At 41.1% G+C, this 71,042-nt stretch overlaps 4 protein-coding genes across 8 annotated transcripts in view; 2 read left to right on the forward strand and 2 right to left on the reverse strand.

The window, feature by feature from the left end:
• The first annotated feature begins 5,028 nt into the window (after window positions 1-5,028).
• On the forward strand, window positions 5,029-38,974 carry plxnc1 (plexin C1). Its single transcript, XM_085436051.1, has 31 exons — window positions 5,029-6,124; window positions 8,392-8,514; window positions 9,293-9,427; window positions 9,502-9,602; window positions 9,677-9,782; window positions 9,861-10,026; window positions 10,290-10,392; window positions 10,568-10,643; window positions 11,098-11,139; window positions 11,260-11,393; window positions 13,060-13,239; window positions 14,400-14,523; window positions 14,668-14,838; window positions 14,931-15,095; window positions 15,970-16,078; window positions 16,195-16,293; window positions 19,416-19,519; window positions 19,632-19,673; window positions 19,758-19,882; window positions 20,346-20,544; window positions 24,824-24,970; window positions 27,668-27,836; window positions 28,269-28,369; window positions 32,838-32,913; window positions 33,103-33,137; window positions 33,265-33,360; window positions 36,633-36,796; window positions 36,880-37,027; window positions 37,180-37,320; window positions 37,402-37,476; window positions 38,720-38,974. Exons 1-31 carry the CDS (start codon window positions 5,120-5,122, stop codon window positions 38,822-38,824), a joined length of 4,566 nt encoding a protein of 1,521 aa, XP_085292177.1. The 5' UTR covers window positions 5,029-5,119; the 3' UTR covers window positions 38,825-38,974.
• Window positions 38,975-39,232: 258 nt separating this feature from the next.
• On the reverse strand, window positions 39,233-49,235 carry cep83 (centrosomal protein 83). 4 transcript variants are annotated; one of them, XM_085436055.1, is made up of 16 exons: window positions 49,103-49,235; window positions 47,952-48,158; window positions 47,618-47,768; window positions 47,350-47,442; window positions 46,304-46,435; window positions 45,948-46,199; window positions 45,725-45,835; window positions 44,925-45,039; window positions 44,538-44,682; window positions 43,425-43,574; window positions 43,062-43,137; window positions 42,783-42,940; window positions 42,210-42,339; window positions 40,793-40,896; window positions 40,136-40,325; window positions 39,233-39,479 (listed from the first exon to the last, which is right to left on the reverse strand). In XM_085436055.1, the coding sequence occupies exons 2-16, from the start codon at window positions 48,149-48,151 to the stop codon at window positions 39,345-39,347; spliced, it is 2,142 nt and encodes a 713-aa protein (XP_085292181.1). In that variant the 5' UTR covers window positions 48,152-48,158; window positions 49,103-49,235; the 3' UTR covers window positions 39,233-39,344. The 4 variants fall into 4 exon arrangements, with proteins under 4 accessions (XP_085292181.1, XP_085292178.1, XP_085292180.1 ...); XM_085436052.1 differs by having other exon boundaries at window positions 45,704-45,835; XM_085436054.1 differs by lacking the exon at window positions 49,103-49,235 and adding an exon at window positions 48,901-49,019 and having other exon boundaries at window positions 45,704-45,835.
• A 4,194-nt stretch (window positions 49,236-53,429) lies between these two features.
• hcfc2 (host cell factor C2) lies at window positions 53,430-64,620 on the reverse strand. Of its 2 annotated transcripts, none has more exons than XM_085436884.1 (17): window positions 64,253-64,620; window positions 63,619-63,767; window positions 63,370-63,530; window positions 63,082-63,284; window positions 60,255-60,339; window positions 58,364-58,467; window positions 57,962-58,195; window positions 57,670-57,873; window positions 57,404-57,438; window positions 56,723-56,843; window positions 56,005-56,061; window positions 55,864-55,919; window positions 55,639-55,782; window positions 55,370-55,552; window positions 54,983-55,280; window positions 54,823-54,895; window positions 53,430-54,736 (listed from the first exon to the last, which is right to left on the reverse strand). In XM_085436884.1, the coding sequence occupies exons 1-17, from the start codon at window positions 64,416-64,418 to the stop codon at window positions 54,727-54,729; spliced, it is 2,283 nt and encodes a 760-aa protein (XP_085293010.1). In that variant the 5' UTR covers window positions 64,419-64,620; the 3' UTR covers window positions 53,430-54,726. The 2 variants fall into 2 exon arrangements, with proteins under 2 accessions (XP_085293010.1, XP_085293009.1); XM_085436883.1 differs by having other exon boundaries at window positions 55,370-55,555; window positions 64,253-64,618.
• A 3,061-nt stretch (window positions 64,621-67,681) lies between these two features.
• The window catches only part of elk3 (ETS transcription factor ELK3), a 10,071-nt gene continuing 6,710 nt past the window's right edge, over window positions 67,682-71,042 (forward strand). Inside the window, exons 1-2 of the mRNA XM_085436834.1 lie at window positions 67,682-67,744; window positions 67,881-68,090. The gene's annotated coding sequence lies outside the window, so the exon portion shown is untranslated. The remainder of the gene's footprint in view (window positions 67,745-67,880; window positions 68,091-71,042) is intronic.

A 71,042-nucleotide genomic window follows, 5' to 3' on the forward strand; every position in this document is an offset into this window, starting at 1 on the left:
AAGAGGCTTATCCCTCAACTGTAAATACAAAAAAGTTGCACAAAATAGTTTCCCACCACAGGAAATTTATTTTTAGTGTCTTCATAGTTTTATTTTTGAAATACACTAATTTTTATATACTGCAGGAAAAACGAAAATAAATATTATAATGCAAATTTGCAAAAACGCAGCATATGCATCAAAATAAACTATTTCCAGCAGTGCTATTTTAGTTCTAAGCATCCCAGAAACGACACAGAAAGTCATAAAGTCAAACATAACTTTTAAAAACACCAGTATAGGCTCATGAGGCCCTGATGGTAAAAAAGAAAAGAAAAAGAAAAAAAAAAAAAAAAAACTAGATTTCCGTGAAAATGACATCACTTTCGGTTTCGGGCAAGTAATGGTGGACATGCAAAAGTTCACGCTGACGTCTATTCTAACGTAGGAAGTGTTATGAACAGCTGATCGGATCGGCAAAGCGTGTTTCTGGAATATTATGTTTTTGTTGCTGCAAGCGCTTTTTATGCAGTTTTTGTATAGCTTTATGTGGAAGGAAACCGTGACCTAGGAAAAGCCGATGGCATAAGATGTAAATGCAACTCCTCCGGTTTCATATGCAAAAAAAAATTATTGCGCTAGCTTACGTGGTTGCAGTTCTACAAGGATTTAGAAGTAGTTGCGCAAAACGGAGCGTGCCCACTCTGACCGGTTAATCTTAAATCTATAGTGTAACCTCTATAGCTCTGTCTATAGAAAGACTATCTATTCTTAAATCTATGATTAAAAAAAAAGAAAGAAATGTAAACTCCCCTAATCATGTAAACATGAGAAAACAAATTGCCTAGTAGCTCAGACCTGCTCTCCTTTTTCAGTCTTGATGCAAGTCCATCCAGGTAAAGGAAGTTTCCAGGATCTCCATTTTAAGGTTGCCAGTTTTGATCTAGCAACCTTGTGCTTCATTGAGAGTCACTGTCACGGCTGGGGCAGCAGTCGTGTGGTAGAATAAATGAGAACCCAAGATGCAGACGGTAATGGAGATGCAAGTGGAGGTTTATTTACAGTGAAAATAACAGAGGTGAGGGCAGAACTGAACATAACCCTAAACTGGGTAAACTAACAAACAAACCTGGAACATAAGGTCAGCGGGAGAAACTCAGAGATGGCAGATGAGAAAGGCTGGACAGAGAGACGCAGAGAAACATAGTGGAGGAGCACAGGCAGACACACACTATACACACCAGGTAATCAGGAAATGGCACACAGGAAGGGAACCCAGCTGGAACTAATGGGCATAACGAGACACAAACCTACAAAGTAAAACAGGAAACTCACAGACTGTTTTACAACACAAACTCGGGGATACAAACAGAGTACAGAGGACAGACACAGGTAGGGCTGATAAAAACACTCAAGCACTAAACACAAGAACCAAACCCTAAGAACTAATACCAAAATCAGAATTAACACAAAACACAAGGTGATACCAAAAGGAAACAAAAAAAGCTGGGTCAAAATGACCCAGGACCATGACAGTCACACAGTCCAGTTATAACAGCTGTGTAGCCCTGGATGGGCGGGTGCACAGTCTTGTCCTTGGATCGGCTATTGGTATATCAGTACATCACCACAAACATTTCTGGCAATAAAGAAAGAAAAAAATGTCACTGCTTTTACATGCTTACCTGCAAAACATATTCTATTGGTTCCATCTTTCAGTGGCCTCTGTCAGCTCTTGTTCTACTCTTTAAATTAGTGTAGTTGTCAGCCTGGACTCCTCTTACTACACATTATCATAATTCGCTTAAGAGTCATTGCGAAGATGACACCTGAATATGAATGGCTCACATTGCTAGGCAGAGATGACCATTAATGCTGTTGCATCAATTCAATTCAATTTTATTCAATTCTATTTATATAGCGCCAAATCACAACAAAAGTGACATCAAGGCACTTTATATTGTACAGTACATACAGAGAAAAACCCAACAATCATATGACCCCCTGTGAGCAAGGAAAAACTCCCTTTTGACAGGAAGAAACCTCTGGCAGAACCAGGCTCAGGGAGGGGCGGGGCCATCTGCTGCGACCGGTTGGGATGAGAGAAGGAAGACAGGATGAAAGACATGCTGTGGAAAAGAGACAGAGATTAATAACAGATATGATTCAATGCAGAGAGGTCTGTTAACACATAGTGAGTGAGAAAGGTGACTGGAAAGGAAAAACTCAATGCATCATGGGAATCCCCCAGCAGCCTACATCTTTTGCAGCATAACTAAGGGAGGATTCAGGGTCACCTGGTCCAGCCCTAACTATATGCTTTAGCAAAAAGGAAAGATTTAAGCCTAATCTTGAAAGTAGAGATAGTGTCTGTCTCCTGAATCCAAACTGGAAGCTGGTTCCACAGAAGAGGGGCCTGAAAACTGAAGGCTCTCCCTCCCATTCTACTTTTAAATACTCTAGGAACAACAAGTAGGCCTGCAGAGCGAGAACGAAGTGCTCTAATAGGGTGATATGACCATTATCATTAAGATAAGATGGGGCCTGATTATTTAAGACCTTGTATGTGAGGAGCAGGATTTTGAATTCAATTCTGGATTTAACAGGAAGCCAATGAAGGGAAGCCAAAACAGGCTCTCTCTTTCTAGTCCCTGTCAGCATTCTTGCTGCAGCATTTTGGATTAGCTGAAGGCTTTTCAGCGGGTTTTTTGGACATCCTGATAATAATGAATTACAGTCGTCCAGCCTGGAAGTAATAAATGCATGAACTAGTTTTTCAGCGTCACTCTGAGACAGGATATTTCTAACTTTAGAGATGTTGCACAAATGGAAGAAAGCAGTCTTACATATTTGTTTAATATGTGCGTTGAAGGACATGTCCTGGTCAAAAATGACTCCAAGGTTCCTCACAGCGTTACTGGAGGCCAAGGTAATGCCATCCAGAGTTAGAATCTGGTTAGATACCATATTTCTAAGATTTTTAGGGCCGAGTACAATAACCTCAGTTTTATCTGAATTAAGAAGCAGAAAGTTAGCGGCCATCCAGGTCTTTATGTCTTTAAGACAATCCTGCAGTTTAACTAATTGGTGTGTGTGATCTGGCTTCACAGATAGATAGAGCTGGGTGTCATCAGCATAGCAGTGAAAATGTATGCTATGTTTTATAATGATACTGCCTAAGGGAAGCATGTAAATGTAAACAGAATTGGTCCTAGCTAGTGATACGCAAATCATGAACGAATCGTTCAGTACTCGAGAATCACTTTACTGACTCATGAATCGTGATTCACAAGCCCAACCAACTCACTGACTCATCCCTGTTGCTGTTAGCAGCAATGTATCTAGCTTATAATTAAAATTGTGGCGAAAACAACATCCAGTATCTTAACAAAAAAATTTCTCAGGACTCACTCACTCACCCCCTCCCTCCTGGCTCACAGTTTCTTCACCACTCAGAAAGCCAACAATTTAAGGAGAACATGCGGCTAAACATGTCACTCCTGGTCTGATTGGGGACCAGAGAAAACTACAGAGTCTGACACTGTTTTGGCAAAGTTCCACACAGATTCAATATTGATTTTAGTGACCTCCGATTAGCGTAACTGGGTGTCATTACTGCCGACGTCATTACTGCCTGCATTTAATTTTCCCTTTTCATAATGCCAGATGTGTTGCTTTCATCACCGCTGTCTGGGAAATCCCTGATACTACAAGTAGTCAACAATTTAAATTATTGTCTTGAGCAGTGAGCTGAGCTAGATGATGCTCAGAGTGAGGGTTGGGGTTAGGAAAGACAGTTGAATATGTTTATTGTGGGTCAATATTTTAAACTGGATCACTACTGTTAATCTTTGTTTGCAGAGTCTTTCTTTGACTCTTTGAATAATTTACACTATGAACTATGAACAAATTAAAAGTCTTAATAGTTCTTACATTCTGTTTGTTCCGTACATTAAAGCTGCTCTCGTATCTCAGACTCAGAGTGATGTGGTCGTTTGGAGTTTCTGTTAACAGATTTGGAAACATGTGATTGTGGTCTAGTGATTAGAGCTCAAATTTGAGAAGATCTCTCCAACTTATCCAAAGTACTATAGAACAGACCTGTCTTACAGCAACACTGTCAACATTAAACTCATATTGTTTCCACAGTGGTAGCACAGAGTGGGACATTTTCACAGTTGTATTATGACCAACACTTTGTTCAGACTAGCATCAGAAATAAGAATGAATCAAATTTTTGTTATTATATAACAATCTGGTGGTTTTTGTTAGAGTAGAAGAAGTCATATTTTCATATTTTGGTGGGTGATAATTTAACGGATGCCAGAAACATGAGAAAGTAACTTCCCAGAGCTGACACTGGATGTCGCCGTTGTTGTTCTGTCATTAGGACTTGTAGGAAGTTGTGTGTGTTTTGCAGGGATCAGTGGACCTGTGCTCAGCTGATGCAAAGTTCAAATTAGATAGAAACACATCGAATTAAAATATTCTGTCTTTATTAAAGTCATACAGTGTGTATCCTTTGACATCATAGTACAGATGAAAAAGCTCATTTGCTCTCACCTGACGTGGCTCTAAGGTGATAGTAGGTGGCGATCTGCCACCTACTGAGTTTCTCCAGTAGGTGGCAGATCACACAAATAAAAGACTGGCAAAGTCATCTCTTACAAAAGTAACACAGGTCTGTCGTGGTAATGGAAGTCAACAGTAACGCAGAACTATTATTCAGGTATGTTTTAGATTAATAAACCTCAGTGTGCACCTGGATGAACATTGTCGTCCTTCAGTGTGTAACAACTTACTGAAGGTTCAACAAATGCTTTCTCATTCGCTGAGTGCTGTCACTGTTTAGATTTTGTTCAGGTTCTGCTGTCACACTAAACTGTACAGACTTGAGAAGATGGCAGAAAGTGAAGAAAACAGCTGAGGGAAAATATTAATGATGTTAAATCCTAAAATTAAAATCGGATTTTTCTATTAACTGGGCGTGCTTCCTTCCACTTTCAACACTTCTCTTTTCAGCAGAGGCGCACTGCGCTTTTACGCACGAGTTTAGAGGCACTGTGTCTCAGAGCAGAGTGCCATGCAGACCTTCAGTGCATGACGGTGTCTCAGGCACAAGTATCACTGCTGCTACAAGATGATCCTGCTGCTCGCTCTGCTTTCTGTTCTCTGGGGAAAACTGGGTCTGTGCCAGGAGGAGGATGGAGGCTTTACCTTTGATGGAAACATCCGCCAATTCGCCATGACCTCCAACACGGTTTACATCGCCACAGAGGAGAGGCTCTACCAGCTGAGCCACGACCTGACTCTGATCAACAGTCTGACCCAGAGGGGAATAATAAAGACCGGAAACCAGCAGGATGATGTGCAGTTTCACCGGGTTTCTGACACAGCTGAGGGGAACGCAACTTTCAGCATCAACGTGTTGTTGCCTTTTACAAGCAATGACTCTCTGATCAGCTGCGGTGTGACTGACGATGACTGCAGTTACTGCGAGGTTCTGGACCTGAAGAACATCTCCAACCTTCTGTACAGAGAACACATCCAGGTGGGACCTCTGAAAAGCAGCAGCAGGTCAGTCAGCTTTCTGGTGGATGTGAAGAAGAAAACTCAGACTGACACTTACATTCTGACCGCGATCCAACAAAACAGAGAAAAGCCCGAAAACAACAAGTGTGGTATCAATCAGAAGACTATCAACCTTCAAAATACAGATAACAAACAAGGTGGAGGTATATTTTCTATAACTGATAGAGCTTCAGGCACACCTCAGATCACAAGTAAAGGTGATGTGGAGTTTGTTGACGGGTTTCAGCTTAATTCAACCATCTATCTGTTCTCCAACGCGCTCTCAGCTCAAACAAACAGAGTCCGTCTCATTTGGCTCAAAGGCGAAAAAAGCAAAACTGATACACTCAAGTCTCTGCGGGGCGCAACTCTCAGTGTCTCTGACGGTGACAGCAGCAGACTCGTGGCCTCCTCGGTCATCCCGGGGGAGCAGCCGGTGCTTTGGAGCGGCGTGTTCAGTGTGGATGGAGGAGATACCGACACCAAGCTGATGGTGTTTGACATCAGCCCTGATTACAGCAGGAACACCGACAGAGATCCAGACTTCTACACCTCTGTGCCATCAGAAGTGACGGTGGGTCGCTGTATAACTTCTAAACATGTTCTGAATGGTTCCTGAATGTAGTTTCCATCTGTGCCTCCACATTTTCATGTGGACAATCATGAAAGCAAAATGTTCACAGAGAGGCAGATTACTTTATCACACAGTGTGGTCACAAAACTAGAAACATCAATCGATTCAGACTCAGTCTGCTACTTCACATAAACAGTTAATGTTAGGCTCAAACTTTCCCATAAAAAACACTTACATATATATATATATATATATATATACATACACAGTGGGGCAAAAAAGTATTTAGTCAGCCACCGATTGTGCAAGTTCCCCCACTTAAAATGATGACAGAGGTCAGTAATTTGCACCAGAGGTACACTTCAACTGTGAGAGACAGAATGTGAAAAAAAAATCCATGAATCCACATGGTAGGATTTGTAAAGAATTTATTCGTAAATCAGGGTGGAAAATAAGTATTTGGTCACCTCAAACAAGGAAAATCTCTGGCTCTCACAGACCTGTAACGTCTTCTGGAAGAAGCTTTTCTGTCCCCCACTCGTTACCTGTATGAATGGCACCTGTTTGAACTCATCATCTGTATAAAAGACACCTGTCCACAGCCTCAAACAGTCAGACTCCAAACGCCGCCATGGCCAAGACCAAAGAGCTTTCGAAGGACACCAGGAAAAGTATTGTAGACCTGCACCAGACTGGGAAGAGTGAATCTACAATAGGCAAGCAGCTTGGTGTGAAAAAAATCAACTGTGGGAGCAATCATCAGAAAATGGAAGACATACAAGACCACTGATAATCTCCCTCGATCTGGGGCTCCACGCAAGATCTCATCCCGTGGGGTCAAAATGATCATGAGAACGGTGAGCAAAGATCCCAGAACCACACGGGGGGACCTGGTGAATGACCTGCAGAGAGCTGGGACCAAAGTAACAAAGGTCACCATCAGTAACACACTACAACGGCAGGGAATCAAATCCCGCAGTGCCAGACGTGTTCCGCTGCTGAAGCCAGTGCATGTCCAGGCCCGTCTGAAGTTTGCCAGAGAGCACATGGATGATACAGCAGAGGATTGGGAGAATGTCATATGGTCAGATGAAACCAAAGTAGAACTTTTTGGTATAAACTCAACTCAACTCGGAAGAAGAATACTGAGTTGCATCCCAAGAACACCATACCTACTGTGAAGCATGGGGGTGGAAACATCATGCTATGGGGCTGTTTTTCTGCCAAGGGGACAGGACGACTGATCCGTGTTAAGGACAGAATGAATGGGGCCATGTATCGTGAGATTTTGAGCCAAAACCTCCTTCCATCAGTGAGAACTTTGAAGATGAAACGAGGCTGGGTCTTCCAACATGACAATGATCCAAAACACACCGCCCGGGCAACAAAGGAGTGGCTCCGTAAGAAGCATTTGAAAGTCCTGGAGTGGCCTAGCCAGTCTCCAGACCTCAACTCCCGCCCCATATAGTGGCGGGAGTTGAAAGTCCGTGTTGCTCGGCGACAGCCCCAAAACATCACTGCTCTCGAGAAGATCTGCATGGAGGAATGGGCCAAAATACCAGCTACTGTGTGTGCAAACCTGGTAAAGACCTATAGTAAACGTTTGACCTCTGTTATTGCCAACAAAGGTTATGTTACAAAGTATTGAGTTGTATTTTTGTTATTGACCAAATACTTATTTTCCACCCTGATTTACGAATAAATTCTTTACAAATCCTACCATGTGGATTCATGGATTTTTTTTTTTTGTTTTTTTTTCACATTCTGTCTCTCACAGTTGAAGTGTACCTCTGGTGCAAATTACTGACCTCTGTCATCATTTTAGGTGGGGGAACTTGCACAATCGGTGGCTGACTAAATACTTTTTTGCCCCACTGTGTGTGTGTGTGTGTGTGTGTGTGTGTGTGTGTGTGTATATATATATATATATATATATATATATATATATATATATATATATATATATATATATAACACAACACACAAAATCAAAGAAATTCTAAAGTTTTACTGAAGACACAAGAAAAAGGAGTCTGAATTATTTAAGCTGCTGGTATGTCTGCTGGTGCATGTGACAGACAAACTGAGTTTCACTGAATGATGTTTGACTTCATCACTATTTGAATATGTAGTTGAGAGCAGGGGTGTAGCACTGAACTCTGGGGCCTAAACATATGTGGGACCTTTTTCTGATCATCATCAGAAAAAGTTCTAATCTTAACATATCTACAATATCAGATTTGATGATCAGTGTGTTTGTTTCTCAGCCAAAGATCCTAAAACCTAAGGCAGTCCTCTTCAGGCACAGCTACATGACCTCTGTGCTGGCAGTGAGGCAGAGAGGCTGGATGGTTTTCTTCATTGGGACAGGAGACGGCCAGCTCATTAAGGTGTGTATGAAATGAAACATCTAAAGTACTTAGTTTACCAGCCTGATTTTAAGATGCCATTTCATCATCCTGAAATGCACTGGCTTCCTCACATGAAACAAACATGAAAGATAGTTCTGTCACCAAAATATATTTGTTGAATTAGCATCTATTCATAAAATCACGAACAACCATTGACCCAAGATAAATAAAAACCAAAACTTTTTAAGAGGCAAATTATTCATGATTTTTTAGCTTGCTTATTTGAACTAGTCTCATTTTATTTCATTGTTGAAGTCTGCTGCAAACTGCAGTCACTTGTGGTCCCTGTAGCTTCTTTGTGTGCTCTTAGTCTCACTGTGAGTTCATCTGTTCACACACTGCAAGGTTTTGTTTGTGGAGTGGAGAAATGAGAGCTGTGACCCTGAAAGCTCAAAAAGCTTCAACAAGTATTTTATCTAATATGACGAGAGCAAGAGATAGAGAAACAAGCTGAGAGGGATGTTGTCATGGTTTGATTTTTTTCGGTCATATCGACTCTTTGATCACAGTTTGTGATTAAGTCGGAAAGTTTGTTTTACAGATAAGAAATACCGACTGTTTCACAACATATACAGCAGATATCAGCATGACACTGAATCCAAGCAGCACAAACACATAAGAGCTTCTTATGAATGAGGGAAAACTTAAAATAAACAGCCTTTCATTTGGAAGATAGTGGTCAGAGAAAAATAAGCAATTGAAATGTTCATTAAACATAAAAACGTGAATTCTTATTTTCACAAATTCTTGTTGTCAGCTGTCTGTGGACAGGAACTATCACGCTGCCTGTCCCACGGTGCTCTACAGGACAAGTGATGATCGCAAAGTGTTTCCCAAATTACATCTGGATCCAGTGGGTCATAAACATGTGTATGTGCCATTTAGAAACCAGGTACTTAAATTATTTACTGATTATCTTAATGTCACATGTACCTGTGCTGCATTTTAAAGTGTTTGTTGTTCTAGATAAGGCGAGTTCCTGTGTCAAAGTGCAGCACGTACACAAGTGTGCAGGAGTGTTGGTCTGCACAGGATCCATACTGTGGTTGGTGTGGCTCTAAAAGCAGGTGAGAGAAACAACATGCAGCTGATGTCTCCAAACTATTCTGAACTTGGTGATCATTTCTCCTTCTTCTCCTAGCTGCACATTTGAAGATGACTGCACAGATTCAGACTGGCTGTCCATTCCTGATGAGTCCCAGCACAAAATGATTTCCCACAAAGTTGAAAAGGACACAAACGGACAGGTACAGCTTACAAACACACTCGGGACTGTGATCATTTGTGGCTTTCAGGTATTTCTCACACATGTTCTTCATTTTCAGATTTTACTAAAAATCCACACACACTTGACTGTGGGCCAGGAAGTGTCGTCCAACTTTACCTGTCAGTTCACTGCAAGGTCCAGCTCGATTTGTGCTTTGAATAACCCTCCTCCACAGTTCCCACAATGCACCTGCATCCTGTCTGATCGTACACTTCCTGCTGATGGTCAGTGAGTTTTCATAAATAATCCAACGAATGAAATACTTTGCAGTCAGACCTGCTTACTGATCTGCAACACTTCCCAAAAAGCAAAATAGAAACATTACAGAGCTGACTCTGACAGATGAAATATTCTTTACTAGTTGACAAATCTGAGCTGTTCGTTATTACAAACTGTTGCAACTCATTAAACATATATGTCTAAAAATTAGCAATTGAAGGCTATGACACTGATCGTGTTTTTTTTATTTATTTATTTTATTTAACAGGTCTGCATGTCACAGTGAAATTTAGACTTGGTTCAACACAACTGTCAGAACAGCTGAGGTTGACTAACTGCTCTGACATCAGTGGACCACCAAGTTCAGTCTTGTAAGTCCAATCAATTATAAAGATTATGAAGATGGATCACTAATAACACAACATTATGTGTCATCACCAAGTAAAATGTATTACTACTGAGGAGTCTCTTTGTTTTATGTTGTATTTTTGGACATTATCGTTTTCTTGATGATTTCAACACTAATATGTGATTGTTTCTCTTCAGGTGTCAGCAGTGCATCAAAGCTGGTTGTGGATGGAACACAAACAGATGTTCCTGGGCCGATCAAACAGAGATCAATGTAATAATTCATGCCTTTAGTTTACCTAGTTCAGGTTTTTCCTCATTAACATATTTGTTTTAATTTTATTTCGCTGATACCATTCTACATGTTTAGGCTATTTTGATGTATCTTTTTTAAATCTACTTTTGGGAATAAGAAAGTCTATCTTATCATATAATTAAGTCTTCCACTTTAAGTTTATATTACTTTTGAGATTTTTCAATCATTATTAAGGGTGGGTTGGTCTAATGTTCAAATATCTATTGCTTCTCAAAAGCAGCAATATTATATGCAATAATATGTTAAGTGATTATGACAACTCACAAATACCAATTCAGTTGCTTGACAAAAATCGTGATTAAATTCTTTCCTTGTAAATAAGACAGAACTTCCATTCTCATCAGTCCTACATAGTTTCTTTAGACAATGACAGTAAACCTGCCATATTGATTCCCTCTGCTTCCTCCTGCAGGACAGCGTTTGCCAAAATGTGCAGTCTGGGAAGAACTTCTCTGTGAGTCTGAACCTCAGTCCTCAAACTCATTGTTCCTCTGACACCTTATTCGTGTTCAAAGCTTCCAACATCAGCTGATGGCCGTGGATTAAAGCTGATCATTTTTTGTCTTACTGTCAGATCCCAGAGATCTCCTCCATCACTCCCAGTGTGGTGTCTTTCTACGGTAGAAACCACGCAGTGCTGTCAGGTCGTAACCTCGATAATGTGACTGCAGTGAGGATGCAGGCCGATACTGACTGTACTCCAAAAGAGTGAGTCACTTTACACTAGTGATGTGTCACTCGCGAACGAAATGGCTCTTAGAGCCGGCTCTTTGACGTGAACAACGCGAGCCGGCTCCTTATTGCAAGCCGTGTTTTTTTGTTTATCCCTTCTCTCACCCTCTCTCTCTCACACCATCTCTCTCTCTCGCACTTTTTTTCCGCTTCACTCCGCACGCGAGCCTTGTGCTTTCCGCTGGGATGAGGGGGGAGGGGTGGTAGTTACACTCGCAGTAGCGCAGGAACAGACCGGGAGGGAAAGAGAGAAAGAGAGCCAGGGACAACAACGTCACATTAGAAAGGTATAGTAATCATCCACAACTATTTTCAGTTGTGGATGTTAAAGGGTTCAGAAAGTTTATTCATGCAGGCCTATATAACAAAGAATGTGCATCTTCTTTTTGTTTTCATATTTTAATTTATATTTAATGGTGTTATGGTTTGCAGTGTTTTGTGTTGTTTCATTTTAAATTTGTTTAAAAGGAAAAAGCTGAAAATTTAAATAGTTAAAAGTTGTACTGTGACTAGTTGATTTTTGTATTACATTTTATTTATTACATTTTATGTGGAGTGAATAAATAAAAGTATATTTACGGTGGCCCCTAGAGACAAAGCACGTACAAACTCCAAAACACGTAAAAACTCCAAAACAAAAGACAACAGAAGTGCTCCAGGATGCTAGGCGCAGTGTTGAGCTTTTGTTACCTAGTGGCTACACAAGCCAGCAATTAGGAACGACTGGATTTGGTGTGTGGTAGTAACAGGTAAATGAACTTTTTTTTTAATTATTTGAATATATATGAGTGCTTGTGTATAAATACACAAACAATACACATATGCTTTCATGCTTTCAATTATGTAATTTAAGTGATCTAGGTAGCTCTGTTTTGGAAGTTCAGTTAACGCTAGAAATGTGTTTTGGAGTTTGTACGTGTTTTGTCTCTAGGGGCCACCACATATATTTATATATAAACATATATAAATAAAGCCACTTTTTTTTTACATTAGTAATTCCTTTTGTGCATAATTTTATATTATTGTTAATAATAAATCAATTAAAGCAACAAAACAACCTGAAGAGCCGGTTCGGAGCCGAAAGAGCCGGCTCTTTTTAGTGAGCGGAGCCAAAAGAGCCAGTTCTCTAAAAAGAGCCGGAAATCCCATCACTACTTTACACACAACTAATGCACAACTGATAGTTTGTGCTTTGGATACAAAGCACACAGTAAAATCTAGAGATTATTCCAGGGAAACACCACTCATACTGAAATATAGATTAAATGTTTGAAGTAAAAACAGCACAAATGTTTTCTCAGCATTGTTCTCAGACAGACCAACTGAGAGTAAACCCTGAAACTAAAGCTCACTGTCCTATTTTAGGATTTAAGGAATTTAACGTAAATTATTTTCACTGTTTTGTTTTGGGGTTTCTTCTGTTTTAATTAATGATCTTCTTCTTCGGGCTTTTGAGGGTTTTTTCTTTTATCACAATAAAAGTAACTTTGAAAAAACTACAAAACACATACTTTGGTAGTTTAGACTGGAATTTAGTTATGTTGTTGAAAATTTTGATACTCAGCTTTTGTCTGTTTTCAGTTTATGAGTATCATGATAATGTCAGTGATTTTTTTTCTGTGTCTGTGTGTGTTCTGGTCAGATCTTCTGTTTGGGGCAACACTGGTTTCAGTCTGACGTTCCACATTCCCAGTTCAAATATCAAAGGCGTGGTCAACGTATGTCTTCTCCTCCCAGATGGTCATTGCCATGGCAAAGCTAAAATCACCTACAGCTCATTACCATCATGCACCAATATTACTCCAAGCAGCAGCTGGATCAGGTGCATTTTTTCTACTGAAACCTCCAAATAACACATTAAAGTTATGACGGATCTCTTTTAGATATACACTTTAAAACAACTTATAATGTTCAATAAGCAGAGATGTGAAACTGAACATGATATATTGAGATATAATTGGAACTCTAATACCCATCATGGTAGAAGAGAATCCCAGTTACGAGTTAGGACAGGACTCTCTGGAGTCCAGGTGTTAGTGGTGGTGAAGATGAAATTGGTGGTTTAGATGGGGCTCTGATTGTACACAATGAGATGGAGATGAGGAGGTGGCAGGATCCACAAATAAGAACCTATAAGGCTGAAATGATAGAGAGGGGGAGGCTGAATGGCTCGGAGCAGGTAGGCAAGAAAATAACAGAATGTGAAAGTGAAGGCAATGTAAAGAAATCGACTCACAGCAGAGCTGCCAGGAAAGCAGGCACATGAGTAATTACAGATCTTCCTTATTGAACATAGGCTTTATTTTTAAATACTAAGACTTTGGCTGATGTCACACTGTCTCCAAATCCACCAATGAACCAAAGGTACCATTAAATAAACATGACACAGTGATGAAGAAAGCTTTCTATCTGTTTAGGATTTTAGCCTTCTCCTTTACAAGCGTTTGTCGATGCAGCTCAGAGGTACAGAGGTACTGAGTACTCCACTGATGCTACAACACAGTTAAAGTGACACATGTAATGTGTTGTCATCAATAAATTAGCTAAAGCAACAGTAGTGAATCGTGACAAAATTTCAGCAGAACTATTTTTGAGTCAAGACCTGCTGCTTTGACAGTAACTTAAATCGTATTTTTGAGATTTATTCTAGGAAGCAGCAGAGAAACCGTTCTGGGTCATCTGATGGGGAAAGAGAGCCACTTCCCAAAAAAAGTCTTTTGCTATAAGGCTACTTCCACTTTTAGTTGCAACTGAAAAAGGAAATTCTGTCATCTCAGTTTCTTTTTTCACCTTAAAAAGGAACCCCATTTTATTTAAGAGTTTGTTTAAAGCACCAATCTTTACCTAGGCATTGGTTTCTTAATGGTATGTATTCAGCTTTATGCCAACATAAGTCAACTAAAACTGAGAGATTTTAAGATTGATACAGTTAAAGACAAACACAGACATTTTAAATGTTCTCTGGTGCTCTGTGTCCTGCAGTGGGAAGAGGAAGATCACACTCACTGGGTCCCATCTTAACTTTGTTGAAGGGGTCATGCACAGCCCCACAATGCACAGCCCCACAATGCAGGAGGTCAGACTTCCCAGATACATCAGCTCTCAGGTACATTACACCTTCTATTACTGTTTAAGTTAACCAGCCATGTTATATCAAAAATTATAAATTACAGTGTGTCTGAATATGTGATGTTGCGTGCTGTTTTGGTCACGTCGTGTTGTCTTTTGTGTACATTTAATTTCATTGCAGAATCTCACCTATGATTCACCTGCAGCTCTGAGCATTTCTAGCAGTACTGTGTATTTGAAAGTAGCCAATGAAACCTTGACCTGCTCCAGAAAACTCTCGTACTATCCAGACCCTGAGTTTACCAGCTTCACAGCCACAAGGACAGGGAAAGATGTGCACATCACCATTCAGGTATTTTTAAATATACTTTTTTTTTTTTTATCATACATATGTATGTGTGGCATCAGTTCATTGAAATGTAGCCTTTGTTTTTCTTCATTTAGAAAAAAACAGACAAGCTGGAGATGACGATAGATGAGTTATCAGTGTGGGGCGTTGAAGACAAGCCAAAAAATTGCACCATGGAAGCCAAAGAAACCAGTGACAACATTGACTCTTTCACCTGTGAGATTAAAAGCTCAACCAACCCTGAATTTCAACAATTATTGGTAAATATTTCTTTCATGTTAACCAAACCAAATAGTTGTGTGGAGATGTAATGTCAGTTTCATTCTGGCAGTAGAAACATTTCAGTATTTTAGTACAGTAAAATAGGAATTAAAATTGTACTGAGAATGTTTTCACATAGAATTCATTAGGTATACTTGTTAACCTGCTCGTAAATGCAACCCTCCTACCAATAATATCATGGTAAAGCTGAACAGCTGAAATTCAAGCTCAGTGTAACTCTGAATGTGACATGGTTGTTCAGGCTAGACAGGCTGGTCTGAGTATTTCATAAACTGCTGATCTACTAGGATTTTCCAACATCACTTTTAGGGTTTAGAGAAAATGGACTGGCAAAGAGAAAATATGCAGTGAGCTGAAGGTTGCTTGGTGGAAAATGCCATGTTGATGTTAGAGATCAGAGGGGAATGGCCAGAGTGTTGTTAGGAAGACAACAGTAGCTCAATAAAACACTCATTACAATGAAGTATGATGACGAGCATCTCTGAACCTTGAAGCAGTTGGGGTACAGCAGCAGAGCACCCCACTCCTATCAGCTAAGAACAGGAAACTGGGGCAACAGTTTGCACAGACTATTATGGTGGAATTTGCAGCAACTGGGTGATAATATCAGCTCAGTATTGACTCTGTGGGGAATGTTTCCAGCACCTTGTTTATATTATTTTTTTTATTGCATATAGTTCTGACAACAAACTGGAACCCAATATGGAACTTGCAAACTATAACTAATGCAATGTGTGGCAAAAAACAAAGAAAAATCCAGTATGTAAACATGCAAGGCCTTTTTCCCAGTATAGTATGCTGTATGTGATTTGTTTTTGTTTTTTTGTTTGTTTGTTTTGGGGTTTTTCATAGATAAAATACGGAGACAAATCTGTCACACTGGAAAATAAAGATAAATCTGGAGTTTCTTATTTTCCGATGCTGATCCTTGTCCTGCTGCTGATACCAGCCATTATTACTGGTAAGAACACAATTTAGAAGTGAATTTTAGTCCCTAACCAGCCTATAAAAGGATGTGCAGGTCAACTCTTTAACAACCATACCATTCTTTTGCATTGCGCTATAATCTTGTTGCAGTGGCGTTATTCTACCAAAGACAACAGCAGAGGCTCGCTGATGAGATGAACAAGTTTGTGGAAGACCTTGAGCTCAACATCAGGAATGACATCAGACAAGGTCAGTCACAAAATCTCACAGCATCACTTTGATGTACAATTTATACTGCTCGAAAATTAAAGAAAAGCTTTTAAAATGCATGTCAGTGCAAGGAAAAAAAATCATGCTGGATATCTATAATGATATGGACTGGATGATGTACAGTATTATGAATGTATGCAAGTATTCGTATTCTCCATTGTTTGATCAACTGAAACATAATGTCCCAGAGGTGTTCTGTTGGATTTCGGGCAGGCGTGTATAGGGGTTAGTCAATGGTATCAATTCCTTCATCCTCTGTGAGCTGCCTGCTCATGAGGCCAGACATTGTCATGTACCATGAGGAACCTAGGACCCACTGCCCCAGCACAGGTTGACAATGAGTCCAATGATTTCTTCCTAGTACCAAATGTTAGTCAGGGTGCCATTACCTTGGGGCGACTGTGGCTCAGGGGGTTGGGAAGCGTATCTGTAACCGGAAGGTCGCCGGTTGGATCCCCAGGCTCTCTGTCCTGGTCGTTGTGTCCTTGGGCAAGACACTTCACCTACCGCCTACTGGTGTTGGCCGGAGGGGCCGATGGCGTGATATGGCAGCCTCGCTTCTGTCAGTCTGCCCCAGGGCAACTGTGGCTACAACTGTAGCTGCCTCCACCAGTGAGCGAATGTGAGAGAGAATGAATAGTGGCATTGTAAAGCACTTTGGGTGCCTTGAAAAGCGCTATATAAATGCAATCCATTATTATTGTTATTACCTAGCTAGTAGAGGTCTGTGTGCCCCTCTGTGGATGTGCCTCACAAGCACATAAGAAATATTTTGCACTGTCCGCTTCAGAAAGGTTTATCTGACAGAGGAAATAAATTTTCCACAGTTGTGCAACATTAAAAGGAAGTGAGGTCTATGTGAAGAGTCACCACAAAAACAAAGTTACCAGAAAAGTTACATTTGCAAAACCACATTCAAACTACTTGGGGCAGTTTTAGAAATAACCGCCGTGGACAGATGAAATATAATTAATTTAAATATGTCAGTTTGAGGTTCTGTATCAATAGATGAATGATTGTAAAAGGTCTGGACTGTAGTCGGGCCAATTCATCAACTAAAGTGAATTTTTATACCTTGAAGTCGTGCTGTTGTTATAGACCCAGTATGCAGTTTAGCATTGTCTTGTTGAAATGTTCAGGGAAGGCCTTACCTGACATAATCATGAATTACAGTAGTCCAGCCTAGAAGTAATAAATGTATGAACTGCAAGCATGAAACACGATGTTTCTAATGTTAGAGATGTTGTGCAAATTGAGAAGGTCTTACATTATATAATATTTGCACTGAAAGATATATCCTGGTTAAAACGGAGTCTAAGATTACTGTGTTACGGAAGGTAACCAGTATCTGGTTAGAGTACAACAACTTCAGTACTACTGTAGTTTTAAAAATGTCAATGGTCAGCATGATGGCATAGTCTAACAGCAAGAAGGTCCTTAGTATATCTAAATTTAAAAGCAGGAAATTAGAGGTCTTGCAGGTGTTTATGTCTTTAGCTCTTTATGTGGTTTAACTAATTGGTATCTGTCTGACATCACAGACAAATAAAGCTGATTATCATCTGCATAGCAATAAAAATGTATGCTATGCCTTCTAATAATACTGACTAGTAGAACTGGTCCTAACACAGAACTCTGTGGAACTCCTTAATTAACCTTAGTGTGTGAAGAAAATTCCTAAATTAGATATGATTCAAACCACTGCAGCGCAGCACATTTAATGCCTACAACATGGTCTAAACGCTGTTACAAAATATTGTGATCAAGAATATTAAACACTCCACTGAGGTCTAGCCGGACAAACATAGATATGACTCGACAACAAGATCATTTGTAATCTTCATTAATGTTGTTTCTGTCCTGTGAGTTCAGAATTCAGACTAAAAAAAATAAACCATTCCTCTTTTTGGATTGATTGATTATATCTAAGATCAAAATGTAAATTTATTGTTAGGACTTCTAGACATGGGATCTAATAGACACACTGACAGTTTGGAGGAAGTAATTATTGATGTCAACTCGGAAAAAAGGGAAAAATTAGCTAATATTTCTCTAACAACCTGCATCTTTTCTGTTGAATAAAATGTGGGCATCTGAAATATGCATATAATTGCATTCTGTTTTTATTTACATTTTAAACAGGTTTTTATTTTGGATATGTGTTTGTAGTTTGCAAGTTGTGAAATGACCCTACCCACACAGTGTACAGTTCTCATGGTTTCAGCTTTATTTTTAACCAAAAGCACTCTTTCTATTTCCGGCACAGTCTTGTAGCCCGGAACCAACTCTCTCCATGGTTTCCTCCACTACATGCTCCCTTCCCGCCAGTCTCCTCTGTCACTATAAAAGGAGACGGAGTCATTAGTCCCATCATAATCATGTGTCCCCTCTGACATCCAGCACCACCCCATGAGCTCACTATACCACATACACCACCAACGTTTTCTTGATTTTTACAATTCCTTTGCATGTAATCTTAAAATGTATACCTGGTTGCTTCGGTATTCATTTGCCCTGCAGTCCATAATGCAATAGGGATTTATGCTTTACCTGCCAGTATTGGCATTTAAAATACTTCTAAGAAATTAAGTAGCAGCTGTTAAAAAGTTTGCATTATTTATTTTTAGTTTTATACTCTGAAGTTTTCCTATTGTAATCTTTCAACATTATCTTCCAGGACACATTTGCATCTTGTTCTCTGCAAGTTCCAAATTATCGGAACTGCGTTTCATCGTATGTGATAAGTGCCTCAACTTTACCACATATTGGCCTGTATTTTACAGCTTCACTATCTTCAGGTTGCTTAGTGTCGCATACATAGAGTTCCTGTTTATGGTTTTTGTTATATAACACTAATAAGGCTGATGGTAAAACAGAATGACATTATAGGATGCAGTCATATGTGACCATTTTTGTATTAATCAGTGAATTGCAACACTGCACTGACTTAGACATTTTCACTACCTCTTTTCTGTGACCTGCAAGAACTTGCCTGCTTCACAAGTTCACTTTTCACCTGATAACATAGACATTCATGCTTTGTACTTTGTGCACGTAGCCTGTGGTTTATCAAGTCAGCTTCACTGGAGTGTCTTCCACAGGTTTTGTGGAGTTGCAGACAGAAAACGCTGATCTACTGGAAAATGTTGGAACAATTCCTTTCCTGGATTTCAAGCACTTTGCCTCCAGAATCTTTTTTCCTGAGGTGAACGAAGCTCAAAAGAAACCAAATGCTGATACGTGACAAGCTTATTCTGTGAACTGTGAAAAATTACCAATTGGTGTCAGTTTAGTAGAGCTGTGTTGTTGTTTTTCAGAATGAATCTTTGATGGAATCCTGTATCAAAGACATCAGTCAGGTAAGTTTTGACGTCATCTGTTGTTTGCAGTTGTTTTCATGGTTTCATTCCATCTGTCGTTATGTTATGTTATGTTATGATCAGGATGTGGTGAAGATTCAGCTTGATGAGTGTTGCCAGGGCTTGTCCAGGCTGATCCAGGACCAGCTCTTCCTCACCTCCATGGTGCATGCTCTCGAGGAAGAGAAGAGTTTCACCATCAAAGACAAGTCAGTTTGGCACTCTGTATTTTATGTAACTGCCTAATCTGCGATATATTTTGTTTTGTTTTGATGGGGGGGTGTCGCACTGATGATGTAGAACTCAAGACTACAGAAAACAACCAAAGTGGATGATAGCAGCGTTAATTCTTTCCAAGATTAAGACAACGTTATTCAAAACATGTAGCCATGTAAAGAGCTCCCTCAAAGAGAAAAGTTTACCGTTGTCAAAGTGTAAAATGAAGAGGTGCCTTTTTTTGATGGAAATACAAATGGTGCAAACCACTGGTTACACACAGATTAGACCAGAAAACACGTAAAGGAGCCTGCACAGTTTTAACCAAGATTACCTAAATGAATCTAGGATAATCTTGGTTAACCAAGATGGCTGGAAAAGAAACAGCTCAAACTCATGATGTGAAGCTCTGTCAATTATTCATCTCTAACTTGTTCCTTTAATTTTTTGTTTCAGATGTGCAGTAGCATCTCTGCTCACTGTAGCGCTCCACAGCAACTTGTCATACCTGACGGAGGTGATGGAGGTTCTGCTCAAGGATCTGATGCAGAAGAGCAGCAACGCTCAGCCCAAGCTGTTACTCCGACGCACTGAGTCTATAGTGGAGAAACTGCTCACCAACTGGATGTCCATCTGCCTCTACGGCTTCCTTCGGGTTTGTTGCTCTCAGTGTTTTATGTCTTTGCTGTTTTGCCTAAATTGAAAATTCAGCTTCTGACTTATCATGTTTTTTAATGCCCTTATTGTCTTACTTTTGTCAATTAGTGTATATTATGTGTGAGCCTGTTGCTGCATTAGCTGCTGCTGCCTAAACACTCCAAGAAATTATTGTAGTTGTTATTATGGATGTGCTACAGCCACAGACCCCAACCTGCATGCAAATGACAAACATTTAGTAATAAAGACGCAACAGGCTAGTTTTGGGAAGGCTGCATTAAGAATTGGTGACCCGTGATCATTTTGAGAGAGGCTGACAAACTGAGGAGATCAGCACAAGTGGTGCAAGTAGTTATTTATAGTGGTATGACCAAAGGCTGCAAGGGAAGTGTTTAGGGTGTGGTCTGGTTCCAGAAAAACAGTTAAATTATCTCCAGTAAGTTGTATCATTTAATGTTGTTTACTAAATTAAGACGTGCACTACAGGTCAACATAGCAAAGCAGCACTTTGTTCAGTTATCCAAACTGTACTGTGAAAACTGAAGAAGACACTCAAAGAAGAGAAAAAAGAAGAAGAAGAGCTCAACATAATGCCTGTAACATTAATGCTTGCGTCAGCATGTGGCTGTATGATTGTTCGCATGCTAACAATAGCGTTTATCTTAAAGAACAGCATCATTGTTTCAGTTCTTCTTACTTTTGATTCACATTTTTTCTCATTCAAATATTTTTTGAAACTTTTTTGGCTACAATACAAACTACAGAAAAACTCTATAGCTATTATGTAAAATATTAGAGCATTGAAACAATGAAAGTAAATCTTATGGGCTGTGAAGTGACATTCATGCTATGTATAGGTCTGAAGTAACACTTCAAACATCATGTTCAGTTTCCACATCCTCCGTTCACTTACTTTAGCCATCGCTAAAGGAAACATCGCCGTGGTTACCAGTGTTGGGAAGGTTACTTTTAAAATGTATTCCACTACAGATTACAGAATACATGCCCCAAAATGTATTCTGTAACGTATTCCGTTACGTTACTCAATGAGAGTAATGTATTCTGAATACTTTGGATTACTTAATACATTATCATGCTTTTTACAACTACGTGAATGTACTATTGCTACGTTATTTATTACTGTTACTGAAGGTCCGCGGCTCCGAACCGTAGTAAAGGGACCTCTGGCTAATACGGCGGGGTCCCTGTCGGCTCGTAGCCGAAAACTAGCTTTACTTTGTTGTGTGGGTCAAGTTTGCTTGCGTGAGACAGAGAGAGGCGTTGAAAGGCTGCTCCAACGGAACTTATTGTTTGGGAGGAAAACACAAACACAGTGTACAGTCGAGTCTTAATAGCTTACTTACAACTGGGCTCATCAGGCACTCTTCTTGGCTGCAGTGGTTATTATTATATTTACATGCTTCCAGCTCCCGTTTTTGCTCGATGACAGCTCGTACTTTTCGAGTCTCCTTTTTCTCGTTCCTCGCGCTCACAGACACATAACGTGTATGGTAGTCCATTCTCCCTGCAGCACGGACTACACTGACCATGAGGCTACATTCTTTAGGGCGATGCCGGTGTTGTGCCAAAAAGTGATTGTCTGCCAAAAACTGATTTCCGGTATTTGCCAAAAACTGATTGCTCGTATTTAAACTGCTATAAGTAACTTGTTGGGCTATAATATGTGAAACATATGTCAAATGCATCCCTCATGGATGACACATACATACATTATATATATATATATATATATATATATATATATATATATATATATATATATATATATATATATATAATAAAATATACAAAGGGGATAAATAGAATAAATAGGAATAAAAAATAAAAATACAAGTGAATTGCACATTTCAAGTATTGAGTCTATTGCACTGTTGACTATTTACAAAAAGTATTGCACAAGGTATTGTACAGTGAGGTGAAGAGGCACTACAGCTTAGTTGTTCCCCCCTCCTTTGTCCTCCTGTTTCCCCTCCCTCTCCCCTCCAGAGAGGAGTTAAACAGTTTGATGGCGTGTGGGACAAAGGAGTTTTTAAGTCTGTTAGTTCTTGTCTTGGGGAGAAGCAACCTGTCACTGAACAGACTCTTCTGATTGTTTATGGCCGTGTGCAGAGGATGCCCAGCATTGTTCATAATGTCCATCAGTTTCTTTAATGTCCTTTTCTCTGCCACTGTCACCAGAGTGTCCAGCTTCATGCCGACCACAGAGCTAGCCTTCCTGATCAGTTTCTCCAGCCTGGATGAGTCCCTCTTTGCTGTGCTGCTCCCCCAGCACACCACAGCATAGAAAAGTACTCCAGCAACCACCGACTGGTAAAACATCCTCAGGAGCTTCCTGCAGATGTTAAAAGACCTCAGCCTCCTGAGGAAGTACAGTCAGCTTTGGGCTTTTTTATACAGGTGCTCTGTGTTGCATGACCAGTCCAGTTTATTGTCCACCCACAGCCCGAGGTACTTGTACTTGTTGACCACCTCCACCTCCTCCCCCTCTATCTGAACCGGCAGTGGACCTTCTCTGGACCTCCCGAAGTCCACAACCAGTTCCTTAGTCTTTGAGGTGTTGAGTTGCAGGTGGTTTGTGTGACTCCATGCGACAAAGTTCCTCACCAGACTTCTGTACTCCTCTTCCTGATCATCCCATGATGGCCGTGTCATCTGCAAACTTCTGAATATGGCATAATTCAGAGTTGTAGCAGAAGTCAGAGGTGTACAGGGTGAAGAGAAGAGGGGACAGCACAGTTCCCTGTGGTGCTCCTGTGCTGCTGACCACAGTGTCAGACGTGATGTCCTTCAGCCTGACGTACTGTGGTCTGTCGGTGAGGTAGTCGGAGATCCAAGCCACCAGGCAGGGGTCCACCTCCATCCTGTTCAGTTTTTCCTGAAGCATACAGGGCCGGATGGTATTAAAGGCACTGGAAAAGTCAAGAAACAGTATCCTGACCGTGCCTTTTCCCCCATCCAGGTGTGAGTGGGCTCTGTGTAGGAGGTACAGGATGGCATCCTCCACTCCGACACCCGCCTTGTATGCAAACTGTAGTGGGTCCTGGGCATGTTGTACCTGTGGTCGGAGGAAGTTGAGGAAGAGCCGCTCTAGAGTCTTCATAAGATGTGACGTCAGTGCCACCGGTCGGAAGTCATTCAGCTCATTGGGCCGGTTCTTTTTGGGGACCGGGACGATGCAGGATGTCTTCCATAGGGCGGGCACTCTCCCCAGTCGCAGACTGAGGTTGAAGACTCGTTGTAGCGGCTCCCCAAGTTCAGCAGCACACGCCTTTAGCATCCTAGGACACACCTTGTCTGGGCCTGCTGCCTTTCTGGAGCGAAGCTTCCTCAGTTGCCTCCTGACCTGATCCACTGTGACACTGGGAGATGTTTGGGAGGAGGGGAGGGGGGGAGATGTCTTGCTGCTGAGAGAGGGATTGGAGGAGGGGGGTGTCATGGTGTGTCATAAAAGGATAAAGGACCAGATTGGTTATAATGTAAGTACAATAGCAGAGAGTTGTAAAGATACTTGAAAAACAGATATTGTTTTAATTCTCTATATAACCCCTTTGTAAACCCTGTTCACCGAAGTCTATTTACGAACATACGTAAAGATATTACACATAAAAAATACACAGAAACATTGGAAATCAGTTTTTGGCAGACAATCACTTTTTGGCACAACACCGGTATCATTCTGCCTATTAGCTTAGCACAACAAAAAGGCGCTCTCTCACCCAGGAAACACACAGGCAGAGTGAGAGAGCGTCACCCTGTAACCACGGCAACCGTAACGCTGCCGCCTGGAACAACAGAACGTAGCTGTCAAACAAAACCCAAACAGTCCTGACCCGCGACAAAATGAAACAGGAAAATACCGCAGTGTAATCCATTTATTTCAACAAAGTAACTGTATTCTCAATACCACCTTTTTAAACTAACTGTAACGGAATACAGTTACTCATATTTTGTACTTTAAATACGTAACAGCGGTACATGTATTCCGTTACTCCCCAAAACTGGTGGTTACAGACATTAGATCTGCATTATTCTGTCAGTTTTGTAAAAAAAAAAACAATTATAACTGCTGAGTATGTTTTATTTCTCTGTGACAATATGTGATACACGTTTAGTTACATCAACTAATCAGAGTGAGCTATAAGAAGCCACCAATGCTTCTAGCTAAACTTCTCTGCACTGACCAACAAAAGTTTCTTTATAACGTTGCCTCAGCTTCTCTCTTGACAGACTGAGTTCCTGTTTCTGATTTTCCACAGGAAACTGTTGGCCAGCACCTGTTCCTGATGGTTAGCGCCCTCACGCAGCAGATTGCAAAAGGCCCAGTGGATTGTGTCACAGAGAAAGCGCTGTACACGCTCAACGAGGACTGGCTGCTCTGGCAGGCTCAGGACTTCAGCTCGCTGGTACACAACACACTCTGCATAACAAAGTGCATGCACAACTGAGTCACACCGTGCATGAAAGCAATCGTCTGACAGCCCTTCACAAGTTTGGCAGTTGTGCATGTGGAAGCAATATTTAATACTTCCTTATATTAGTTCTGTTTTTGCTCCCTTAGTTTGGTAAGTTCAAACCTTGCTTTAACTTGTTGCTGACATACGGTAACCCAGAAGTCATTTAAATATTCTCTTGTGCATGTGTTGGGGAAAGTGATGGCAAATAAAAGCACAACAGCACACAGCGGTTCTAGATCAACACCCCAAGTGTCCTATTCTAATATGGCGTGGGACACTGTCATGTCTTTACTTTGTTTTCAGGGTATCTTTCTAAATTTCTTGGGTGTTGTGCAAGAGACCACTCTTAAAACAGGGCGAGTCAATCACACTAATAAATCTACTGCTTTTGTTTTTTTATTTTCTTTAAGGCTTGTGAACTTGTGAACCACATGAAACTGAAAAACAGCACCCTTTCAGCATGCACGCAAGTGTGATATGTTTGCTGTGGTGACAAGAAACTAGATATAATCCCTTGACGAGCGCCCCAGTGAATGTAGGCCCAACCTGCAACTCTAACAAATGAGACGTTGCACATTGCCAAACAACACACTCGAGGTGCCGTTTAAGGAAGCATGCACTTACACTTCTGATTAAAACATTGAATTCTAGGAAGTGGAAGATCTCTGCGAAACATAGATCAAACACACCAATAAACCCGCATTCTGGTACAACATGCTTTGTGGGACACACCCTACCTGATAAGGTAGAGAAGACACCAGTACTTGCTTGGTTGGACCTAATTTTTTTAATTTGGTTGTTATGGGCAGTAAAATGAACTCAGACCTGGTTTAACACCCAGATTAAAATACTAGGTATGTTTCAGTTTTTAAAATTAACATAGCATAAAATAATGACTATAAAAGGAAACCTGGACAGGTAAATAATACATGTGGTTCATTCAGTAGAGCACATCGCCTACTAATTGATTGGTTGGTGGTTAGAACCACAGCTCCCCTTGTGTGCATGTTATAATAACCTTGTGCAAGGTGCTGAAAACCTAATCGCCCCGATTCATGCATCTGAGATTAATTACTCAGCATCTTAGGAACTTTTTAAGTACTACCGTGTACCATTTTAAATGTAAGGGAGTCAGTGCCTGATTTGGCAATAACATAAAACGTAATAAGAATGTTTGCCCTTAACTGTACTTAAACAATGTAAACGTTTTCTAGATGAACAGTACTGCATTGTTGTTTCTGTTGTTTAGCTTGAAGTACTGAAGAAAGTTGCATCTGAGTCAAATCTGAAGTTGCACCCACAGTCTTGGAATGAGCCAGATTTCGTGAAGCTGTGGTTTCATACAGTCATTTAGTGAATAAAACCCAAGGATGGCATTTTCCTAACCTCAGCTTTGGTTGTTATTTGGTGACAAATCTTTTTTAAAGTTTCAGGGGCTTTAATGTTTTAACGGGAAGCATGAGCACAACCTGCCAGCTGTCTTGTTTTTAATCCCATGTTCGAAAGTAAATGCAGTAGCTTCACATGTTTTTACTTTGACGAGATTCTGATGGATGATAATTTTCTGTACATTTTGCAGTCTATTGACAGTGCATTATAATAGAGCTGGATCATTCTTCAGACTCTTAGATTTTAATCTAATCTGACAAACCACTGTCTCACTTTAGAGCTTATTTCTGTATATTAGATGACACATGCATTAGCCACCAGTTTAAAGGAAATCAGAATAAAGATAAGCCCTTCCTCATTATCTCTGCAAAGAATCAAAGATGCTGTTAAAGATATTGCAGCTTTTCTTTCTTTGAAACTTTTTTTTTTTTTAACTCTTAACCAGTTACCAAAAGTTTGCACAATAGGAATTTTTTTGTGATTTGTTGATGAGCATGAATTCAGTTGTGTGCATGCTGGTGGCATTACTTCCAAATGTTGCTTATTTGTGAGTTACTCTGAGCACAAAACTAGATAAAGTTTATCTGTTGTGTTAAGATTGTGGCCACTAAAGAATATTTCATTACTTCTTTTTTTTTTTGCCTTGAGAAACTCTTGGGTTGCGTTTGCTGAATTCTTCGGGTGATTATCCATTTGCACTGTGGAGCTGATCTAATCAGTTTTGTAGCATCCTGTTTCTTCTGTCAGCAGTCACATTATTGATAAACACTGGTCATATGGTTCCACTGGTAGCCATACATGCTCACAACATACCTCCACCATTTTTGACAGATGTGGTGTGCTTTGGCTTGAGGTTGTCCTTGAGTGTAACCAGTGATTTGCACCTTGCTGTAAACCCTCTGTATTTCCATTCATGAGAGCATCTCTTGATTGTTGACTTGCTTAGATGTGTCAAAGTTAGCCCACTTTGTATCAACATCTCTTTGGAAATCATATAGAGGTTTGACTGAATAGCTATCAGTTGCAACACTTAGAATCAACTCCATATGGGCATCAGTTTAGCTCATTGGTTTGAAATGGCAACTATACAAAGTTCAATGGGTTCTAGTCGAACCTAGGGCCCTTTACTGTGTGTTTGCCCTTTGCCTGTCTCACTTTCCTGTTAAATTCCCACCTTTCCATTTATTAAATGGTGAAATATTGCTGGTAATCTGGCAATACAGAAATGCTAACGATTACTATTTTTTCTGCTTACAGAAGCTCAAAGTGCTGTTTGCTGTGGGCACTGACGGGGAGGTGAGTGAGCCTCTGGAGGTCATCGTCCTCGACTGTGATACAGTGGAGCAGGTCAAAGAGAAAATTCTGTCCAGCTTCAAGGCCAAGTTTGGTTTCCCCTACAACATTCCCCTGAGGGATGTCTGCATAGGTAGGTATCAGATCCTGCAAGAAGTGATAATAGCATGTCTTTAGCATGTCTTAAGTGATAAGTGATTTGCATCCACCAACCAGGTTTGAAGTGGTATAAAGAGGCAAGGAACAGATACACATACAGAGATTCCTTTATTTACTGAATCTTTTTTACTTGCCCTGTATATTTGTTACGTACATTAAAAATCTGCATATTATGTCCAAATTTAGGGCTTAAGAGCTGCAGACAAAGCGGAGAAGCTGCTGACAAAAAGCTATAGAATAAATGTAGCTTACATCTTAAGCATGTTGCACTGTTGAAGATGGTTTGACCTTTTGTTTTTATGCTTTTGCATCAAAATGAACAGTTAGATTATAATATTTACTGCTTATGTTGTCACTGTTCCTTGTTTTACAAACTATCAACACCTTCTGTTACTATTCCCACCAGAGTATGAGAAGAATGGATTATTCCTTCCTCTTGAGGAAGTTGATGCAAGCTCAATGGTTATTGGGGAGGTGACAATGCTCAACACACTCAAACACTACAAGGTGAGGAAATATTATGTATCTCTATCTATCTACCTACCTACCTACCTACCTACCTACCTACCTACCTACCTATCTGTGAAGCATGACCCTGATGGTAAGTGCGTATGTCGGATGTGCCACGCAATGCTCAATTTGTGGGAACAAGTGCGTTAGTGCAGTTAGCTTGTTAACGTGTTGACGCTGTCCAGCCCCACGCACGGGGCGATCCGCAGTAAATTCTTAACGGAGATTTGCCGCGTTATGGCGTTAATGTCATTTTAACAAGATTAACGCTGACAGCACTAGTGGGAACACAACGCCCGAAAAAAGTTTGCCTTGTAATTGGAAGGTTGCCGGTTTGAGCCCCGGCTCCAACAGTCTCGGTCGTTGTGTCCTTGGGCAAGACACTTCACCCGCTGCCTACTGGTGGTGGTCAGAGGGCCCGGTGGCGCCAGTGTCCGGCAGCCTCGCCTCTGTCAGTGCGCCCCAGGGTGGCTGTGGCTACAATGTAGCTGCCATCACCAGTGTGTGAATGTGTGTGTGAATGGGTGGATGACTGGATATGTAAAGCGCTTTGGGGTCCTTAGGGACTAGTAAAGCGCTATATAAATACAGGCCATTTACAACGAATATGACTGCACATTTACTCCAACATCATCCTAGTGCAAAGACAAGTGGAAGCAGACAAAAACAACTAGCACGCATGCTACAAACTTTACCAGAGTCAGCCTTTAGCACATGATTCTCCTTACGGGGACCTGATATGTTTAATATGCTGCTGAGAATATAGCCCAGAAGAAGCGTATAGTATAGCTTTTATTTTGGAAAGAGCCATTTCTCTGTAAAAACCTCTATTTTCCAAAGATGAGTGATTTCTCGATCAGATAGATTAATTTTTTTATTTTGTTGTTTCAGCAACATTACATTTAAAAACTGTACTTTTGAGTTAAAATATATATTTATCATTTTAATAAATGATAAATTAAAAAGGCATGAACATTTTTTGTATCGAAAAAATATCGAACCGTGACACCAAAGTATCGAACCGAACCGTGAATTTTGTGTATCGTTGCACCCCATATATATTTATATATTGTCTATATGTCAGGTTGGGTCTTAGACTCAACCTCTCTGGGTACATCTCAGGCCCTCTAAAGTACGGAGGCCTATCTCCCCTCACCACACTCCCTGCCGGTGGCTGATGCCCTCAGACGTTGGTGTGTTGGTGGTCCTTGTCATCTGGGGCTGGGCGCTCATGTATGTACCGGCTCACTCCTGGTGGCCGATTGGCGGGGCCGGGCGCCTGTGGCCCGGCTGGGCTCCTTCCGGGGGGTGGGATGCCCTCAGGCCTCTGGGCCTGAAGCTCGGTCTTCTCTGGCACAACTGGCTGCCGGCAGAGCCCGCGGGCACGCCACTGCAACCCCCTCTGGCCTCTGCTCCGTAGCTGCTGGGTGACCTCTCGTTTGGGGCTCTACTCAGCTCTTCCCAGGAGGGTGGCACGGTTCCCCCCCTTTTGGTGGTCTCCTCGGGTCCTTGTACTCTGGGGCCTCTGGATATCTGGGGCCTGGATCTGCTTCATACCCTGGTGGACGGGGCTATGGCTCCCCACACTCCCTAGCAGATCGTTACATGGAGAAACCTTTGGAATGCAAGCATGCTGATCCACACAGGTATGCACACAGGTGTACACACGGGTGTTCACAGACGCGGACTACACCTTTCTTGGCTGCTGCCTCAAAGCACATTGTGCGCTGTCAATCTTGCGTGCTGCACAATATCGTTTAATATTTAGTATCTACTGTTATCTACTGCTAGCTAGTTTATTGTGATGGTGCTGTTTTTTATTATGTTTCTCTTTGTTGTTTGCTTTCTCTTCTGTTTTTTTTCTCCATACAGGTGATCCAGGTGTTTTGTTTGTTTTTCTTTCTTCCCCCTTTCTCACCGTCTCTTCTCCCCTTTGGTTTTCTTTCTCTCCCTCTCTTTCTTTCATTCTTTCTCCCTGTCCTATCCCCCAGTCATGTCTGTCCTGTTTGTAGCAACCGAAAATAAAATCAATTCATAATTATAATAAAGGTCAATCAAATGGACCAATATGGCAAGGCCATGATGATCCACTTGGTAAAATAAATCCGCTTGGCATCTTTCTTGGCCTTAAGACAACAATTCTGATGGCTAAAGATCCAAACGGGACACAAAAAAAAGAAAAAAAAAAGAAAAAGAAAATAAGTAATCAGTCTTGGTATCCGGGAGGGGCTCAGAGTAGAGCAGCTGCTCCTCCGCATCGAAAGGAGCCAGCTGAGGTGGTTCGGGCATCTGACAAGGATGCCTCCTGGGCGCCTCCTGAGTGAGGCGTTCCGGGCATGTCCCACCGGGATGAGGCCCCGGGGCAGACCCAGGACACGCTGGAGAGATTATGTGTCTCGGCTGGCCTGGGAACGCCTTGGTGTTCCCCCGGATAAGCTAGAGGAGGTGGCTGGGGAGAGGGAGGTCTGGGCTTCTCTGCTTAGGCTGCTGCCCCCGCGTCCCAGCCCCGGATAAAGCGGAAGAGGATGGATGGAATAAGTAATCAGTAAAGTAACGGGATTACTTTTGGGGAGAAGTAATCAGTAATTAGTTACTAATTACTTTTTTCAAGTAACTTAACCAACCCTGACTTTTGGGTTGCTTTGGCTGTACGTTTTGGGTCATTGTCCATCTGTATTATGAAACACCCTCAATATGACTGCTTTTAGCTGGATTTGAGCAGACAGTATGTCACTGAACACCTCAGAATTCATTCAGCTGCTTCTGTCCTGCGTCAGATCATCAATAAACACTGGTGTCCCAGTCCCACTGGCAGCCATGCACACTCAAACCATCCCACTGCCCCCGCCATGTTTTACAGATGATGTGGTATGCTTGAATCATGAGCTGTTCCACGCCTTCTCCATACATTTTCTTGCTATGATTCTGGTTGAGGTTGATCTTGGTTTCATCTGTCTAAAGAATGTTTTTCCAGACCTGTGCTGGCTTTTTTAGATGTTTGTTTTTTGTTGTTTTTTTAGCAAAGTCCAATTTATTCTTTCTCTTCTTGAGGCTTATGAGTGCCTTGCACCTTGCAGTGAACCATCTGTATTTACTTTCATTTTAAAGATGGCTTGTGTCACCTGCATCTAGAGCTCCTTTGACCACACGTTGTCTGTTCACAACAAAATCTTCCAAATGCAAACACCACTCCTCAAATCAACTCCAGTCCTTTTATCTGCTTAATTTATAATGACACGATGAAGGAATTGCCCACATCTGCCCACGAAATAGGCTTTGAATCATTTGTCCAATTACTTTTGATCCTTTTAAAAAGAGGGTGGCATGTGTTAATTAGCTGAAACTCCTAAACTCTTCATCCAATTTGAAAGTGGACCCTCAAATCAAATCAGAGAGTCTGCACATGATGTCGATGTCCATTATATAACTATAGTATAATAATTATTCCAATTATAATTGGAATAATTATTATAATATAATTATATAATAATAATAATATTAATAATATAATGTCATATTATATAATTATAACTATCATTGCAATATATTTCATATTTGGACATAATTTTCAACATGATCCAGGAAGTGGCTATAGAGCTGCACACACTGGTACTGAAAACTCATCACAGGTGCAGTTTGTTTGTTTGGTTTTTTTTGGGGGGGGGGGGTTAGATGACAGATTTCAGTGCCACTGCTTCTGTGCTGAAACCTGGCACTCTCTTGTTTTGAGTCTTTATCCCAAATTTACTAACCTTCCATTTACATTTGCTGTTAAGTTGGACTTTTATTTTGACAACACCAGAAAAGACAAGCTTAATTTGAGCCAAGAGAGGCAGAGAAACAAAGGAAATGGGAAATTCTATCTCACTTTCTCATTACAGCTAATAAGATCAGTAGAGGGGTTTTTTTAACATAAAGGGAAGAAGTCTAGCAGAGGAAGAGTGGTTTTTGATGGTTTCATAATGTTTTTAATGGATCATGGAGTCTGTTTGTGTGACGTCTCTATCAATTATCAGTACCATCACTGTGTGGAAAGAGAGATTGATGCAGAAGCTGGATTTGGAGTCTGGTGCTGGACAATTTACAAAGCAATAATACAACTTAAATAACTCTCTCACACATATAATGAAGAAAGAAAGAAAGAAAGAAACAATTTTCAAGTGTGGGGTAACAAGCAACTAGTACAGACCCAGATATCTGGTGGGTGGTTGTGGTTTTGCACGCAGGTAATGAAGAAAATAAAAACTGAAAACACATTAAACACAGATTCTATGACCTCTGCAGGGCAGTTTTAGAAATTCCATTTTGTTTATATAATGCAAAACAATCTTGTAAAGATCATTTATATTGTGGGGTAAAGACCCCAAAATATACAAAATGCAAGGCTTCTTATTCCATAGCAGTTGTTCCATTTAAATTTTAGAAAAAGTACTGTATAAAAATGAACCAGTTTGTCTTCCTGTAGGCTAATGATGGCGGGACAATCAAAGTGCTCTCTAAGAAAACTCATCCTCCTCTGAGCCCACAAGGAAGTGTGAAAGGTAAGAAATACTGAATGCATCAAACTAAAAATTCCACATATGTCTTCATATTTCAAACAAGAGCATTTAATTAAATCCATAAAATTTGTATGTATTAGTCATATGTATATATATACACACATATGACTAAATAAAATGACTAAATAATTGCTGTTGATCGCTCTCTGATATTTATATTTTCTCATCCAGATGACGAGAATTTCTCGGGAAAATACTTCCATTTGGTAAGAGACAACTTGTGTTATTTTTTGCAATACTGATTCATAAAAAATAATAATTTGGATCACTAATGCTTGGATTCAGATTATAGAACACATGTTGTCTAATCTGTCGGCTGGTGTCTTCATCCAGATCGATCCTGATGTAGATGAAGATCAAACAAAGAACCCAGAGAGGAAGAAGTTAAAGCTAAAGGAAGTACACCTCACCAAGCTGCTCTCTACCAAGGCAAGAGAAACTAGTTACAGCGCTACAGTATGCTTACACAAACAGCCACTAATACAGAACTGATACCAGAATCTCTCTCACAAGGTTACTCATAACCATGTGAGACATGGTTACATGGTTAACCTGGCTACTTTTAGTAACCTTCCCTTTTAACTGTCAGGAAAAATGGTTCTGATGAGAGAAGGTACACAAATGAAACACAAACTAAACAGGAGACTAGCAAAACTTGCTTGTGCCAAAACCAAACGTCCAAAGTCTCTAACTACCATGAGATGTGCAGATTTGAAGAACTCATTTAAAAAGCTTGAAAAAAACAAACAAACAACCTTTCTTCAAAGGAGGGTTGTTTTCTCACCTACTTATTTCTTCTGGGAGATCTGACAGTCATGTTTGTGGACTTTTCATTTGGATGTTCAAAAGCCCAAACACAGAATTTACTTGGAGCAACTCTAAATGGTACTCTGTAGTTTGCACAGCCCCCACATGCATGACTGACAACATGCTCCTGATTAGATGATCAGTGGTGTCCTGTGGGATCTCCTGAGGTCTGAGGTGCAACCTGGTGGTAAACTATTGGGTTTAGGTCAAATGAGCATGGGGAGGTAGTCAATGGTATCAATTCCTTCTTCCTCTAGGACAGGGGTGTTCAACTCCAGGACTCAAAGGCCTAAATCCCTGCAGGTTTTAGATGTGTCCTTGATTCAACACAGCTGATTTAAATGGCTAAATTACCTTCTGAACATGTGTTGAAGTTCTCCAGAGGCCTGGTAATGAACTAATCATTTGATTCAGGTGTGCTGACCTAGGGTGAGATCTAAAACCTGCATGACACTGGCCTTTGAGGCCTGGGGTTGGACACCCCTGCTCTAGGAACTACCGACATACTCTCCCCACAGGCCAGGCATTGTCTTGTACCAGGAGGAACCCAGGACCCACTTCACCAGCATTGGTTGACAGTGACTCCAAGGATTTCTTCTCAGTACCTAATGGCAGTCAGGGTCCTGCTGGATAACCTGTAGAGGTCTCCATGTCCCTTATGGAAATACCACCCCAGGCCATCAATGACCCACAACCAAACTGGTCATACTGAACAATGTTACAGGCAGCATAACGTTCTTCACGGTTTCTCCAGATTCTCTCGTGTCTGTCAAATGTGCTCAGAGTGAACCTGCTCTCATCTGTGAAAAGCACAGGGTGCCAGTGGTTGTACTCTTTAGCAAATGGCACTCGGGCACTAGGGTGAGGAGTAGTGAGCACAGGGCTAGAGGATATTAGGCCCTGAAGTCTGTTTGATTAGAACCTTCTATAGCCCTGTCCAGCTCTCCTAGAGTAACTGTCCGTCTCCAGGAATCTCCTCTAGCTAGACCTGGGGCTTAGAGTACGCTTGGGGAGTGTGATTGTGTGTATAGTGTCTCTTTGTGTCTGTCTCCACGTTGGGTGAGTGTTGAGTAATTGCATATGCTCTCGCATGAGGGTGGGAATGGATGCCTGTAAGTCTGTGTCTATATGTCAGGTTGGGTATCAGATGCCACCTCTCTAGGGACATCTCAGGCCCTCCAAGGTATGGAGGTCTATCTCCCCCACCACTTCCCCTGCCATTGGCAGACGCCCTCAGACATCGGTGCGTTGGTGGTTCTTTGTGTCTGGGGATGGGCACCCAGGTACACACCGGCTCACTCCTTGGTGGCTGCTTGTCGGGGCCTGGAGCCTGGGGCTCGCTCGGGCCACTTCGGGGGTGGGGTTCCCTCAGCCTCTCAGCCTGGGGCTCGGTCACTCTGGCACAGCTGGCTGCTGGCGGAGCTCACGGGCACGTCACTGCAACCCCCCCTGGCTTCTGCTCCGCGGCTGCTGAGTGACCCCTCATCTGGGACTCTCCTCAGCTCTTTCTGGGACAGTGGTGCGGCTGCCCCTCTGTTGGTCTTCCTTGGTCTCTTGTGTTCTGAGGGCCTCTGGATGTCTGGAGTTTTGATCTCCTGCTTCATGCCCTGGAGGACGGGGCTGTGGCCCCCCCACACCCTCTAGCAGATCATTACATGAAGGAACCTTTTAAAAAAACAAGCGTGTCCATGCTCACAGGTGTACACATGGGTGCTCACACACACAAACTACACCCTTTTTGGCTCCTACCTCAAAGCACACTGTGCGCTGTCAATATTACGTGCTGCACAATAATGTTTAATATTTAGTATTTACCGTTATATTCCCATATATCATCGTGATGTTGTTTATTATGTTGCTCTTTTTTTTCTTCTGCTTGTTTTCTCTTTTTTCTTTTTTAACAGGTGATCCAGATGATTGATATTTGTATTTTTTGTCTGCTTATTTTGTTGGTTTTTGTTTTTTGCCCTTTATGCCCGTCCCTCTTCCCTGCAGTTTTTCTTTCCCTCCTTCTTTCTCCCCTTTCTTTTCCCCAGTCAAATCTGTCCCATATTTAGCAAGTGAAAATAAAACAAAATAAACAATAAAAGGTATATCAAATAGACCATTACGGTAAGGCTGGGATGGTCTATTTGGTAAAGTAAATCCGTTGGGCATCTTTCTTCGCCTTTAGACAATAATTCTGAAAGCAAAAGAGCCAAACGGGACAGGCAAAAACAAAAAAAACAAAAGAAAAAGTAATCTCCTCTACTTTCTTGAAACTGTGCTGGGAGCTGGGAGACACTGCAAACTTTCAGGCAATGGCACGTATTGATGTTCCATCCTGGAGGAGCTGGACTACCTGTGCAACCTCTGTAGGGTCCAGGTATCGCTTCATGGTGCCAGTAGTAACAGTGACACTAGCCAAAACTAGTGAAAAAACTAGGAAAGATGAAATGGGGGACATGCCAGTGGTCAGAGAGTACACTGTTTTAAAAAGTGTACCTTTGATCTTTTTTGCAAGCAGTGTATTTGGGAACCATACCCCAAAAAACAAAAAATAAAAAACAACAAAAAAAAAACGAGATTAATACTGATAAAGGTTATTTACTCTCTCTGAAAATTCCCAGATAAGACCTGAATGATATGATTTTAAAATGTGTTCAGCGGGTTGATTACTGGCTGCAGCCAAATACCTGTCATAGTAAATATGCAGTCTTTCTAACAGAGAGCAGAATCGCCTCTTCTTGTCATTATACCCTCGGACACAGGTCTCCTGACTCTAGGAGGAACTTTATCAAATTGGTTTTCTATCTTAAAATGTAGTAAAACTAACTGAGATGAATGAACAGAAACCAGCTCATTGCATGCTGCTTGTGAAGAAGCTGAGAATGACACTACATTCTCTCTCTTAGGTGGCAGTGCATTCATTTGTGGAGAAACTCTTCAGGTCCATCTGGGGCCTGACACTCAGCAGATCTCCGTTCGCTGTCAAGTACTTCTTTGACTTCTTGGACACTCAGGCGGAAAACATGAAGATCACTGACCCAGATGTCCTGCACATCTGGAAGACCAACAGGTACACGAAATATAAACATCAAAGAGCACTGGCCATAAGCAAATGTCTTAAGATGTTTCATGTTCTCATGTCCTTATCACCAGTTTGCCGCTGCGCTTCTGGATCAACATTCTGAAAAACCCTCAGTTTGTTTTTGACATGGAGAAGACGCCACATATGGACGGCTGCCTGTCCGTCATTGCTCAGGCCTTCATGGACTCCTTTTCTCTGAGTGAGATGCAGCTGGGGAAGGTAAGTACAGCACCGATCTTATCCCTAATTACTATTGCTAAACAAAAGGGTGGGTTTCATTTCGTTATGGAGAAAGCAGTCACACATCTGCAGTTTATTATTTGAGTTTTGCATCTTGCCACATATAATGCTTGATTTTTGCTCCATTTCAGTACGCGCCTACCAACAAGCTCCTCTATGCCAAAGACATTCCCAAGTTTAAACAGGAAGTGAAGATGTACTACAAACAGATAAGAGACCAGTCACCAGTCACGCCCGCAGAATTCAAGGATTTCCTGCACGAAGAGTCAAAGGTGAATCCATTTAGCGCTGATGCAGGAAAATCAAGGGTTTTGGAAATCCCAGCAGTGAACTAAAAGCTGTTTTCTTTTCAGAAACACGAAAATGAATTCAATGAAGCAGCAGCGCTCAAAGAACTCTACAAATTCATAGAGCGATACTTCACAGAGGTCAGTTCTTTTCTTTTCCATCTCTAAAACAGCTTCAACTGCCAGTTTTATGAGGTGAACAGATTAAGAGTAACAAATTTCAGTTTGGCCTTGGTTGAGAAGTCTATGTCCTTCAAAAAGAAAACAACAGACATGAACCACACTTAATTTCGAGGAAACACAACCCAGATGAGTGCTCGGTGGATACAAATCACTAGACCGGAGTCAACAAATCAGTGGTACATACAGACAGATGAGAAAACCCAAACTCTTCTCACATTTATAAAGAATAGAAGGAGGAGAGGAGATTATGATATTCATTGGTCAGAAAAATGAAGGGAACACTCGGTTATCACTATATAACCCAGTTAAACTCCAGCGATATAAACAACTGTATATCTATTTTACCAGCTTTCGTGTAAATGAAAGTGAGGTGTACTTGTGATGCAACCCGACCGCTAAAAAGGAAGAGTTTTCTAGGTGGTGGCCTCTGACCGTTTCTCTCTTCTTATCCCTCCTGACTGATTTTTCTCTAGTTCTGCTTTTTGCTTGTGTCACTATTGGTAGCTTCACAGCGTAGGTTTGCCATTTGCCCCATCAGTCAGAGGGGAACCAGTGGCCGTTCTGGTGTTCTCTGGCAAATGTCAATCAAACTGCACAGAGCTAGATGGGAGCACAGTTCCCACTAAGGCTAGGGTCACACTACAGAAAACAGTGGTTACAACAAAAATTGGTCACGGCTTAAATTAAAAAATAAAAAAAATAAAAAAGGGGGGGATAAATGGCAATATGTTATCAAAATACTCTGATCACTGCAAAATGTTAGAAATAACTGAACCGGTCCTCCATAACTCACATCTTATTTGCTTTCCCTTGGACTAAGATGTTGACATTGGTGACTTCACTTGTGAAACCTTGTGACACACAAGGCTGCACCTGCAGAGGAAATGTGTTCAGGCCTGACTTTATCGGGTTATTTCCTGTTCTTGGGTGCAGAGCAGCACTTTTTAAAAACAGATTTCGTTTACTGTTAAAGCTTCAGGCCATTTTAAGAGACCTCAAAGCCTTCTTGAAAAAACATTCCAGAGGCACGGGACTAACAAGCTAAATTGTTCCTAATTTTGTGCCCTGAAATATTTTACAGTTAAAGGCTTATTAAGACAAGTTTTTTGTACACCAGCTTTTTATACTGAGGTTTAAATGACACTTTAAACACTGCATTTTCTAAGGTGTCTTTGTCCCCTTTCGTCTGGCTTTTTTACAGATCAAGCAGAAACTGGACGAGAACGGAGTCCCTGCTGAGCTGAAGGAGCAGCTACAACATGTAAAGCAATCATTTGATGGACTGAAAAGCTGCTCCTGGAGTTGAACCATCTGTCTTTTCTCTAATAGGAATAAGCTGTGAATATCAAGCAAGGGAGTGAACCTCACAGAGGATGTTTCGTTTACCGAAAGCTTTTTGTATCTGATGGACTTTCACTTTCTTCACCAGCGGAGTAATTGTTGTTAAAACTCATGAACCCAAATGCACAATGATTCCAGCCAAAGACATGTCAGGCACAAGGTTAATGTACAAATATTTTAATACAGTTCAAGTCTGTATCATCATTGTGCAACGTAGTCCGTAGTGTCATCTGTATGACTCCTCTGTATTTTTTCCCCCAACACAATGGCTTTATAACAAATGTAAACAAGTTTCTTATTACAAAATCCAGCCCTGAGGATATCATGTGAAAAAGTGCCAAGGTATCACATTTTAGACATATAAAATGTGGAATTCTTCCAATAAATGTTTTATTTTTATACAAACACAGTCCGCTTGATTTGAAAGCAGGATGTCATCTCAAACTGTGCTCGTACTTGAAGCCCCATGGGAAGTAGAAACAGTGTCAGAGTTCAGGCTGGGGTGTGGTGCTCCGATCTCTTTGTACCAGAGAGCCCAGTTCCTCCAACTGCTGCTGCTGGGCACTTTCCAGATTCTCCAGCCTCTGACGCAACAGAGAGAATTGAGAACCATGATCTTCCTGAGAGGAGAAAAGGATGCGGGGAGGCAAAGAAAGAGATGCAAGGAGAAGTTATAACATTATAGAGACTGCTAAATGAACTCTGCAACATAGAGTCAACTGAACACAGCTGAAGCGCCAACAATTCCGATCCTGTGTGATCGCAGAGTGCAAGCAGCAGTGTGTTTCAGGAGAACAAGCACTAGACTCTTCATTAGGTGCTCTGTCTGCAGTTTTAAAGTGAATCCTAAAATCCACCATGAGCCAGAAAAGCATAAAGTCGAGTTAATATGAGCGTTCTCATCACAATGTGTTAGTAGCCTGCCAGTGCACTCTCTATGGCCTGTCAGTGTAAATTGACATAGTGCTTTACTACTCTGACCACTCATTGCACTTTTCATCCAATCACATATATGTTCATCAACCCTTATATACCTATAGTGGACACGGACAACCTAACGAGCCACAGCTGCCTCAGAAAGAGCGGATAAACAGGCCATTATAATAATCCGTAGTACTGGGCAACAGTCTGAAGCCACAGCAACAGTTCCACAGGCTTTCTGAAGCTCTTTCAAACTTTCAAAGAAATGTTGGTTAAGCCGTTTAATACTGAGCTTTGAATCATTCAAGCAAAAAAAGGAATCTAACCAAAGAGATGAAGTGTACAAGACACTCACTGGGTTGTTACCAAACTGTCCCTCAGACCCGAGGAAGACGAAGGGGGCCTGTGAAGAGGTCAGGAACGCAGGGCCTGCACTGAAGGGGCCCTGACCGCCAAGCAGGAGGCGCCGAAACTCATTGTGACGCCTCTGCAGCTCCTTCAGCCGTTTGTTCACTTGAGCTTGCTCCTGTGAGAACAATAAACGCCTGCACACGAGAGAAAAGAGCATACTGACATCGAGCCCCCGTAAAGTCAGTGTGGCTTCATCATTCAAGGCCAAAAAGTAAAAAAATCCATATTGTGAGCCATTTCCTAATGAAACAGTAGAGTGCGGTGTCTCAAAAGTTGATTTGAACACATCATCTTGTACTAATAAGAAATCTGAAATGATTCTGTGTTCTCCAAATTGGCAAACACTGAGCCATCCGACTTCAAACTCGGCAGATGCATTGCTGGCGAACTGAGCAAATGCGGTTTTGGCTAAAAGCTAAGTTGTCAAGTGACTCCTCTGGTGTTATACACTGGCTTTTTGTGTTTGTAGTTTTATTGAAAACTGCTCCTCCAATCTAATAGGGCCACTGTTACAGAAATCATCTTGTCAAAAATAAAAACAAAGCAACCCGAGTTACACTCTCCAGGCTGCACAGTTTTTAAAAAAGGCGATCACAATTACTTTTTAACTGCAGCAGCTTCCAGTTCCAGCTCCTCAATCTTGGCCTCCAGCAACTGGATTTTATCCTGCAGTCTCTTCTCTTTGTTCTCTGTCAGCGTTTTTCTCTAAACACACAAAGACACACAGACACAGACAGACACAGATAGATTAGCTGCTTTCTCTGTTAAAACTCCTAACAATGTTAAAGTGCAAACAAACATTAAAAGGTCCTCAAGTCTTCTTGTGAACATGTGTGTTAAAAATGTTTATTTATGACTGAAAAACAGCACAAAGAAATGTCTGAAAAAAAACAAAAAAAACGTTAAAAGCATATGGACCTATGCACATGCAACCCCTGGAAATCACCAGGGGTTGCATGTGCATTAATGACAGATTTTTGTGTTTTTCCTTTTGTTTTAAAGAACACAGATACAAAAAAATGGAATAATGATTTTTTTTCTTTCCTAACTTCAGGCATATTTTTTCTATTGGATTAAGTTGGTCTGCCTGCATCAACAGAAGCTTTACAACTGTTCATGCATCAATACAACTTGTGCAGCAAACCTACTTCCTATCTGTTAAATGACAAAAACCCTCAGCAGTACATTTACTGCTGAGGTAATGACGCCCACATGGTTACTTATATAGCACATGAGTGGGGAAATGTGGTTTACAAGTTTCATCTGAATAACACTGGGGAGAAAAAAAGTTTCATCGGCCTCACCTCCTTGGCTAACACAGATTCACTGCTTTCGTCCAGTCATCCATGAATTACATCACGTAATTCAGCTTTTTTTCTTTTTTAATCAGTTCTGTCACAAACATCAATTCCCTTTTTTTTCACATTTGTTTTTCACTTCTTTTGTTGCATATTTTCTGTTTCCAAAAGGCACACTTCTTTCACTTTTCTGTTCTGATGCTTTGACATCTACCAGTTAACTAAAAGTTTTCCTTCCTTATAGTTTTGCTGACACATGCTCGAAATTTCAGACACAGCAGACTGAACAGCCAACCGATTACTTTCTTGCAGGAACTATATGAGCATTTTTCATGTTACGACAGACAGTTTTCTAGCTCGGCCCGTGCTTCCTTTAACACAGCCAGGTGCAGAAGCCTGTTAAAAACTGCAAACTCTGTTAGCTGTAGACTGTGTTGCTTATTCAGTTTTAGTACTGAAAATTAGAGGACAATTACATCAATTTGTGCTTCACTTGATAGGGGGGAAAAAATGGAGCATAAATTAATTTTTTTTTTTTACTTTTTGAATAATTTATAAAGCCAGAATTTTCAGCTGATAAACAAAAGAAATGTGTCATATCTGTGATGTGTTGTCAGTCTCAAGATTAGGAAAAAGCTTGAATGATTATAATCCACATGTGGTGATTTTACTGTTTTTGCCAGGGTGTGCCGTAAAAGGCAGGGAATGAAGAAGCGGTACCTTCTTTTGAGCCACCGCTGCCCTCTGCAGTTTGTCTTTGACCTGAGAATATTTCTGCTGCAGCTCAGCCTCTCGCTCCTGCAGCTTGTGCTTCTCCTCCAACCACTCGATACGACGCTCCTCCACCAACCTGCGGAAGGAACAGACAGAAAGAGGATGTGAAAGGAGCAAAAAGCCACTAAATTCATGTTAAAATGTTTTGAGTGGTCACTCAGACTTGAAAAGTGCCATATGAGAGTGAGTACATGTTAAACAAGGGTTGTCAAACATAAGGTCTGGGAGCCACACTAAGCCCGCCAAAGACTCCCATTAGTCGTCTTAGTTCTTTCTTACAATTTGAGAGCAGATAGTCGCACTGTAAGACTTTTCTTTATCGTGTAGAAAAACTGAAATGTATTGTTGCATACATTATAACAAACTACCTCAGGGATCAAATGTGTAGTAAAGAATTCTTTACACTGACAGAACGGGGTGTTTCACTGGTCGGTCCTCTTCAAAGTGGGCTATATGTGGCCTACCATGTAAAATGAGCTTGACATCCCTGTGTTAGACTGGGCAACTGTGCGGGTGTACCTCTCTGCCTCGTGCTGGCTCCTCTCTGCCTGTGCCCGGGCTGTCCTCAGCTCCTCCCTCACTCTGTCCAGTGTTTCTCTCAGTCGTCGGTTCGTCTCCATCATGTCACTTTCAGAGTGAGACAGCGCCTCCATCTGCACACCAAGTTCCTGGTTTTGCTGTTGTGTCAAACAAACAGTAATTATTACTGCAGGCATAAAAACTACCACTGTTTGTTTTGGGTTTTTTTGTTTGTTTAGTGTCCAAATAAGACTTTATGGTTGGTTGGTTGTGTCTTACTTGATGCAAATCAGCAATTTCTGCTTTCTGCCTCTCCAGCTCCTCAAGCTGTGAGCTCTGCTGCTGTACCTTAGTCCTATGAGATAAAATAAAAAAGGTATCAGACAAAAACAACATTTAAAAAAAGCAAGAAAAAAGTCTCCAGGTTCTACGCCTGACACATATTTTAGTAGCTGACCACAAAATAGGAATAGAAAGTGAAAGATGATAAAAAGAAAATCAAGATCAATCATAGAAAGTTCAACATGTCACAACCCCAGTTCTACTTTTATGCAAGTTTCAGATATCATACAGCTACTCCTCATGCCCCAGTTTTGCCCTCTTACTAATGTAACTGTGGTTGTCTTGCAACACAAACCTGACCTCAGGTTTTGCAGCTCTCTGCGTGCTGTCTCTTCACCCTGCTGGGTGCTGCGGAGTCGCTCCTCCCACTCCTCCTTCTGGGCTTGATCTGAGGCATCATGCAGCGCCCTCTGCTGTTCTAGTGCTGCAAGACGGTTCTCCAACTCTAACCTAGCAACATCAAATTGAAGAAAAGGGGTGAGATAGACTCTGTGCACCTTAGCATATGCTACTTTCGTTGGGGAAACTCCTGTATAGCGCCTTGTTTCCAGTGTGATATTCGCTCCTTGTTTGGTTTTCCAAAACAAGTCAACCAAATGGATGAATCAAGCGGCGATTTACATTTCACAACATGTCTTGGGCATTTACTGAATATATCTGTAGATGATGTACATCGACTTGTCGATATTTTCCCCCCGCACCTCAGAGGAAAAGAGAGAAAAGATTAAAAGGTTATATTTCTCAGTATTTGTTTACTTGCAATTTTGAAGGTAAGTCACAACATAACCTTTGTTAACCAGCAATCATTCATTTATTTTTTTCTGTGGCTTTTTTTCACAGTTTGTTGACATGGTGTGTAGGTCTGTACTTGACTAGCTGATATATACACATAACGGGGGAAACCTTTGACTATTGTTCACCTGTAGTTTGAATGCTGAGCATTTGCTTGTTTAAATCATAAGAACTGTCACTACACAGAGATGTGCTTCTGTATGTGAACAATGTGTCTTCTGATTTTGTAATGCAGGCTCTGCTTGTGTTGAGTGATGTAAACAACCAATCAATCTACTCTCTTCAAACATCAAAATTGATCATTTGATTTTTTTTTATGACACAGCAATGGTGAGTGTTCCCACCTTCTGCTCTTTGTAACTTAACGTAATCTTTCCGTTTTCGTGTTTTGGACATGATTTTGGAGTCCATCTTCCCAGTAGCAATTGACCGCAAAATAAAGCTACCGGAAATGTACAACCCTACATCCGGCCTTAAAACAGGAAGTTAGCATTTTCTCGTGCACAGAGATCAACAAACAAGGAAGCTTCAATAACTGATGGTGTAACATTGTTAACAGGTGGTTTCAAACTGCAAGAATACATCCAAATCACACATCGGACATATGAAGGCGACTCTCACTTTTCCTCATGCAGGGCTGCCATCTTACGGAACTCTTCCTCTCGAGCAGACTGCACCCTTCTGACCATCTCCCTCTCCTTTTCCACCAAGACTTCCTTGTGTCGTTCAACCGCTGCATTTAGCACCTCCACGTCTGCCTGCAGACCTGAGACAGAGTTACTGGGTTTGAGGGTGATAAAGGCTTTCCAGTCTTAGAGAATGAGTAGATTTATTTTCCATCAGAGCTCTTCTTTATCTCAGGAAAAAGAAACTATCCATATGGTTTTCAGACATTTACAATACAAAGTCAGGTTAAAGTGGGGTATGAAGACAGTTTTCTTGCATATTTCTGGCATGCTCTTTTACGTGAGAGAGCTGGATGAATGTGAAAAGAGAAGAGACCCATACCATCAATCTGTCCCTGCAGGGTGTCTCTCTCTCTCTCCACCTCCCCTTTAGAACGTGAACACTCCAGTTTGACGCTGGCTATTTCCAGCTTATGCGAATGCCTCAGGCTTTCAATCTGATGCACAAAAAACATGTCAGATAGCCCTTTATTTCCCCCCCAAAAAAACTTCTTAACACAAATGTAAATAGCGAGATATTACAACTGGGCTCATCAGGCACTCTTTTTGGCTGCAGTGGTTATTATTATATTTACATGCTTCCAGCTACCGTTTTTGCTCGATGACAGCTCGTACTTTTCGAGTCTCCTTTTTCTCCCTGCAGCACGGACTACACTGCCCATGAGGCTACATTCTTTAGGGCTACGCCTGTAACACTCTGCCTATTGCCTTCAAATTAAATAATTTTTCAAATAATTTTTTAAAATATTTCTTCAGGTCATTATGTAAGTAGGGGTGACATGGGCCACGAGATTGAGACACAGACATTAGAGCCTCCTAATGCGTGTTTTGTTTGGGTTTCCACCGGCGTGAAATTACCAAAAATAGAGAGGGCATAGCCTTATATATAAAACAGGAAAAGACCACCATGTAATCCATTTTTTTTAAATAAAGTAACTGTATTCTGAATACCACCCCTTTAAACAGTAATAAAGTAATTGTAACGGGATACAGTTACTCATATTTTGTATTTTAAATACGTAACGGCGCTACATGTATTCTGTTGCTCCCCAACACTGTCCATTGTCAGAGTTCAGGGTCAGAGACCAAAGAACAGTGTACCTGAGAGGTGAGAGAGCTGACCTCTCTCTCAGCTTTGTGCAGTCTCCCGGTGAGCTGGCTGTTCTGCTCATGGCACTGGTGAAGCTCGCTCTCCATACGCTCCAGCTGCAGACGCAACGACTGGCGCTCCGCCTGTCACATCAACCAATCAGATCCATCAGTTATGATGAACACAAATACTCCCAAAAAAGGAAATCTGATCACTCTGCAGCTATGTTTATTATAATGACATGAAATGAGCCACCTCCAGTGACTTCAGTGCAGCCTGAGACTCTGTCAGCTGTCTGATCTGGATGCGCTGGACATTCTCAGCCTGCTGACCCGAATTTTCCTTCTGGGCTCTAAGCTCGGCCACCTCTGCCTCCAACCCCTTCAGCCGTAGGTGGAGCTGAGCTTTCTCTCTCAGAAGGGCCTCTACTCGTTTCCCATCACGCAGCGCATCTGAACCTTGATACTGAGCCACCAGCTCCTCTCTGTCCTTCTCCAGACGGGAGACCTGATAGTACAATAATACAAGTTTAAGAACTTATTTATTTAGACGTGGGTGAGTCACAACAAATTAAAATCATGCCACCGCTCACTGCACACAAACCAGCCCACCTCCGCCTCATAGCGGATCTTCCTTTCCTCCAGCACACGAGCGTGTTCCTCTCTCTGATGGTCAAACTGGGACTTGAGAAATGTGTACTCATACCGCAGCTTGTTGTACTCAGACCTGTACTTCTCCGTCTCCTAGAAGAAAGAACATGGAAATTAGCTGCTCTTTCCTTTACTAGGGCTTTAAAGGACCTTTAAAACTCTTGTTGCTATGGACTTTATATGCACAGATTCAGTAGAAGTGTTAAATAGCCCAGCAATTTCATTTTTCACTATAACCCATTTATGGCCATTTAGTCACGTGCATTATCATCAACAAACTAAGAAAAATGATGTAAAAACAGTTCACATGAAATAGCATCTTGTTCCAGTACTTCCAATTATACTGATTCCCCCCCGAATGCAAAATCTCCCAAGTGAAGAAATACATTAGCATTCAGGGTTGTGGGTGGACATTGTGAAATAAAACAAAAATGTGATAATGTCATCATCAGGACTTAGGAAAAGAAAATCCCAATGCATTTACACCGGGCCGCTTAAAGCAACACTGGATGCTGTTGTTAAACTACAACATCCTGAATATGGACTACAAGCAGAGACATACTGCCTTGTGCAGTTTTAATGTCTTGCTTCATGCATGCTGTATATAAAGCCAACCCCAGTGTATGATTATGACTTCAGTTCAGTTCAGTTCATTTTTATTTCAAACATTTCAAACATGTGCCTTCACAATCATTACAAAATATCATTCCATTATTTGTTTGAAAAGGACTTGACTTTGACTTTATTGCAGATGCTGGACTGGAAATGAAATGGCTGTTACTTTCAGTTTAGCTTGGATCATTTATTCATTTTTTACTAACGTGACGCTTTTGAGTGCCTTAACAGATATATTAATTATAATAATGGCAGCTGAGACCTTTGAATGACATTTTTCAAGCTATAAAATAAATATATTTTTATGCCTTTCTTGTTTTCTCTTCTGAACATCTGGGGATTTTGCAAAGTTGTTTCTCTTTCATTTGCAAAAACTAATCAGAGTGCCTGACCTCCTCCAGCTTGTTGAATCGGTCTCTGACTGGAGCCTCCATCTCCTGCTGCACCTGAGCTCTGAGCAACTCCAGCCGCTGAGGGGTCATCACCTTTTAAACACATAAGCACACACACATTTTCATCCAGAAAGATTACGATGAGAAATAAATGTCACTTTATTTGGGTGTCTTTAATATTTAGGAATGTGCAAATCTTACAGGGAACAAAAGCAAGAACGTTAATCTTCACTATCTAAGACTTCCCCTGATCTTGGGGGTGGTGTACCTGCAGACGAAGCTCTTCCAGCTCCCTGGCTTTGTCCAGCAGCTCTCCACGCAGCTCGGCCAACAGCAGTTGCAGTTTCTCCTGCTCAGACTGTTTGTCACTCAGCAGGCGCTTCAGCTCAGCCTGTGCCCGTGTGTACTCATCCTGCAGGCTGCACAACGGACAAAGAAGAGAATAACCAAAATTTGCCCCTGACACATTTATTACAATCTTCTGTCCTCTCTAAAGTTTCCCCATTTTTAGCAGTGTTGGTAAGAAGATAGCATTTTTGTTTCCAAGTGATCCCTACACAGACATATAGTGTCATTAAGTATCAAATAAAATTTGTTTTCACCTGGTATGTTCCGCCTTTAATGTCTGGTAATTTTTCCTGTGGTTCTCACTCTTCATTCTCTCGTCGATCAGCATCTTCTGCAGCTCCATCTCTGCTCCCCCCAATCCAGTTGACAACCCCAGCATGGCTGCGGGCTTCCCCATCCCCGGTTCCAAGTTTGGCAGATGAGGAGCCGACTGACCAAGGGTGGAGGAGGTCATCTCACCTCTACAGGAAAGATCCCAAAACAAGAAGAGACAAAAATTAAATAAATAAATACATTTTTAAAAAGGTTGGGTAAACCAAGCAAAGGAACAGAGGTTTTCAAAAAATCTCTTCCTTTGTAATGGTAATAAAACTGCCTGCAGTGTAGTAAAGCCAGAGATGACTTGGTGGCTTTGTTGTCAGTTAGTAACCATGGTGGCTTTAAGAAGAACCTCCCCAGCTACTTATTAAAATCACAGCCTCTTAGCATTGAAAGCTCTGCATCTGTCTCAAGTGATTAGCTGGCTGCTGGCTCTGCTGCGGATACCAGGGGCCGTGATTGCCACTGCTACATCACTTCAGCCTCAAGCACCCCGACTAATCCTAAAATAATTTCAGACTATTGCCAGTTGGTCAGAAATTAAAGAAATGAAAATAGCAGAACCATGAACTCTGGTAGTTGGTGAAAGGTCTTCGAAATTAGCTCTGTACAAAACAGCTACAGCTAATATTACAAATTCTATTATTGAATTATATTTCAAAACATGTTCCCCTGACATTGTCCACCGTTTATTTTAAATATCGCGCCGCAAAACATGCTAACTAGCCGCCTAGCCGCTCCAGTGGGTCCGTTATCGGACACTTACTACTTCCGCCGTTTTCTTTTTATCTTCTGTGGAAAATACTGTGCTTCACTGCCCATGATTAACACTGGCATTCTAGCTACATTTCTAACGAAAACAGGCGTCACTGAAATCAATCTTACGCGGTTCTTTAAGCTGTTGTCTACAAGCTATCGTTGGTTGGCCATGTACCAATGGACAATGCTAGCTCTAACTTATTAACATGGGTAATAATAAGTAGACGTTCTTGCACATTTGTAGTTCTAGCGACGGAATAGAAACCCATAAAGTACCGTTACAGTATTTTCCCCAGATGTGAGAAGGTGGTTGCCGAACAGCACTTACCTCCCGAGTTTGAGACTTTTTTCTTACTTCCTTATTAGCTATTTGTTTTGCTAGCTGGCTAATCTGTAAACTACAAACTGTGGGGTCATGGGTAGTGTTTTCCAACGTATTTCTCGCGAGATTGAGTCCAACTTGCGCGACACTTCTTTCTAAAGGAATTATCATTAATCATGTTCCCTACCGTCTATTTACCGACATAAGCAAACATATTAAACATAGCATCGGAAATCTCTGCCTTTTAATGTATCCGTCTTTTATATACATTCTGAGGCACCAATATATATCTGTATTTTAATTTTATATTTAGAAACAAAGCTGGTGATAAAGGAGAAGCAGACGGGATACAACTCGTCAGCAGAAACCAGCAGCTTCAGGTTCATTATGAGTTCATTATGTTACTTCACAGTGATGGCTTGTTGCGTCCTTGTTTAAGCATTTGTCACAGTTTAGTGCAAAAGCTTTGAAACAAGCGTTCTTTTCCTGTCCAGCACGTCCAGCAGACAAAGGAACAGGACGAGAAACTAGCAAGAGATCAGAAGGAACACTCGCTTTTTGTTGTAAACAGTTATAAATAGTTGCAAATATATTAATAAACTTTCATTATTTAATTATTGAAAAACATCTACCTTTTGTGTGCTTTTTTTTCCTATATTGCCAAATGTATATAATGACAACTATTTATTTAGCTCTGTTTGCGGCATAGTTTTTTAAGTCTAGTTCCCAAATCGTTTAATAGTAAATTATTTTAATTTTCATTTGTATGTTTTATTGAGTGGTTTTATGTCTGTATTGGCAGTGAACATTTATTGTACTTTCTAAGTGGCTTCAAAATCCCTCGGTCAATCTGGGCGCGGTCAATCACTGCGACGCGCTGTTGTACTTATATTTTAAAAGATCAACTAAATAAACTTGTCTGATTTCACACGCACGTCTGCCGTTGCGAAAACTGTATATCTGACTCCAAAATCAGGGACAAAATGGCTGGAAAATGGATTTCAACCTTCCCCGGTTAAACTGGTACAGTGGGTGATACTTCAGTTCTTCCAACAAACAGCATTGCTCGGATCCTTCAGCGTCTTTGTCTAAATCTTTATCCCTGACCCTTTCAGAGAAAAACTCGAATTTCAAGGCGTCACGTCCTCATCGTTGTTCCTTATTTCCGCCCTTCTCCACGCCTCTCTCTGCGGACCTTTAAGTAAAGGACTGCTCCGCGGTTGTTGTGGGGTGGCAGTGGCATAGCACTTAGGTCGAAGGGCTATCAACCGGTATTCCGGGGTTCGAGACCACCTTTCTCCACTACCTTCCCCTTTATGCGACCGTAACCAAGTTGAGTCGTTTTTTTGTTTTTGTTTTTTCAAATTTAACACACGTTTGTTTTGTTTTGTTGTTGTTGTTGTTTTTTTATTAGTAATATTAACATACAAACAAAATGCACACATTCAGAGAATAACCATTCCTTACATATTAGCAACTTTCATGCATAGGAAAAAGATAATATAAAGATGGGGTCACATAATTTAACAGATTATTAACTCTCTAAATCAAAATCTTCCACAAAGGAAACAAAAAAAAGCAGCCTTTTCCTTTCTAACTAAGGTCAAAGATTCAACCAACAGGTTTAAGTCGTTTTTCCAGTAAGCCTATGTTGGTTTGGTCTTAAAAAAACGACATTTATGTATAAATTGCTTGTACAAGATTAATAACACATTAACAACATAATTAGCTTTCTTTTCTTTCAAAAACACTCCAAAACATTATCATATTTAAGGTAAATTGGGTCATTTGAATCCCACTGGAATAAAGCCAGGTATGAAAATCCAACCAAAATATTTGTATAAAATTGCACAAAAAGAATAGATGGTCCAAATCCTCCTCTTCTGTTTCACAAAATACACAATTACCAGTTTCTATTTTGAATCTATCACCAAGGAGTCTATTTGTCAGGTAAATTTTATTCAAAATTTTAAATTGGTCTTCTTTCCCTTTAGGAGGGATAGGGAAGGTGATATAATCAGTTCTTATTTTTTCAATTTCTTCCCTTTGGAAATCTTTTAATATGTAAATTTGGAGAATAAAGACTCCTTAATGAAGATCTTAGAAACTTATTCAGTTGAGTCGTTTTATTCTATATCAGTGTTGAGTGTGCAGGTGCTAAGTTTTAAATTACAATCGCCGATTGTAATGTCCATTACGTCCTCCTGAGCTTATGCACTTTGGTTCACGGGATAGTGCCTTTCCCTATTCACACGTAAACAGCCCCAAACCCATATTTAAAGCATTCGCCTATGTTTGGTTTGTCGCTTCTTCCAGCTGAGGTTATTATACAGCAGGATCCGTGATAGTCTCCGAAGCGAACCGTGCGCATTTACCCACGCAGGGGACATTCACTCACTGCCAGCTTCCCTGGGGCATTTTCCTGTCTTCTGGCCACTTTGACCACCTCCAGAATGGTCAACACCAATATTCAAGTGTCAGCGTTTCCTAGAAAGAACATTGGTCTGAAGACTACTGCTTTTTCCTTAAGCCCCTTGGCTATTTTGTTTCTAATTTAGCTTTTTTTGCAAGTGTCATTACTTGCAGCATGACCTGAAGCTCATTCAGATTAATCAGGTAGTTCAATTTCTAGAAGATCTATGTGTGCTATTGCAAGAGAGTTCGCTGTGTCTACCAGTAGTTTCAAGAGTGTGGAGGAGCTACCAGGAGATGGGCCATTACATGAGGAGACCTGGGCTGGGCGGTCAATCTATCAGTAGGACTGGCATCTGCTCCACTGATTTAGGAAGAACGGGAGGAGCACTGCAAGAGCCCCACAAGATAACCTCTATCAGGGTGCTCATGTGCATTTTTCTAAACATATGGTCAAGAAGTCTCCATGAGCATGACATGAGGGCCTGAAAGGACCTGTGTTCATTGAACACCAATCAGTCTACATGGTGCTGTTCTATGGGGAACACCAGAAATGGTAGGTCCACCATTGGCACCTCATTCTTTTTCAGATAAGAGCAGGTTTACACTGAGTACGTGACAGATGTGGAAAAAATGTGGAAAGAACAAGAGAGATGTTGTGCTACCTGGATAACATCTTCCAGTATTGCTGGTTTGGCAGTAAGTTAGTGATAGTTTGGCAATGGTTATCCAAGGAGCACCACACAGACCAACAGTACTGACTCCTGTTATTGAACCCTTCAGACCTTACTATGAGGCTTACTTCTGGTTCCTTGTGAAGGTCATTCATGTGGTCAGAGTGTGAAGGCAACTCATAAATGAGGAAGGCACGGACGCTGATGACTGGCCTTCACATTCCCTAGACATGAAATAAATTAAGAACCTCTCCCGAGCCACATGAAACGAGCCGGATCAGCCTGTGATCTCAGTGTTTAATATTGACTTTTTTGGTGTGATTTTGTTTTTGAGGGACAGTCAATCTGAATGAAGTTTACTTTTCAGGGAAAAGGAAGCTGCACCAGCTCATCTAGCACCAACAACCATGACATGCCCGGAGTCAAATAAATCATCCATTTTCTCCCATTCTGATGCTCAGTTTAAACTGCGGCAGGTCATCTCGTTCACGTCTACATGCCTGCTGTCTTATTATTGATTAGATCATTTTTAATGAGCAAATAAACAGGTTGTAGGGCGGAAAATTACTGAGATTTTTACTAAAAAGTGTTCATCCTGTAAGCATGTGCTATATCTGTTACAGTAATAATTATATTTGCTACTGTATCAAACCTTCATATATAGTCTGGTATTTCCACATTATAGTTCATACTAACCCATACATTACCACAGCTGTTTCACACACATTTACCACATTCAACAAAATATGTTGCAGCGACTCTTCATATTTTAACTGAAATGCTAAATATATATTTGAGAACAACATATTTCTTTCTACGCCCGTACCCTCACCTATGGTCACGAGCTGTGGGTAGTGACAGAAAGAACGAGATTGCGAATACAAGCGGCGGAAAAGGGTGGCTGGCCTCGCCCTTAGAGATAGGGTGAGAAGTTCAGCTATTCGGGAGGGGCTCAGAGTAGAACCGCTGCTCCTCCTCATCGAAAGGAGTTAGTTGAGGTGGTTCGGGCATCTGACAAGGATGGGCGCCTCCTGGGCAAGGTTTTCTGGGCATGTCCCACAGGGAGGAGACCCCAGGGCAGACCCAGGACACCCTGGAGAGATTATATCTCTCGGCTGGCCTGGGAACGCCTTGGTGTTCCCCCAGACAAGCTGGAGGTGGTGGCTGGGGAGAGGGAAGTCTGGGCTTCTTTGCTTGGGCTGCTACCCGAGTGACCCGGCCCCAGATAAGTGGAAGAAAACTGATGAATGGATGGATGTTTTTTTTATTATTATTATTGCAGGTCACATTGATTAGTTATACACACATTAGACTTCATCACCTCTGAGACCTGAGCAGCTTGCACACATCTGCAATTAGATACCAGAAGAAGCTGCTGCTGATCCAGAGCAACAAACCGACCAAAGATGCTGAAGCACATCTCCACCGGCCCACACACAGGTGTTACACCAGCATCCAGCAGGTAGTCGTATCTTGAGCACCTTTCTTTTAAATCCTATACAGTGCCACTAATGATTGTCATTAGAAACTTTGTGCACTCTCTGGTCACTGCTTTAAAAGTGAAAAATGTAAATTCACCCCTTTTTTTGTTTTCCATTATATTGCAACAGTATTTCACCCAGCCTCTGTAATAACTGCCTGTGGTCTGTACATTATTGAGGTCCATGCAAAGCTGCGAGTGTCCTCAATAGGACAATTACAGGCTGATGTTTGCTGATACTATCATGACATTTATATTTATAAATCTTCAAGAAAACAGGTGCAGATTGATATAATCCGAATTATAAAAACAACAATTTACTCAGTGTAAATTCCAGTGGCTAACTGATGAAACTATATATGGATGAGTGAGAGTCTTTTATAAGAGGAAAATGAAACGGGTAAAAAGTGTGGCATCTTTACTGCACCTGGTAAAGACGGTAACACGATGGAGAAGATGGCAAAGCTGTAATACCTTTCACCCAGTACATGACTGTTTTCTGTAGCTATGAGTATATTGAAATGAAATTATGTCAGAAATAGGTTAAGAGTACATGGCTTTTGAACATGCTAATAAAAGCACTGTGATGTATTACACATACATTACAGTGAGATAAATGTAAAGACAAAGAAAAATCAAACTGAAATTATATATATACGTATAACGGAAACAAGTTTGCAGTAACATGTGGCTGAGTAAGACACAAAAACATGAGTAACATTGCTGATATTTCATAACCCCGTGGGACCGGTGGGGCCTGTAAAAGGACCACTCGTGTTTCCTTCTCATAGCCCGTCAGTGGCTTGTTCAGTAAACACTGAGGCGTCTTCACGTCTTCCAGAATGCATTTCAAACAATACTTGCAGTGTTTTCTACATCTTATAATACTATAATAATTACTTAACAAAACACTTTAACTAAAACAGAACAGTGGCCAAACAGCCCGTGAAAATGTAAATCTATTTACAAAGTAAAAATTAAATAGATTAAAAATAAATTAACAAAACTATTGGGAAATAGATTTGCCAGCATCTTGAGTGAAAAGTCCTTTCCCTAAAACATTTTCAGCTGGAGCTGCAAGAAGAAAGAAAATAAAGAACCAATTACAAGTGTCCACTTTGAAAAATAAACAAAGCAGAAAAGTTAAAAACTCTGATCACCTGTCAGCAGCGTCGTTGTCAGCCTCAGCACTGCTGTCAGCTTTGGATAGTGATGTTCGCAGTGTACTGGGATCTATAAAACACAGAAAGAGGAGGTTGATACATCCATCATTTTAATGTGAGAGGAAGTTTAAATAAATAATATCGGAAGCTGCTCCACCTTGAATCCAGCGGATCTGCGTGGCTGGGCCGTAGCCTTGCTCATTCTTTGCAGCGATCCGGAAGACGACTGCTGGTCGGTTGGAGGCAGAGCTGTCGATGTGCGCGTTGTCCAGGTGGCTGGAACTGACCGAGCAGGAGGTCTTGGTGCCACGGTATATCCGGATGAACGCCATCTGACCCGGCCGATCCGAAGTGGATGAGCGGCTCTTCCTCACTGCCATGTACATGGAATACTCCAGGATCCGGCCCGATGGAGATGAAGGAGCCTCCCAAGTGATGTGGACTGAATCAGTGGCCTACATGCAAACGATACCGAAAAGCACATCAAATACATTTTCCAGTTTTCCTGATCTTTGCATCAATATTTCTTGATACTGTGTGTCACCTTGGTAATCTTAACAGCAGAGGGTGCTCCAGGGAAGCCAGGCTGGCAGGTTTTGAACTCGCTCACTGGGCTGAAATCTCCCTGGCCAAAGTAGTTGATGCCTGCAACTCTGAACCTGTATGTCTGACCGGTAGCCAGCTCCTGCTTCTCTCTGCCCTGGTAGTCCTGAGGCCCTGGCAGCTTCTTCTGAAGGAGAGAGCGAGCATGTGAGGGTAAGATGTAATCCATAGGTGGTTTCTTCATAAACACCATTCACTTCTGGTTTTTACCTCTTTAGTGTTCGTTGCCCGACTGTTGATGGCAGATGTCACCTGGTCACCATCAGCAGGTAGGTAGTAGTGGCTGACCTCAGAGAATAGTGCTTTGAACACGCCGACATCAAACCACACAGCGTTGTCTGGATTCTGCCGAACCTGTAGGTGATGGTTTGTGGTGTTAGTATGAACCAAGCTGAGAGGCAGAGTTAAAAATTCACTATCAGAAGAAAATCCGACCTGATCTGTGTGGGTATAAAAATCTGCTGTCTTGTCTGCAGAAACCGGCTTTTTGCCTGTAAAAAGGTAAAACAATCAACACGTTTTAAAATCCTCACCAGTCAAATATCACTGATGTTAGAGCGTAAGAGCCACCATTACCTGACTGGAGCTGAGCTGAGCTGCTGAGATCTGCTGCTGCAGTCTCCTGCCCAGCAGCTACAAACAGAACACACAGAAACAAAAACAATCTAAAAATGTCATAATAACAAAATCCTGCTTTGGAGAAAAATTAAATTACATTATAGGTCACATCCGGTTCAGTAACACAATCTGATGTGGCCTGCAAATTTTGAAGCATTTACATTCTGTCATAAACAGTGCTGTGCCTGCACCAAGGCAGAGTATATGATAAATAAGGATAATTTGAACTGTGACTCGTACAAAGCTACTCTAGCCACGTCAAAGAATGCATTGCTTTTGTATTTTTTTCAAGTTGAGTCTAAGATTAGAAGTCATAAACTGGAGTAAGAGTTTATTTGTGCAGCCATGTTTCTGCAAACATATCTGACTATTACTGTGCAGGAGCTTAAATTCTTAAACACACATTGGTAACAGCAGATAGCTTCCCCTCCCTGACCTTGCGTCAGCTGGAGGCTTCTTCCTATTAAAAGGGAGTTTTTCCTTCCCACTGTTGTAAATCGCTTGCTTATAGGAGGACATCTGATTGTTGGGGGTTATTTCTGTATTACTGTAGTCTTTATCTTACAATATAAAAGTGGCTTGGTGACTGTTGTGGTGATTTGAGGTCGTATAAACAAAACTGAAATGAACTGTATAAAACAGCATTTAAGCAAGAACCACCTGATAAGAGACTTACTGCAGAGTTTTAGGTTAGAGTCCTCTTTCAAGTCTCTCCCATCGATCCTCCCACCCTGTGCTTGACTGTCTGCTGAGCCATTTGAAGATTTTGCTGAAGCATCCTGCTGCAGCAAAGCACCCTGAGAAAGAAAAAAAACATCAGGGAGAAAATTTAAGCACTACGTCTGGACTGCTGGCGTGTTAGTGTGGCTGTATGTTAGTGTTTGTGTATTAAATCTTATTTATAGATAGTTCTGGGTGATAAAATGATAAATACAGTTATTGTGAAGTAACTTTTCCTCAGTGTTAAGATAAAGCCAGTAGAGCTCATTCCATTCACATTTTGACAGATAACCCAAAAAGCTAATAAGATTAGTACTGAACTGAACTAATGATGTGGCTGGATCTGAGCTATAGCCACATAATTTTAAACTGAAGCACCGTGTAGGACTGGCAGCTGGCAATAGCACACATGATATTTGGGCGACTGAAGCTTTGTACACGATTAAATCAGGAACAATAACAAGAGAGAAAACAAAGGGGGAAAAAGTGACTTCTTCAAAGACTTAAGTCACTTGGACGATGAAATGTTTCTCCCACTGACAGCACAACGCCCACAAGAAGTGATTTGATTGACATTGATCACTGTTCTTCCCCCATATTGCCCAGCCTTTATTATTGATATAAGAAAGACTCTTACCTGTGCTGCTCCTTTCTCTTCTCGGTTTGCGGTTTCTTCATTTTGACAATGATGGGATCAAACCATTTTACAAAGAAAGTAAAGAAAGACTGATAGTGTCAATAGTGTATTTTATGAGTCTGAAAGCATTGAAATTGTTCCCTTTTTGCTGTATTCTGTATTCTGTTTGCAGTGACCATTAGCTCTACACAGAAACGTTTCCATCTAAATCCAATAAAGATTTTAATATAAACTGATGAAGTCACTGAAGGCTGTGCTTTCCTTACCAGCAGATTGTTTTTCCTTTCCATTCTGACCATCTATTCCTGTTGGATCCGCTGGTTTGGGACCACTCACTGTAGTCCTGGGGGAACTTGCAGGTTGGATCTGGAGGATATAGCAGTCTGCCGCAGCCAGGGGGCGCCATGCCACATGGAGCATGCTGACAGTAGATTTGATGAGCAGCACTGCCTCTGGGGTCGCTGGTCGATCTGAGACCAAAGGATTTTTAAACAGATTTGTGCTTTTTGCCCCCCCAGCACCGACCCCATTGCCCTAACTCGCTCCCCCGTTTCTCACCTGTTTCCAGGTACCACAGGTCCTTGCAGCACACTTGGTAGTTCCAGCTCTTGCGGTATCCATCACGACCGCTCCAAACGTAAAGCCTGGAGCCAACACTAGCGGCGCAGTGGCCAGCCCTGGCTCTTGGCCTGCAGGCATATGGATCATCGGTCTGTGGTCCCTGGCTCTGCAGCTGGTACTCTATATCATCATCGTGCTGCTCTGGGCCAAGGTTCTGCCAAGTCATAGTGTCTGTGATAGGAAAACCAGGTAACAGTGAGCTTGCTGGCCTCCATGAAGGATTGTAGGAATTCCATGGATGAGATTAAACAAACAAACAAAAAAGGCTCACAGGCTACAGATCTCATTTACAAAACCACTCATAAGTTATTTTAAGGGGTTATAATGAGAAGAACTCACCTAAGTTGAGAACGCTCAGGGAATTAGTGCAGATCCATTCAGTTCCTAAAGCAATGTGCGTCTCTGACTCTGGAGCAGGAATCCAGCCGCCAAAAACATACATCCTGCAGACAGAACACACCAGACTATGTCGAAGGACATTCTGGTTTCATATATACACAAGAACTATAAAACAATAACACACAAACATTGGGTGATGTAAGACTTGGATGCAGCTGCTCATCCATGAAAACCCATTACAGCTCTCTATGCACTGTTCTTGACCAATTAGCTCAAGGCCAAACTAAGTTTGGAGGTCTGGAGCAACTGAATCTGCCAAAAGTTGGTGACCTCTGCACATCAACAGCAGATGACACTGCTTTGTAATTTTACATCGCCTACCACTTCATGTATGTTGGAGTTGCTGTCATCCCCAGTGGCTTTCACATTGTTATAATACCACTAACAGCTGACTGTGGAATATTTATTAGTGAAGAAATTTCATGACTAGACTTGTTGCACAGCTGCCATCCTATCACGGTACCACACTGGAATTCACCGAGCTCCTGAGAGCAACTAATTCTTTCACAAATGTTTGTAGAAGCAGTCTGAATGCCTAGGAGCTTTATTTGATCCACCTGTGGCCATGGAAGAGCCTGAAACACCTGAACTCAATGACTTGGATGGGTGAATACGTTTGGCAGTATAGTGTAGCATTATGCTCAGGACGAACTGAAATATGTTTTATCAACGTAGATAATCATTTATAAAGTTAAGCTGCATTATCAGATTTAGCCACATGGCAGAGTATAAAGTAGGGCTGCCACAAAAGATTATTTTGATTATTTTTGTGATCAGTCGACTAATCACATCATGCATCTATTGGAGGTAAAGCGTACAGCTTATTTTAACAGCATGCATCTGCTCTTATATAACTATCATTAGTTTACAGCTTGAATATGTGCTAACTAAAAATAAAGACAAGATGATAGTTTATTAAATTTTTAATGAAATTTGCAGATGGTCTCAGTGGAGTTTAATAAACTCAGCCATCTGCTCCTTGCTATCTAAAATACAACAGGACATTGGAGTAAATTCTCGACCATCTCACACTTCTGTTTATTCAGTTTTCTAAATAAATAGAAAACTGATTATTCAGTTTGTGAAAACTATAACTTTAATCTCAGCCAAACTGATTTACTAAGGAACAAATAAAACACAGAAAAAAGCCAAACAATAACATTTTTAAACTATCTAAGTGACTTATATATCGTGTTTAACCCGAGTAGCGAAAGACCGCTGCTCTCGCCGGCTCTAGTGAGCCCTGAACCCCGGCTAGCTGTCGAGCTAGTGGGTAACAGACGTCTCTCGAAAACGTCAGAGCACTTTTGCAAATATGTGATGTCTTGATAAACTGAGCAGATATTTGAAGTTTACACAGCTACATTCTCGCCTGAAAATATGTTAAAAGTTTATTTTGTGACCCAGAAAGAGTAATAAAACTGAAGGACACATCTGTCGGAGTCTTCGAATTTGGATAGCCTTCGTCGTGTCGCTGTAACATAATAGGCCTACAAATGCGGCTTTCCGAAGGATGCTGTCCCTGAATTTGGACACAGCAACGATGCTGGACACCGCTGCTTCTTCTTTGGGGTTTAACGGCAGCTGGCATCCTTGTACATGCAGTGCTGCCACCTTCTGTTTCAGCCCGTTATTACACTCTTAAACCCTAATGCTTATTCCTGTGTCTTTCGGGATCTTACAAAGCTTTAAAGGACGCGTCTACTATTAAATAAATCGTCGACGTAATCGTGATTAGTCGACTAATTGTGGCAGCCCTAATATAAAGTAGCTTTTTGTTGCCAGAGAGGAACACAAAAAACTCTCTGGTGTTAATACATAAGAAGCTTACTTGTTTCCGATGACACTGGCCGAATGAAGACTTCTGGGAAATGGTGTGGAACCTTTTGTTTCCGGTATTGACCAAACCATTGTGTCTAACGACGACAAAGAAAAGATATAGGTGTGTTTAAATATTCCAAACTCCTGTTCCTCATTACCAATTAGAAATGGAGACATGCAAACAGGGCTTAAAACATCAAAGAGAAAAATCAGGGTGTTAAACATGTCACTTCTTGCATTCTGATGATTTTCTATTTAGCAATTTGAGTTTTTCCAGAAATAATTTCTTATGTTATTTCAGTTAATTCATCAACCCTTGAACTTAATATGCTTATGCACATTAAAAAAGAAAATCTCACATCTAATTGGGGATGACCGTTTTCTAATTATGAGGATCTCAGTGGACTCACATGTGTTAGAGACATGGCTGAGCAAAGTTATATAACGTTACCTTTCTGTGATGAATGATTGCCAATAGAGCTGGGCGATAGAACGATAACGATATGTATCGCGATATAACTTTTACTGATTGAGAAATTAAGCTATCGCGATAGACCTCGCCGCTCTTGTCCTCAAAAAAAAAAAAAAAGGTCAGCCAATCCAAATTAAGTAGCGCAGAGCCGAACCAATCACAGCCGCAGCGTCACGTCGCGTGACTTGTTACGTACAGCACAAGTGCCAAGCCGCACGTGTGTTTGTTTGGGAAGCAGCCAGCGGGTAATGGAGCCAGCGCGTAATGGAGGAAATGAGTGTGCCGACTAGAAAAATCAACCGAGCGTGACCGAAGAGAAAACAGATGATGGTTCCAATGCCGGAGAGATTGTCGAACGGAAGAGCCAAAGAAGGTCCGTAGTGTGAAGGTATTTCGGCTATTTCAAGTCTGACAAAAAACAGAGTAGCGTGCACTGTAAATTGTGCCGAAAGCAAGTCTGGAAATACAATAAACCGGTGCATGCGTCACACTGCGCCACGTTATTGTTTCGGTGAAATTAACTTCTACAATACTGTTAATTCTACTCTCTGCAGTGTTTAAATGCTTACATATACACACAGTTACTGTCCCTCCACACATACGACTCGGTTCTGCTTCTATGCCCCAGCTTTGTTTACGTTTTCCCACCGAGGCTTCTAGACTTCTGATTGGCCAATATTTCTGCACGGTTAGGAATCTAGCGCCACCTGCTGCTTTGGCATGTTCATAGCAGCGTTTTCCTTCATTTCTCCCTTTGTGTGTGGACGGGATTATTTTTTTAAAACGAAAACGGAAAATCTCCGTTTTCAAAAATACCCGTGTACGTGTGGACGTAGCCTCAGTCTCTGACTGGAAGCGCTAATTCGTCATTCGGCTTTTGTCAGACTAAAGTAACTGTTAAAACTGTTTGAAAAGCTCAGCTATACAACAAGGAGAGATTGAGAATTTCCTTTTAGTTCTCAGTTTATTTGATATTGACAAAAGTTAGTCAGTTTTGTCTGTTCTTCTGTAAAACAAACTAAGATTTATTTTTAGAATTAATATTTTGTTTCTAAGTGGAATTGACAATTTAGTCTGTTTCGTTTGTTCTATTTTGAAACTTAAACGCTTTAGTGGCTGCCTTTTGTGTAGTTTGCAATATTTGCCTTTATTTATCTGAAAAAGTCTCATGTTCCTTAAGTACATCTACCCTGTTGAACTTATTATGGGAAATAAATATTTAAATAAAAACAAGCTGCTGATTATTTCACATTTTACTTGTGAGCAACGGCACATTTAAATCTTACAAATATAGTTATTTGGCTTATATCGTGATAGATATCGTTATCGCCTGAAATGAAAAAAACATATCGTGATATGAAAAAATCTCATATCGCCCAGCTCTAATTGCCAAATTAGCTTAAAAGGTCAAAATAACAAAATGAAGCCTGCAGGGAATGACACAGCTGACACCTAACTGAGGAGCAATGCAAACAAAGGTTTAAATTCATAACGCTGGTTTATTTTCTCAGAGTTGCCAACTTTGGAGGAAGACTGAACACTGACAATTTTGATCATATGTAACTTCACCAACTTCTGGCACAACCAAAGGTATTTTCACCATTACAGTTTTCATTTTATACTTACTGCCATGTTGCACAAATATACAAACACATGAATTTTTGATAGATAGATAGATAGATAGATATACACACACACACTGCAAATCCTGTGTAGAGTTAATATCAACCAAACTTACTCTCACATTAATCATTAAGGCAGTTTTATTAAAAATTCATGCTTAAACCCTTTTTTTGTCCTTCTTTTTCTGGCTGGTCTGTTTAGGGATTGCCTCCATCTCACACTATACCTAGAATCCTCCTCTATCACACCAACCCTGTGCATGTCCTTCTCCACTACATCCATGAATCGCATTCTGTGGTCTTCCTCTTTTCCTCCTGCCTGGCAGCTGCAATCTTCATGATTCTTTGTACGATACAGCCACGATCCCTCCTCTGTAAATATGCAAACTATCTCACTGCTGCCTAGCGTTGCCTCCAAACCATTTAACCTGAGCTGTCCCTATGATATACTCATTTCTAATCCTGTTACACTCTTGCTGCTATCCTTCTGTCCCAAATCCTCCACGACTCTGGTCTTCCATCGACTCCACACTTGCATTTAGGTTGTTTCTTTTTGTTGTTGTTATACTATTGTTCTTTTTTGGCTTGCAATTTATTGGGCAGGATGAGAGAATGACAATTGGCAACAATCACAAGCATAAGTATCACTAGTGCAATTTAAATTTTAATCCAAGTGAACATCAAAATAAAGCTTTCTTTCTGCAGCTAGTCACTATGATATATAAAACCAAGATCACTCCTACCAAGATCAAGCTGCCAGAGGTCATCTAGCCGACTTCCTTGCATCCCTCCAAAGATGTAGAGCTTCGGGGAACCAAGGCCAGTGTAGGCAACTGATGTATGGGACTCCCGTGCAGAGGGACCACGGCCCTTTGTGTCTGGAATGTTCCAGCCTCTGGCCCCTGAAACTGACTGGAGCTCCAATTCATACAAGTCTCCCAAATACCTAAAATGGGAAAAACCCAATAAACCACAGAGCACTTACAGGTTTTTACACCATTCTTGAGAGTAAAGATGTGTCTGCACAGTACCTTGGCACGTTGCCATTGGGATCCTCACTATCATTGGCCAGCCCTCCAAACAGGTAGCATTTATTACCCACAAGAGTGAAGCTGTGTCCGATCCGAGGGCACGGCAGTGAGCCATTTCTGGGTGCCCTTGGTTTCAGCTTCTTCCACAGCCAGCGACTCGCCTGAGAAACAAAAAATATCTTTTAACATCTTCCCCATAACAGCAGCAGAGTTAGAAGAAGCTGCAGTGGAAAAAAGAGACAGTGTTACCTGGAGTTCATAGAGGCTGTTGGTGTATTTTCCAAACTCAACCATTCCACCAAAGACCAGTATTCGAGTACCTTCACAAACAAAGCCATGGGCTGCACAGCCAGGAGGGATGTCACCTCTAACCGCAGGTAGAAACCACTGCTTTGAGACTGGGAAAAAGGGTAGCTGTTAGCCAATGTATTATACAAGTCTTAATAATGTTTAATGCACTGGCCAAAGCTGGCCTGGAGACAATTCACGCATTCACGTTAAATATATTTTTACATACATAACCCAAACTGCACCTTAAGTAACAAAAGAACTTCATATATTTAAACAAAGGATGTGACGTTCTTACTTTTTTTTGGCTCTTGCTCAAATTCACTTTACAGTTCACTACATTTCGGAACTATAAAACTCTCCTGATCAAGTAAGTGGATAGTTTACAAACATGAAAAAGAACCCAACCAAATAATATCGTACACGCAATTTTATAATTTTGCGGTTGTTTTATAAAGATATATGTAACACATATACAGTATACAAAAGCCCGTGGTGGAGGGCTCGTTAGCTTAAGGGGTCGTTTCCCTCTCGAGCATGCTAAAAACATTAGCCGCTAACCTGCTAGTTAGCGTGAATGCTAACGGTAGCTCACCAGTGTTGTAAACATGGAGATCCTCCGCTATCCCTTCGTTTCCACCACCGAAAACGACGATGAGCTCCCGGATTGCGACTGCACGGTGTCCATGCCTGGACCGAGGTATCACTCCTGTAACGGAATGCACTTTCCTCCACTGCGGATCCTCTTCGCTGCTCGTCATTTTCCCGTTGGGGAGCCCAAAGTTTGGCGCTGTGGACGTTTTAAAGATGGGGGCGGACCGGAGAGGGCATCAGGAACTTCAACCAAAGAGGAACAAACAAATAGGAAGTCTCACTCTGATCTTTGGTTTGGATTAATTTTTCTGTATATGAGTTTTTAGGAGTTGCAGAGCAGTTCGTTAGATTAACGTGAAGAGATGGAGAACTATTCGGTGGAAGCACATATTCTTGATGCCTGTGACAATTGATTTTACACATGCATATCTGTCTATTTGTAGTCTTTTCATCTGAAAAAATATTTCTCATTATTTATTTTTATTTTTTGGGTGGAAGGGGAAAAACACAAAGTTTTGATTTCCATTTGCGCCAAAATATGTTCACATATGTGCACATAAAGCATTTGTTTTAACTTGTTATTGATCAGATTGTGTGTGTTGATTGGTTACCAGACAGATTAATTGTCCGTCAGTGCAACTTGGCCTCTTTCATCCTTTCTCTTATTTGTCTGTGCAGTTTTGCATGTCCTGATGCATGCTATATGGCTGTATTGTTATGATTTTCTTACTGACTTAACATTTAAAGGTGTATTTTGTAATTACCCTAGGCAAGAAGTAAATAAAACTTTCACCACCAGTGGGCAGTGTTTGGCAAGTGAGTGTCTTAAAATGGTTTCAAATGTGCATAGCTGCGCTTTCATTTTTGATGTAGCCATACCCACCATCTCGCCAAGAGCCTTTTGTAGTAGTGATGTGTCGGTCGCCAACGAAATGGCTCTTAGAGCGGATCTTTTTTTCCCTTTCTCTCACCCTCTCCCTCGCACTTTTTTCCGCTTCACTCCGCACGCGAGCCTTGTGCTTTACGCTGGGATGAGGGGGGAGGGTCGGTAGAGTTACACTCGCAGTAGCACAGGAACAGAGCGGGAGGGAAAGAGAGAGAGAAAGAGAGCCAGGGACAATGACGTCACATTAGAAAGGTATAGTAATCATCCACAACTATTTTCAGTTGTGGATGTTAAAGGATTCAGAAAGTTTATTCATGCAGGTCCATATGACAGAGAATATGCATCTTCTTTTTGTTTTCATATTTTAATTTATATTTAATTGTGTTGTGGTTTGCAGTGTTTTGTGTTGTTTCACTGAAAATTTAAATAGTTAAAAGTTGAAATGTGAATAGTTGGTTTTAGTATTATATGATTTATTTATTACATTTTATGTGGAGTGAATAAATAAAAGTATATTTACGGTGGCAAACGTATGTAGACAAAACACGTACAAACTCCAAAACACATAAAAACTCCAAAACACGTAAAAATTCCAAAGCACGTACAAAAGATGACAGAAGTGCTCCAGGATGCTAGGGGCAGTGTTGAGCTTTTGTTACCTAGTGGCTATACAAGCCAGCAAGTACCAACAACCGGATTTGGTGTGTGGTAGTAACAGGTAAATTAACTTTTCTTTTAAATTATTTTAATATATATGAGTGCTTGTGTATAAATACACAAACAATACACATATGCTTTCAATTATGTAATTTAAGTGATCTAGGTAGCTCTGTTAAGGAAGTTCAGTTAACGCTAGAAATGTGTTTTGGAGTTTGTACTTGCTTTGGACTTTGTGCATGCGTGTTTATACATGTTTATATATAAACATGTATAAATAAAACCACTTTTTTTACATTAGTAATTCCTTTTGTGCTTAATTTTCTATTGTTGTTAATAATTAATTAATTAAAGCAACATAACAACCTGAAGAGCCGGTTCGGAGCCGAAAGAGCCGGCTCTTTTTAGTGAGCCGAGCCGAAAGAGCTGGTTCTCTAAAAAGAGCTGGAAATCCCATCACTACTTTGTAGGCCACCAAAAATAACTTGCCTTGTTAAATTCAGTCCTCCGAATTCTCTTGGTAGTCTCAGTTTTTTCTAATGTTATCAACTACTTTAAAAGACAGGTATTCAAAAAAGCGCAGCAGTGTGTGCTGCACGTAGTGTAGAATGTTGCTCGATTGCACTGCATGTCACAAGCTAAACAGTCAAATGACATAAGGACGACATGCAAAACCACACAGTCAAATGAGAGGAAGTGCAACAAGATGACACATGTAAAGTTGCACTCACACAGACTAATCTTTTATTAGGTGAGAAAAGACCTGCACAATAGTTTGCTATTATTTCGCACACAAATGAAGCACAGGTCAAAGCAGACAAGACAACAAAATGTTTTCTCATGCGTTTGCCTCACACAGTCAGACAGCATCTGAACGTAACTTTATCACAAGAGGAATTTCATAGGAAACCCAACATTCAAACCTCCACCCAGGGACATTTACATAACAATTTCAAATTGATCTGTGTTGCGTTATGGAAAGTAACTTGACATGGTGCACAGACAATCCAGCTCCACCAGCTGTTGGGTAAGCATTACCTGCCAGTGACTGCCCATTACATTGTGTTTTTCCTGTTGGGTTAAATTAGCTTCTGACTGCTTGATGACTCTAAACTGTCTCACATGCGACCCCTATCGGCATGCAGTTGCAATAATAAACGATTGCAGAATTATGTCATGAAGGCTGCATGATATAAATGATGCAACAGCTGTTGGCATGGCATTGGAGGCCACCGTGACACACATACACTCACTAAAAAATGTTTAATGTAGAATTGAACCATACAGCACTGTCTGACTTAGACACAACAGGTTTCTCAGTGATTAAAAAGCAAAATCTGATTAATATTTTATGCTAAATTCTGTCTGTTGACCAGTATGTGACTAGAAGGTGTGAGGTCGTTTGATGTTGCTCTCTGGTGTGGGTTTGGAAATGGAAATTTCAGGGAGAGCAGAGAGTGGGCTGCGCTTATGCTGAGGCGTGGTTCATCTTTGCAGACATAAACGATCTTTCCCTTTCTCTTCCAACAGTCTGCGGTTGACCTCTCCAGATTGAAAGGCACCTTTCAAGGGTTTCAGCTGATGCGTCAACTAACAAAGTCCTCAGCCCCCATACTAAGTATTTAAGTCGAGAGCATTAAAGGTTTTATATTAAATCGTTTAAATATTACATATATATTTATTCATTAAACTTAATAAAGTTTTTGCTTTGTAAGTGTATGCATTGTACCCACCTCCAGAAGGTGATGATTTTTCCATAAGGAAACTAAAGTTTGGACAATAAAGTTACCCAAAGGCCCAGATTTACTTAACGTACTGTGTGTGCGTGTGTGTGTGTGTGTGTGTGTGTGTGTGTGTGTGTGTGTGTGTGTGTGTGTGTGTAAAAACAGGAACCCCTCCCGGTGAGCAGGAAGAAGGTGACGTCAGTTGTCACTTGGCTCAGCGCTGAGGGTAGTCAAGATTACAATATTTCTGTGTGTGTGTGTCTGACACAGAGAGAGAGAGTATTCTAAAAGAGGAGGTGTGTTTATGGGAAGTAGAAATTTTGTGTGAACGTGTGCACGCGCCTGTGTGTATGTTTACACAGACTGGAATACTGCGCCAGAGGAAGTGCGCCCGTTCTCCGTCTACGCGTCCCGACTTCCTGCTCTGAGCAGGAGAGAGAAAAGCTGCGGATCCGCTTTCAGACAGCGGGGCAGCAACAGCAGCAGCATGGAGCCCCAACACACCTCGCACACACCGCTTTAAAGACACAAACCCACACATCGCACACGGACAGAGGAGCAGCCACAGCTAGGTAGGTGCCATATTTCCTGCTATGGGCAACTTTCTGAAGTTATGTGTCTGAGCACATTTGGGCGTAATAGAAAGACAGAAACGAGCTCGCGTTAGCTGTTGGTGTATCTGCTGAAGTCCTCTAACGGTCAGGCAGTCACTGTCAACTTGAAATCCGACTAAAGTCGTGCGTAAAGTTGTGCGTAACGAGGTAAAGCTGTGCGTAAAAATGTGTTAAAGCTGCGGTTTTAGCACTCTGCTTTGGAATCAAAACTGACCCCGCTGATGGGAGCTACATTTGGGGGTAAAGAAAGGGATTAAAAGAGGTTAGAATGGTGGCTGCTGTGGAAAAAAAATCAGCCGTGGCTCCTTTAAAAATCTAGTAGTAGAATTTCTGGTTTGTCTGGACCTCGCAGACTAATTGCCATGCGCTTCCGGATAGAAGCTGGCAGCAGACAACATCTTGAAAATGAGTCACTGGTGCAAAAACAAAGAACCGTTTGAGTTCCAGCAGAAACCCCTGCTCTCTTTCCACAGACATACACTCTCACACACAGACATACTTCCAAAAATAAGAAATACACAGCCTAAAGAAAATGGATAGACTCATATGTGGCTTTTGGTTTGTTTCTGCTGGACTGAAGAGCCCCCAGAAGACACTGGCAGAAAATCCCATGGATAAACATTTGCAGTAGGAGAATTTTTTATGTACAGATCTTCCATGACTTGTGAGCTTGCACAAGAAGAGGGAGTTTATGGACAAGCAGATTTTAAGCACTGAAACAGCGGACCAGTGCTCCAGACTGCTTTTATTCTGAAATTCCAAATAAATCAGCAGTTTTTGTGGCTTTGTTCATCTCCTCAACAGACTTGCAGAGTATAGATCAGAAAGTTTGACACCGGGGCATACATGTATACCCCATATAACAGATCTATATAGAAGTATAGACCGTGTGTGTGTGTGTGTGTGTGTGTGTGTGTGTGTGTGTGTGTGTGTGTGTGTGTGTGTGTGTTCGTTCCCAGTGGGTCTCTGTGACAGGAAGTCCTGGATAGGAAAGGTCTCTCACCGGGAATGACGCCCCTGAAACTGAATGACAGGAAGTCCTCGTTTAGACAGACGGACATCAGTACAGTTCTTCCATCACTTCACACACACACATTCAGGAAATAGGAAGTGAGAACACACTTGCTTGTGTGTGTGTGTTCACGATGATGGGTCATTGTTTGCACGAAATGCACTTTCACCCCTACCCCCCTTTTGCTGGTTGGTTTCCTTTCAGAAAGACACAAAGGGAAAGGTGTACGCTGTATTTTTAGATCGAATCAGTAGTTGATTACTCCGAATATTAGCGGTTGTTTGTTATTTTTCGTTTCGCAGTGTGCAGCTCAGGAACTGTAATTTAATTTATTTGACAAAGGAGGCAGGGAGCGACAGGCAGACACCCACAGGTAAACATGTCAGTTAAAAACCCAGGCTTGCCTTGGCAGAAGATCACTGACCACATCCTGTTTTATCACCATGGGAACATCCAAAAACCAACCAACCAAATGTATGAACCTCTCTCTCTTGTTCTCTCTGTGTCACACACGTGATACTAGAGCTCATGCACACATGCGAAATAACAAGAAGCACAAAGAGCAGTGTCGGAGTTTGAGGAAATCCCAGAGAGATTTTATTTTTGTTTGTTTTTGGAAATTGTTTTGCATCTTAAAACAAAACTGAAAAATGATCAAAGAGCTCTTTTCAGAAATTGTAACACTAGTGATCCACCCCAACATGTACTGTAACATACACACTTCCACACACACACAAGAAGCGGGAGGAAGTAGCAAAGAACACAAACCAGTACCCACAGACACATGGTTTACATATCTCACACTAATCAACTGTAAGCAAAAGTAGTCCAAGTAAATACGAACAGAGCTAACAACTGTTGGCTTTCTGATCGTTTAAGATTCACAATAATGGAAGATTTTGGCAAGAAAATGACCTTTAATGCAGCAAATCATTTTTCATACCCCGTGTATAAATCTTCTGGGTGTGTCATTAAAGCATAAATAACCAAATAATGGGCTGATTTTCATTTCAAATGGAAATGCATGGGTGAGCGCCAGCTTTTGTGCATCAATATAGAATGGAAATGTTTTATTTTTGTAATGCAAAGCACCAGGTAATAATTCAACATACACTGACAGTTTCCCCAAGTGTGTTATTTTGCTTTTTGAGGAGGACCAACGCATGGGGGAGGAATATGACGTGTTCCCCTTGAAAGTTACCCGTATGCCTTGATAAACATCCATATTCACAGATGACCGTTGCATGTCTGTTCTAAAAGCTCTTTTATTACTCTGTTATTCAAAGGTTGAGTTATTTGAACATGTGTTAAACATGTTTGAACCAGAAGAAGGATCAGCATACACTTTAGTTTTGATGCCAACAGTCTTTCTCTTCTCCACCCACCAACTACCCTTTTCCTTTCTTTTTATGATGTCCTCTTTCACAATTGAGTCTTGGAAAGATTAAAATCTATAACCTTTTAAGGACACTGGATGACTTGCATGTATTGTGATGTACTTTAAGTACGGTTTTCCACAAAAGTTAACCCGCTGCGTGAAATGCAAATGCGAACTTTGAATGTGATGCCATCAACAATGTCCAGATATATCTTTGAAGCACAGCAACATTTATCAGTAAAAGGGATCAGCTGACTTGCAAATATTTTTATTTACATTTTACACAGCATCCCATTCTTCAATTAGATTGTTTTTCCAAGTTCAAGGTTCTCATTTATTTAAGTTCACTGGGAATGGTGTATTGTATTTCTAATAAAAGTGAGCTTTAAATCTGCATTAATCAATATTTTTATGACACCAAGTTCACATTATTAATATAAAATTAATATTTGTAATGCACAGAGTGTCACAAATTCTATCAGCCAACTGTGCAGTTTATAAGAAGACCTTTTAATGTCTT

This window comes from Copadichromis virginalis, linkage group LG17 (assembly GCF_057382275.1).
Source record: "Copadichromis virginalis isolate Kocher_CV1m ecotype Utaka linkage group LG17, C_Virginalis_male_GT1.1, whole genome shotgun sequence".
NCBI classification, from domain to species: Eukaryota; Metazoa; Chordata; class Actinopteri; order Cichliformes; family Cichlidae; genus Copadichromis; species Copadichromis virginalis.

Coding starts and splice junctions, on each gene's coding strand:
- plxnc1 (XM_085436051.1), top strand. CDS start 5,120: ATGATCCTGCTGCTCGCTCTGCTTTCTGTTCTCTGGGGAAAACTGGGT. Junction 20,545..24,823: donor GCCTCTACGGCTTCCTTCGG/GTTTGTTGCTCT, acceptor GATTTTCCACAG/GAAACTGTTGGCCAGCACCT. Junction 37,321..37,401: donor TCCTGCACGAAGAGTCAAAG/GTGAATCCATTT, acceptor TTTTCTTTTCAG/AAACACGAAAATGAATTCAA.
- cep83 (XM_085436052.1), bottom strand. CDS start 48,151: ATGACCTCCTCCACCCTTGGTCAGTCGGCTCCTCATCTGCCAAACTTG. Junction 40,897..42,209: donor CAGCGGTGGCTCAAAAGAAG/GTACCGCTTCTT, acceptor TTGTGTGTTTAG/AGAAAAACGCTGACAGAGAA. Junction 40,326..40,792: donor GAAGCTGCTGCAGTTAAAAA/GTAATTGTGATC, acceptor TCTCGTGTGCAG/GCGTTTATTGTTCTCACAGG.
- hcfc2 (XM_085436883.1), bottom strand. CDS start 64,418: ATGACGAGCAGCGAAGAGGATCCGCAGTGGAGGAAAGTGCATTCCGTT. Junction 55,556..55,638: donor GGGCAACGAACACTAAAGAG/GTAAAAACCAGA, acceptor TCTCTCCTTCAG/AAGAAGCTGCCAGGGCCTCA. Junction 55,281..55,369: donor CTGCTGTTAAGATTACCAAG/GTGACACACAGT, acceptor GTTTGCATGTAG/GCCACTGATTCAGTCCACAT.